We start from the raw sequence: 72089 nt of genomic DNA, 5'->3' as shown, positions 1-72089 counted from the left end.
TAGTAGCTGCTGTAGCATCACGGTCAATTGAGACAGCTTGTGGCCTTGTTGCGCTATCTGTTGTGACTGCTGGGCGACCACCGTGGTGAGGTCGGCGACAACTGGCAGAGGAACTTCAGCGGGATCCATGGCTGGATCTACTGTCACGATTCGGCTGGCTGGAGGTGGATCCTCTGTGCCAGAGAGGGATTGGCGTGGACCGTGCTGGTGGACCGGTTCTAAGTTGCTACTGGTATTCACCAGAGCCCGCCGCAAAGCGGGATGGTCTTGCAGCGGCGCTAGCAACCAGGTCGTATCCACCAGCAACGGCTCAACCTCTCTGACTGCTGAAGATAGGCGCGGTACAAGGGAGTAGACAAGAGCAAGGTCGGACGTAGCAGAAGGTCAGGGCAGGCAGCAAGGATCGTAGTCAGGGGCAACGGCAGAAGGTCTGGAACACAGGCTAGGAACACACAAGGAAACGCTTTCACTGGCACAATGGCAACAAGATCCGGCGAGGGAGTGCAGGGGAAGTGAGGTATAAGTAGGGAGTGCACAGGTGAGAATACTGATTAGGCCTGCTGCGCCAATCAGTGGCGCAGCGGCCCTTTAAATGGCAGAGACCCGGCGCGCGCTCGCCCTAAGGAGCGGGGCCGCGCGCGCCGGGACAACACAGACGGGGAACGGGTCAGGTACGGGAGCCGAGATGCGCATCGCGAGCGGGCGCGTCCCGCATCGCGAATCGCATTCCGGCTGGGAGTAATATCGCAGCGCACCCGGTCAGCAGGTCTGACCGGGGCGCTGCGAATGAGAGAACGCTGCGAGCGCTCCGGGGAGGAGCGGGGACTCGGAGCGCTCGGCGTAACAGCACTGTATATCTATATACCCTGTATACATAATACTATATAACTATATACCCTGTATACATAATACCATTTATCTATATACCCTGTATACATAATACCATTTCTCTATATACCCTGTATGCATAGCACTGTATATCTATATACCCTGCATACATAATACTGTATAACTATATACCCTGTATACATAAAACCATTTATCTATATACCCTGTATACATAATGCAATTTATCTATATACCCTGTATACATAATACCATTTATCTATATACCCTGTATACTTAATACTGTATATCTATATACCCTGTATACATAATACTGTATATCTATATACCCTGTATACATAGCACTGTATATCTATATACCCTGTATACATAATACTGTATATCTATATACCCTGTATACATAATACTGTATATCTATATACCCTGTATACATAGCACTGTATATCTATATACCCTGTATACATAATACTGTATATCTATATACCCTGTATACATCATACCATTTATCTATATACCCTGTATACATAATACCATTTATCTATATACACTGTATACATAATACCATTTATCTATATACCCTGTATACATAGCACTGTATATCTATATACCCTGTATACATAATACTGTATATCTATATACCCTGTATACATAATACTGTATACCTATATACCCTGTGTAGATAATACCATTAATCTATATACCCTGTATACATAATACTGTACACCTATCTACCATGTATACATAATACTGTATCTATATACCCTGTATACATAGCACTGTATATCTATATACCCTGTATACATAATACTGTATATCTATATACCATGTATACATAGCACTGTATATCTATATATCCTGTATACATAATACTGTATATCTATATACCATGTATACATATCACTGTATATCTATATACCCTGTATACATAATACTGTATATATATATACCCTGTATACATAATACTGTATATCTATATACCCTGTATACATAATACTGTACACCTATATACCCTGTATACATAGCACTGTATATCTATTATCCCTGTATACATAATACTGTATACCTATATACCCTGTGTAGATAATACCATTTATCTATATACCCTGTATACATAATACGATTTATCTATATACTCTGTATACATAGCACTGTATATCTATGTACCCTGTATACATAGCACTGTATATCTATATACCCTGTATACATAGTACTGTATACCTATATACCCTGTATACATAATACTGTATACCTATATACCCTGTATACATAATACGATTTATCTATATACTCTGTATACATAGCACTGTATATCTATATACCCTGTATACATAATACGATTTATCTATATACCCTGTATACATAGCACTGTATATCTATATACCCTGTATACATAATACTGTATACCTATATACCCTGTATACATAATACTGTACACCTATATACCCTGTGTAGATAATACCATTTATCTATATACCCTGTATACATAGTACTGTATATCTGTGGTGCCTTGGGGGTGTGTGTATTGCAGTTGGGGGTGTTGCTGTGAAGTATATTACGGGTATAATTAACTCTTGTCAGTCGTGACGCCAGTGTGAGGGTTAATACTGTGATGCTAGGCCTATCGCCACCCTTCTCAAAAGCGATAGGGAGATGTAGAATAAATGCAATGTCCACAACCAGAGCTTTGCTGAAAACTTTCGGAAACTTTACTGAAGATTTTCTGTAACATGGGATAACAGGAACAGTCCTTATAACAAAGTCTATATACAGCTTAGCTGAGATTGACGTATGGTTAGGACTTCTGTAAGTTCTTTAGCTTAGTAGGATTTAGGATGCGCAGATCTGCTGGATTTAGGGTTATGTTTCGGTCCAGAGGTCTCGCTAGCAGAAGCGGGGAAGTTGTAAGAACTCACTGTTCAGCTTCAGGCCGAGGCCGGCAGACTGTGGCCCAGTATTTGTCGTTGTAAGTTGCGCAGATCTTGACTCTCCAACGATCCGGAACCCAAGAGAGAGACTATTGGCTGTCGCTCCCTTATATGGGCAGGGGCTGGCCGATTTAGGATTGGTCCAGACCATCTGTCAATCAGCTTTACAAAGTGTTATGGGTAATCACATGACCCATGAACCTCCAAAGGTCTTTTTACCTACCATAGAGTACTAACCCGAATCACATGACCTAAGGTCCTGCGACGCTATGAAGGTAAGAATACATATTATATACCACAATTACATGTAATTTAATAAAATATTAACTAGATGAGGGAATAGGGGACCCCTAACCAAGGTACAGTATGCAATACGGTACCGGGACACCACATATCTATATACCCTGTATACATAATACTGTATACCTATATACCCTGTATGCATAATACCATTTATCTATATACCCTGTATACATAATACCATTTATCTATATACCCTGTATACATAATACCATTTATCTATATACCCTGTATACATAATACCATTTATCTATATACCCTGTATACATAATACCATTTATATATATACCCTGTATACATAATACCATTTATCTATATACCCTGTATACATAATACCATTTATCTATATACCCTGTATACATAATACCATTTATCTATATACCCTGTATACATAATACTGTATACCTATATACCCTGTATACATAATACCATTTATCTATATACCCTGTATACATAATACCATTTATCTATATACCCTGTATACATAATACCATTTATCTATATACCCTGTATACATAATACCATTTATCTATATACCCTGTATACATAATACCATTTATCTATATACCCTGTATACATAATACCATTTATCTATATACCCTGTATACATATAACCATTTATCTATATACCCTGTATACATAATACCATTTATCTATCTACCCTGTATGCATAATACTGTATACCTATATACCCTGTATACATAATACCATTTATCTATATACCCTGTATACATAATACTGTATACCTATATACCCTGTATACATAATACCATTTATCTATATACCCTGTATACATAATACCATTTATCTATATACCCTGTATACATAATACCATTTATCTATATACCCTGTATTCAAAATACCATTTATCTATATACCCTGTATTCATAATACCATTTATCTATATACCCTGTATACATAATACCATTTATCTATATACCCTGTATTCATAATACTGTATATCTATATACCCTGTATACATAATACCATTTATCTATATACCCTGTATACATAATACAATTTATCTATATACCCTGTATACATAATACCATTTATCTATATACACTGTATACATAATACCATTTATCTATATACCCTGTATACATAATACCATTTATCTATATACCCTGTATACATAATACCATTTATCTATACACCCTGTATACATAATACCATTTATCTATATACCCTGTATACATAATACCATTTATCTATATACCCTGTATACATAATACTGTATACCTATATACCCTGTATACATAATACCATTTATCTATATACCCTGTATACATAATACCATTTATCTATATACCCTGTATACATAATACCATTTATCTATATACCCTGTATACATAATACCATTTATCTATATACCCTGTATACATAATACCATTTATCTATATACCCTGTATACATAATACCATTTATCTATATACCCTGTATACATAATACCATTTATCTATATACCCTGTATACATATAACCATTTATCTATATACCCTGTATACATAATACCATTTATCTATCTACCCTGTATACATAATACTGTATACCTATATACCCTGTATACATATAACCATTTATCTATATACCCTGTATACATAATACCATTTATCTATATACCCTGTATACATAATACCATTTATCTATATACCCTGTATACATAATACTGTATACCTATATACCCTGTATACATAATACCATTTATCTATATACCCTGTATACATAATACAATTTATCTATATACCCTGTATACATAATACTGTATATCTATATACCCTGTATACATAATACTGTATATCTATATACCCTGTATACATAGCACTGTATATCTATATACCCTGTATACATAGTACTGTATATCTATATACCCTGTATACATAGTACCATTTATCTATATACCCTGTATACATAATACCATTTATCTATATACACTGTATAAATAATACCATTTATCTATATACCCTGTATACATAATACTGTATACCTATATACCCTGTATACATAATACCATTTATCTATATACCCTGTATACATAATACAATTTATCTATATACCCTGTATACATAATACTGTATATCTATATACCCTGTATACATAATACTGTATATCTATATACCCTGTATACATAGCACTGTATATCTATATACCCTGTATACATAGTACTGTATATCTATATACCCTGTATACATAGTACCATTTATCTATATACCCTGTATACATAATACCATTTATCTATATACCCTGTATACATAATACTGTATATCTATATACCCTGTATACATAATACTGTATAACTATATACCCTGTATGCATAATACCATTTATCTATATACACTGTATAAATAATACCATTTATCTATATACCCTGTATACATAGCACTGTATATCTATATACCCTGTATACATAATACTGTATACCTATATACCCTGTATACATAATACCATTTATCTATATACCCTGTGTACATAATACAATTTATCTATATACACCGTATACATAATACCATTTATCTATATACCCTGTATACATAATACCATTTATCTATATACCCTGTATACATAATACCATTTATCTATATACCCTGTATACATAATACTGTATATCTATATACCCTGCATACATAATACTGTATAACTATATACCCTGTATACATAATACTGTATAACTATATACCCTGTATACATAATACCATTTATCTATATACCTGTATACATAATACCATTTATCTATATACCCTGTATACATAATACCATTTATCTATATACCCTGTATACATAATACCATTTATCTATATACCCTGTATACATAATACCATTTATCTATATACCCTGTATACATAATACTGTATAACTATATACCCTGTATACATAATACCATTTATCTATATACCCTGTATACATAATACCATTTATCTATATACCCTGTATACATAATACTGTATACCTATATACCCTGTATACATAATACCATTTATATATATATACCCTGTATACATAATACCATTTATTTATATACCCTGTATACATAATACTGTATAACTATATACCCTGTATACATAATACTGTACACCTATCTACTATGTATACATATCACTGTATATCTATATACCCTGTATACATAATACTGTATATCTATATACCCTGTATACATAGCACTGTATATCTATATACCCTGTATACATAATACTGTATATCTATATACCCTGTATACATAATACTGTATATCTATATACCCTGTATACATAGCACTGTATATCTATATACCCTGTATACATAATACTGTATATCTATATACCCTGTATACATCATACCATTTATCTATATACCCTGTATACATAATACCATTTATCTATATACACTGTATACATAATACCATTTATCTATATACCCTGTATACATAGCACTGTATATCTATATACCCTGTATACATAATACTGTATATCTATATACCCTGTATACATAATACTGTATACCTATATACCCTGTGTAGATAATACCATTAATCTATATACCCTGTATACATAATACTGTACACCTATCTACCATGTATACATAATACTGTATCTATATACCCTGTATACATAGCACTGTATATCTATATACCCTGTATACATAATACTGTATATCTATATACCATGTATACATAGCACTGTATATCTATATATCCTGTATACATAATACTGTATATCTATATACCATGTATACATATCACTGTATATCTATATACCCTGTATACATAATACTGTATATATATATACCCTGTATACATAATACTGTATATCTATATACCCTGTATACATAATACTGTACACCTATATACCCTGTATACATAGCACTGTATATCTATTATCCCTGTATACATAATACTGTATACCTATATACCCTGTGTAGATAATACCATTTATCTATATACCCTGTATACATAATACGATTTATCTATATACTCTGTATACATAGCACTGTATATCTATGTACCCTGTATACATAGCACTGTATATCTATATACCCTGTATACATAGTACTGTATACCTATATACCCTGTATACATAATACTGTATACCTATATACCCTGTATACATAATACGATTTATCTATATACTCTGTATACATAGCACTGTATATCTATATACCCTGTATACATAATACGATTTATCTATATACCCTGTATACATAGCACTGTATATCTATATACCCTGTATACATAATACTGTATACCTATATACCCTGTATACATAATACTGTACACCTATATACCCTGTGTAGATAATACCATTTATCTATATACCCTGTATACATAGTACTGTATATCTGTGGTGCCTTGGGGGTGTGTGTATTGCAGTTGGGGGTGTTGCTGTGAAGTATATTACGGGTATAATTAACTCTTGTCAGTCGTGACGCCAGTGTGAGGGTTAATACTGTGATGCTAGGCCTATCGCCACCCTTCTCAAAAGCGATAGGGAGATGTAGAATAAATGCAATGTCCACAACCAGAGCTTTGCTGAAAACTTTCGGAAACTTTACTGAAGATTTTCTGTAACATGGGATAACAGGAACAGTCCTTATAACAAAGTCTATATACAGCTTAGCTGAGATTGACGTATGGTTAGGACTTCTGTAAGTTCTTTAGCTTAGTAGGATTTAGGATGCGCAGATCTGCTGGATTTAGGGTTATGTTTCGGTCCAGAGGTCTCGCTAGCAGAAGCGGGGAAGTTGTAAGAACTCACTGTTCAGCTTCAGGCCGAGGCCGGCAGACTGTGGCCCAGTATTTGTCGTTGTAAGTTGCGCAGATCTTGACTCTCCAACGATCCGGAACCCAAGAGAGAGACTATTGGCTGTCGCTCCCTTATATGGGCAGGGGCTGGCCGATTTAGGATTGGTCCAGACCATCTGTCAATCAGCTTTACAAAGTGTTATGGGTAATCACATGACCCATGAACCTCCAAAGGTCTTTTTACCTACCATAGAGTACTAACCCGAATCACATGACCTAAGGTCCTGCGACGCTATGAAGGTAAGAATACATATTATATACCACAATTACATGTAATTTAATAAAATATTAACTAGATGAGGGAATAGGGGACCCCTAACCAAGGTACAGTATGCAATACGGTACCGGGACACCACATATCTATATACCCTGTATACATAATACTGTATACCTATATACCCTGTATGCATAATACCATTTATCTATATACCCTGTATACATAATACCATTTATCTATATACCCTGTATACATAATACCATTTATCTATATACCCTGTATACATAATACCATTTATCTATATACCCTGTATACATAATACCATTTATATATATACCCTGTATACATAATACCATTTATCTATATACCCTGTATACATAATACCATTTATCTATATACCCTGTATACATAATACCATTTATCTATATACCCTGTATACATAATACTGTATACCTATATACCCTGTATACATAATACCATTTATCTATATACCCTGTATACATAATACCATTTATCTATATACCCTGTATACATAATACCATTTATCTATATACCCTGTATACATAATACCATTTATCTATATACCCTGTATACATAATACCATTTATCTATATACCCTGTATACATAATACCATTTATCTATATACCCTGTATACATATAACCATTTATCTATATACCCTGTATACATAATACCATTTATCTATCTACCCTGTATGCATAATACTGTATACCTATATACCCTGTATACATAATACCATTTATCTATATACCCTGTATACATAATACTGTATACCTATATACCCTGTATACATAATACCATTTATCTATATACCCTGTATACATAATACCATTTATCTATATACCCTGTATACATAATACCATTTATCTATATACCCTGTATTCAAAATACCATTTATCTATATACCCTGTATTCATAATACCATTTATCTATATACCCTGTATACATAATACCATTTATCTATATACCCTGTATTCATAATACTGTATATCTATATACCCTGTATACATAATACCATTTATCTATATACCCTGTATACATAATACAATTTATCTATATACCCTGTATACATAATACCATTTATCTATATACACTGTATACATAATACCATTTATCTATATACCCTGTATACATAATACCATTTATCTATATACCCTGTATACATAATACCATTTATCTATACACCCTGTATACATAATACCATTTATCTATATACCCTGTATACATAATACCATTTATCTATATACCCTGTATACATAATACTGTATACCTATATACCCTGTATACATAATACCATTTATCTATATACCCTGTATACATAATACCATTTATCTATATACCCTGTATACATAATACCATTTATCTATATACCCTGTATACATAATACCATTTATCTATATACCCTGTATACATAATACCATTTATCTATATACCCTGTATACATAATACCATTTATCTATATACCCTGTATACATAATACCATTTATCTATATACCCTGTATACATATAACCATTTATCTATATACCCTGTATACATAATACCATTTATCTATCTACCCTGTATACATAATACTGTATACCTATATACCCTGTATACATATAACCATTTATCTATATACCCTGTATACATAATACCATTTATCTATATACCCTGTATACATAATACCATTTATCTATATACCCTGTATACATAATACTGTATACCTATATACCCTGTATACATAATACCATTTATCTATATACCCTGTATACATAATACAATTTATCTATATACCCTGTATACATAATACTGTATATCTATATACCCTGTATACATAATACTGTATATCTATATACCCTGTATACATAGCACTGTATATCTATATACCCTGTATACATAGTACTGTATATCTATATACCCTGTATACATAGTACCATTTATCTATATACCCTGTATACATAATACCATTTATCTATATACACTGTATAAATAATACCATTTATCTATATACCCTGTATACATAATACTGTATACCTATATACCCTGTATACATAATACCATTTATCTATATACCCTGTATACATAATACAATTTATCTATATACCCTGTATACATAATACTGTATATCTATATACCCTGTATACATAATACTGTATATCTATATACCCTGTATACATAGCACTGTATATCTATATACCCTGTATACATAGTACTGTATATCTATATACCCTGTATACATAGTACCATTTATCTATATACCCTGTATACATAATACCATTTATCTATATACCCTGTATACATAATACTGTATATCTATATACCCTGTATACATAATACTGTATAACTATATACCCTGTATGCATAATACCATTTATCTATATACACTGTATAAATAATACCATTTATCTATATACCCTGTATACATAGCACTGTATATCTATATACCCTGTATACATAATACTGTATACCTATATACCCTGTATACATAATACCATTTATCTATATACCCTGTGTACATAATACAATTTATCTATATACACCGTATACATAATACCATTTATCTATATACCCTGTATACATAATACCATTTATCTATATACCCTGTATACATAATACCATTTATCTATATACCCTGTATACATAATACTGTATATCTATATACCCTGCATACATAATACTGTATAACTATATACCCTGTATACATAATACTGTATAACTATATACCCTGTATACATAATACCATTTATCTATATACCTGTATACATAATACCATTTATCTATATACCCTGTATACATAATACCATTTATCTATATACCCTGTATACATAATACCATTTATCTATATACCCTGTATACATAATACCATTTATCTATATACCCTGTATACATAATACTGTATAACTATATACCCTGTATACATAATACCATTTATCTATATACCCTGTATACATAATACCATTTATCTATATACCCTGTATACATAATACTGTATACCTATATACCCTGTATACATAATACCATTTATATATATATACCCTGTATACATAATACCATTTATTTATATACCCTGTATACATAATACTGTATAACTATATACCCTGTATACATAATACTGTACACCTATCTACTATGTATACATATCACTGTATATCTATATACCCTGTATACATAATACTGTATATCTATGTACCCTGTATACATAACACTGTATATCTATATATCCTATATACATAGCACTGTATATCTCTATACCCTGTATACATAACACTGTATATCTATATATCCTATATACATAGCACTGTATATCTATATACCCTGTATACATAACACTGTATATCTATATACCTTGTATACATAGCACTGTATATCTATATACCCTGTATACATAATACTGTATACCTATATACCCTGTATACATAATACCATTTATCTATATACCCTGTATACATAATACTGTATATCTATATTCTTTGTATACATAATACTGGATATCTTTATTCCCTGTATCCATAGCACTGTATATCTATATACCCTGTATACATAATACTGTATATCTATATACCCTGTATACATAGCACTGTATATCTATATACCCTGTATACATAATACTGTATATCTATATACCCTGTATACATAATACTGTATATCTATATACCCTGTATACATAATACTGTATATCTATATACCCTGTATACATAGTACTTTATATCTACTGTATATACCCTGTATACATAATACCGTATACCTATATATCCTGTACACATAGTACTGGATATCTATATACCCTGAACACACAATATTGTATATCTATATACTTTGTATACATAGTTCTGGATATCTATATACCCTGTATACATAGTACTGTATATCTACTGTATATACCCTGTATACATAATACCATATACCTATATAACCTGCACACATAGTACTGGATATCTATATACCCTGAATACGCAATCTTGTATATCTATATACTTTGTATACATAGCACTGTATATCTATATACCCTGTATACATAATTCTGTATACCTATATACCCTGTGTAGATAATACCATTTATCTATATACCTTGTATACATAATACTGTATATCTATATACCCTGTATACATAGTACTGTATATCTATATACCCTTTATACATAGTACTGTATATCTATATACCCTGTATACATAGTACTGTATATCTATATACCCTTTATACATAGTACTGTATATCTACTGTATATACCCTTATACATAATACTGTATACCTATATAAAGTGCACACATAGTACTGGATATCTATATACCCTGAATACGCAATCTTGTATATCTATATACTTTGTATACATAGTACTGTATATCTATATACCCTTTATACATAGTACTGTATATCTACTGTATATACCCTGTATACATAATACTGTATACCTATATAAAGTGCACACATAGTACTGGATATCTATATACCCTGAATACGCAATCTTGTATATCTATATACTTTGTATACATAGTACTGTATATCTATATACCCTGTATACCTATATACCCTGTGATATATGTGACCAGGCTGCTGACACCCTATCCCTATAGATAAGACATGACTACATCATAACTGTATAAATGGTAATATAGTAATATTACTATAAATAATAAACTTTAACCAAACAAAAGAAATGCAGCCAGTAATATGTAGCGATAGCCCCATAGACTCCTGAGGGCACGGCGGCCATCGGACCCACTAAAGGGCAAGATACTCAATCACCACCGCCTGCTGGGACCTAACAGGAACAAAACAAACAACCACAAACATAAAGGTAAGGAAGAAAACACAGATACAAAAGGGAGACAGGGCGACAACCTCCAGACTATAAGACGGCCAAGGTCATAGGTCATAGGGTTATTCCTGTACATTGTGTTTAAATAAAACTATCACCCAAGATAAATAACTTCCTAATATAGTGTTATCACAAATTGTATAGGTTTCTGTATGCTTTTTTGTGGTTCAACCCTGACAGAAAGTTGTATGGCTCCTCCCTTTCTCCTGAGGAAGTTGTGTAGTCCTCTCATTGTTAGTGTGATGTGGACTTAGCAGCTTCCTGGATCCTTTCTCTCTCCTGACAGGAAGTTGTGTAGCCCTTATTGTCAATGAGATATTGTCTCAGCAGACCCCCAGCTCCTCCCTCTCTCCTGAGACAATAGCTGGATTTTGACTCTAAGCTCTAGCCCCGCCCTCTGACCACCTCCTTCAGCCTACATCACCATCTCCTCATCATATACACACACATATACATATATATCTTTATTGGAACATTTAGGAAGAAGGAAGTGTGGTTACAGCATGCTGCCTTGTGCTAAGCAATGTCACAGGCAGAGGAGCAGACAGGGAATGAATACAGCATGTTTTGCAGAATGTTCTGCTGTGTAGAGTAATGTTCTGCAGCAGCTTTGAGCAGTGAACTGGCAGGAGTGCTGTGGGAGTATGGGAGGACTGTGATGACGAGGGAAAGCAATGCATTCTGGGAATTGTAGAACTGAGCTACTGCCACAAAGTTGTGTTTTGACACGGTAGAGGAGAGAATAACAGATGCACAAAACAAATGGATTTTTGGTGGTTTCAGAAATGGGACAGACAGGTAAACAGTCATATAGAATTCTGCAGTATTTCTTTAACTGATGTCAAAATCCCCAGTAATTCTGATACTTAGTTGTTACCATGACATCAAATGTGAAAAGATAGATTGTAACCTGACAATTACGGTCGGCAGCAGAGTGAGCATTCTGAGGGTTGTCGCTACATTTATTCTACATTCTGCCTCAGAATAATTCTAACACTGACATCTACATTATGTTCATATATTATTATTATTATTATTATTATTACATAGAACATTCATGAACGGTATAAAATGTCTGAGATAAATTCTTCATTTACAGATAATACAGGTAACAACCGGCATCTGTCCCCCCATATACAGAAAGAGTAATACTGCTATATCAGGACTGAACAGTAACCACAAACCTAGATTCAATATTAACTCCACAGTGTAACTAATCAGAATATAATAATATAAAGATCAATATCACAATAATACCACCATGCAAAGGCCTAATAATACCGCCATGGCCTGACCAAAACTATTACCAGCACACAGTGACCCAATGAAAACCATGATATACAGATTAATATTCCTCTCATACAGTGACCATATAATGGTACGTACACGCTCCAAGCCCCCTTCTCTCATACAGATTACTTCCTATACCCCATCACTCTCATAGACTGCTTCCTATACCCCATCACTCTCACAGATTACTTCCTATACCCCATCACTCTCACAGACTGCTTCCTATACCCCATCACTCTCATAGACTGCTTCCTATACCCCATCACTCTCACAGACTGCTTCCTATACCCCATCACTCTCACAGATTACTTCCTATACCCCATCACTCTCACAGACTGCTTCCTATACCCCATCACTCTCACAGACTGCTTCCTATACCCCATCACTCTCACAGACTGCTTCCTATACCCCATCACTCTCACAGACTGCTTCCTATACCCCATCACTCTCACAGATTACTTCCTATACCCCATCACTCTCACAGACTGCTTCCTATACCCCATCACTCTCACAGACTGCTTCCTATACCCCATCACTCTCACAGACTGCTTCCTATACCCCATCACTCTCACAGACTGCTTCCTATACCCCATCACTCTCACAGATTACTTCCTATACCCCATCACTCTCACAGACTGCTTCCTATACCCCATCACTCTCACAGACTGCTTCCTATACCCCATCACTCTCACAGACTGCTTCCTATACCCCATCACTCTCACAGACTGCTTCCTATAACCCATCACTCTCACAGATTACTTCCTATACCCCATCACTCTCACAGACTGCTTCCTATAACCCATCACTCTCACAGATTACTTCCTATACCCCATCACTCTCACAGACTGCTTCCTATACCCCATCACTCTCACAGATTACTTCCTATACCCCATCACTCTCACAGACTGCTTCCTATACCCCATCCCTATCACAGACTGCTTCCTATACCCCATCACTCTCATAGACTGCTTCCTATACCCCATCACTCTCACAGATTACTTCCTATACCCCATCACTCTCACAGACTGCTTCCTATACCCCATCACTCTCACAGACTGCTTCCTATACCCCATCACTCTCACAGACTGCTTCCTATACCCCATCATTCTCACAGATTACTTCCTATACCCCATCATTCTCACAGATTACTTCCTATACCCCATCACTCTCACATATTACTTCCTATACCCCATCACTCTCACAGACTGCTTCCTATACCCCATCACTCTCACAGACTGCTTCCTATACCCCATCACTCTCACAGACTGCTTCCTATACCCCATCACTCTCACAAACTGCTTCCTATAACCCATCACTCTCACAGATTACTTCCTATACCCCATCACTCTCACAGACTGCTTCCTATACCCCATCACTCTCACAGACTGCTTCCTATACCCCATCACTCTCACAGACTGCTTCCTATACCCCATCACTATCACAGACTGCTTCCTATACCCCATCACTCTCATAGACTGCTTCCTATACCCCATCACTCTCACAGATTACTTCCTATACCCCATCACTCTCACAGACTGCTTCCTATACCCCATCACTCTCACAGACTGCTTCCTATACCCCATCACTCTCACAGACTGCTTCCTATACCCCATCATTCTCACAGATTACTTCCTATACCCCATCATTCTCACAGATTACTTCCTATACCCCATCACTCTCACATATTACTTCCTATACCCCATCACTCTCACAGACTGCTTCCTATACCCCATCACTCTCACAGACTGCTTCCTATACCCCATCACTCTCACAGACTGCTTCCTATACCCCATCACTCTCACAGACTGCTTCCTATACCCCATCACTCTCACAAACTGCTTCCTATACCCCATCACTATCCCAGACTGCTTCCTATACCCCATCACTCTCACAGACTGCTTCCTATACCCCATCACTCTCACAGACTGCTTCCTATACCCCATCACTCTCACAGACTGCTTCCTATACCCCATCACTCTCCCAGACTCCTTCCTATACCCCATCACTCTCACAGACTGCTTCCTATACCCCATCACTCTCACAGACTGCTTCCTATACCCCATCACTCTCACAGACTGCTTCCTATAACCCATCACTCTCACAGATTACTTCCTATACCCCATCACTCTCACAGACTGCTTCCTATACCCCATCACTCTCACAGATTACTTCCTATACCCCATCACTCTCACAGACTGCTTCCTATACCCCATCACTATCACAGACTGCTTCCTATACCCCATCACTCTCATAGACTGCTTCCTATACCCCATCACTCTCACAGATTACTTCCTATACCCCATCACTCTCACAGACTGCTTCCTATACCCCATCACTCTCACAGACTGCTTCCTATACCCCATCACTCTCACAGACTGCTTCCTATACCCCATCATTCTCACAGATTACTTCCTATACCCCATCACTCTCACATATTACTTCCTATACCCCATCACTCTCACAGACTGCTTCCTATACCCCATCACTCTCACAGACTGCTTCCTATACCCCATCACTCTCACAGACTGCTTCCTATACCCCATCACTCTCACAGACTGCTTCCTATACCCCATCACTCTCACAAACTGCTTCCTATACCCCATCACTATCCCAGACTGCTTCCTATACCCCATCACTCTCACAGACTGCTTCCTATACCCCATCACTCTCACAGACTGCTTCCTATACCCCATCACTCTCCCAGACTCCTTCCTATACCCCATCACTCTCATAGACTGCTTTCTATACCCCATCACTCTCACAGACTGCTTCCTATACTCCATCTCTCATAGGCTTCTCTTCATGCTTCCTTTCACAGGTAGCTCCCCATGGTTTTCCTTCTCTCACAGGTTGCTCCCCATGGTTTTCCTTCTCTCACAGGTTGCTCCCCATGGTTTTCCTTCTCTCACAGGTTGCTCCCCATGGTTTTCCTTCTCTCACAGGTTGCTCCCCATGGTTTTTCTTCTCTCACAGATTGCTCCCCATGGTTTTCCTTCTCTCACAGATTGCTTCCCATGGTTTTCCTTCTTTCACAGGTTGCTCCCCATGGTTTTCCTTCTCTCACAGATTTCTCCCCATGGTTTTTCTTCTCTCACAGATTGCTCCCCATGGTTTTCCTTCTCTCACAGGTAGCTCCCCATGGTTTTCCTTCTCTCACAGGTTGCTCCCCATGGTTTTCCTTCTTTCACAGGTTGCTCCCCATGGTTTTCCTTCTCTCACAGATTGCTCCCCATGGTTTTCCTTCTCTCACAGATTGCTCCCCATGCCCCCATCTATTTTACAGGTTACTCCACATGCCCCCCCCCCTTCTCCCATACACTGCTCTTCCTGTCCCTGTGCCCAGTTGCCCATAGCAACCAATCAGATTGCTTCTTTCATTTTTAACAAGGCCTCTGTGAAATGAAATAAGCGATCTAATTGGTTGCTATGAACAACTGGGCACCTTTTCCTTTGCACAGGTTTTGATAAATCTCCCCCAATCTGGGTTCATCTTCTTGCTATGAATGACTGGAATATGGATAGAATGAGGCGGAACAGGAATCAGTGGAAGAAGATGCCAGTGGGGGCATAGGGAGAGGAATTTAAAGGGTTACTCCACTGCTCAGCGTTTGGAACAAACTGTTCCGAGCGCTGGAATCGGCGCCAGGAGCTTGTGACGCCATAACCCCACCCCTTCATGTCACGCCCCGCCCCCTCAATGCAAGTCTATGGGAGGGGGCGTTACTGCTGTCACGCCCGCTCCCATAGACTTGCTTTGAGGGTGCGGGTTGTGACATCCTGAGGGGGCGGGGCTATGACATCACAATCTCCTGGCGTCAGTTCCAGCATTTGGAACAGTTTGTTCCAAACGCTGAGCAGTGGAGTAACCCTTTAAATTCCTCTCCCTATGCCCCCACTGGCATCTTCTTCCACTGATTCCTGTTCCGCCTCATTCTATCCATATTCCAGTCATTCATAGCAAGAAGATGAACCCAGATTGGGGGAGATTTATCAAAACTTTTGCAAAGGAAAAGGTGCCCAGTTGTTTATAGCAACCAATCAGATCGCTTATTTCATTTCACAGAGGCCTTGTTAAAAATGAAAGAAGCAATCTGATTGGTTGCTATGGGCAACTGGGCAACTTTTCCTTTGGACGGGTTATGATAAATCTCCCCCATTGAATCCGGGGGGGGGGGGGGGGGGGGATAGCAGTGCAGCCAATGCATCCACACAGTTTAAGGGGTCACCAGATTTTACCATATATAACTGTTGGCAACACATTATAAAGGGTAAAATTAGGTTTCGTACCAGGTTCCAATTGTGACGATCTGGAAAAGTGCTGGTTGTTTTTGGGGCTTTACCGCCCCTTCCCTATTTGACCGTGCCAATGACTTTCTTGTATTGTTGTATCAACTTTATTGTTGCCCGGGCCCCCAGAGAACTGTTGCTGCAAGAGTGGCCTGAGCAGAACTCGGACTAGCTTCAGGGACCGGCATGAGTAAGAACGGGACTTTGATGGACTCTAGGGCGTCACTATTTCCACAGTTTGTGCCCCTCATTTAATCTTGTCCAGTGACATAAAGCGCTTTGTTGAATATTTATTAAAATTATATTTACAAAAAATTGCCCAGAACTGATATTTTCCCTTGACACATTAATCACTGCGGTTTTCTCTGGGTCAGACAGGTGATCACATGACCCAGTTACAGTAGTATAGATACAGATGTGCTGGAATCAAACAGATGGTGCTGTAGGACTAGTGATAGTGAATGTGCATGATATGGGGGGGGAGGGACCTGCTTAAGAAACCCTGTTGTAGATTCCTTATCCTAGTGATACAAAGTTTTGCCCACAGCCCATCAATTCATGAAAATGTCCTGACCCATAAATATTCAAGACTTGGCAAGAACTGTCTGGATGATGATTAGAATGAACTATTTTAAAGCCAAAAAGACCAGTGCTCATTGATGGGGGCCATATGGGACTCTGGGGACCAGAAGAGGTGGTGGGTGAGATCTGGCTCGGAAGCTGCCGTGTCTCGTACCGTAGATGTGGAGCGCCATGTGTCACTTATATAATCCTGACACGAGAGCACAATGTTCACACAGAGCAGACTCCACCATCAGATGCTTCATTGTCAAATATCATTTCTAAAAAGAAATAACAAAAGTTAAAGCTCTTAATGCAGCAAAATGATTGTAAATAACCTGTAATAATCTGTTATGTAACGTAATTAGAATTGTATCCAACTATCTCTCTGTTCTTCTACCTCCTGCCAAATATGGGGGAAGTCCAAGAACGCAGCAAATTAATGTGATGGTAAAATAAGTAAGTATATACCGTAGTGGTAATAAAAATTATTATATTGATAGTGTTAGTTATTATTAATAATAAAAATAACAATAATAATAGTATTATTATTTATAAGACAACTTAATACCTAATCCTTATGAAAAGAACATATGGAAGCACTCACCACCTAAGTCAGTTGTGCAGCCTTTCACCTTTCACCTTTCACCTTTATTTCCGTGAAGTGCAGAGTAAAATCGCAGCAACCTCACAAGGATATACGGCAGGACGCTACATACGATGAAGTCAGTGTGACAGCAGTTTCAACCGCATGCGCGTGCTTCGTCAGACCACACTTGCCGCTGACATTTGTTCCGCTATATACTTCACAGAATAACCAAGTCATCGGACAGGTGTTTACTGGTAATCATGTGACTTAAAGGGGTACTCCGGTGGAAAACTTTTTTTCTTTAAATCAGCTGGTGCCAGAAAGTTAAACAGATTTGTAAATTGCTTCTATTAAAAAATCTTAATCCTTCCAGTACGTTTTAGCTGCTGAATACTACAGAGGAAATTATTTTCTTTTTGAAACACAGAGCTCTCTGCTGACATCACGAGCGCAGTGCTCTCTGCTGACATCTCTGGTCATTTTAGGAACTGTCCAGAGCTGCATATGTTTGCTATGGGGATTTTCTGCTACTCTCAACAGTTCTTAAAATGGACAGAGATGTCAGCAGAGAGCACTGTGCTCGCGATGTCAGCAGAGAGCACGGCTCAGTATCCAGCAGCTAATAAGTACTGGAAGGATTAAGATTTACAAATCTGTTTAACTTTCTGGCACCAGTTGATTTAAAAAAAAAAAGTTTTCCACCGGAGTACCCCTTTAAAACCTAAGTGAATTAAAATAATTATACCAGTTTCACATAGCAAAAAATTGTACATATAAACAAATAGACAGATTACAAGAAAATACCTAAGTCGATCTTATGATTCATTCCTAGTTTATCTTGTGCTAGAGGACGTAATATCCAAGTGTCTTCCGCACATGACTGAGCTTTTTTCCTATTCCTGCCATCTCTATTGGTGATCTTCTCTAATCCAAAGAATTTCAGAGCTGCTGCATTTCCTCCATGTACCTCATTTATATGCTGGATCACATGGGGGGACCCTTTGCCCGATCTTAAAGGGGTACTCCGCCCCTAAACATCTCATCCTCTATCCAAAGGATAGGGGATAAGATTTCAGATCGCCGGGGTCCCGCCGCTGGGGACCCCCGCAACTCCGCCCCCATGTGATGTCATGCCCCGCCCCGTATGATGTCATGCCCCGCCCCCTCAATGCAAGCCTATGGGAGGGGGTGTGACGGCACATGGGGTGGAGTCGTGACATCACGATCTTCCGTCCCCATGGTTGGGAGGAATTAGCCAGAGAACCTCCAGTGCTTCCGGAAGCAGTTACAGGTGGGTGCTGCTTGCTATATTGCGTGGGTCCCCAGCAGCGGGACCACCGGCGATCTGACATCTTATCCCCTATCCTTTGGATAGGGGATGAGATGTCTAGGGGCGGAGTACCCCTTTAATGAGTAAATGTGCTCACGGAAGCGGTTGTGCATCGGGCGAGTGGTGCTACCCACACAAAATTGCCCACAATCGCACGTGAGTGCATAAATTTGTGCGACAGCAAATAAAATCCTTGATCATGGCATCTATACCCCCTATTTTATGGTGGATACTAGAGATGAGCGAATAGAAGCTGATGAACCCGAATTCGTTATGAATTTCCGGAAATATTTGATGCAATGAATGTGAATATCGCCGCGATTCTATTGCGCAAATCGCTTCACTAAACTCCATTTACTGCTGTGCAGGCTCCAGGGCATCTAAAATGGCAGATCCACATTTCAGTACATGGGGCAGGGGATGCTGGGAAGGCTGGAAGGCAAGGCAGGAAGGGAAGTAGGCGGGATGACCCTGAATCACATGCAGAATGCAGCCTATCAGCAGCCAGTCACCCCTGTGATGTCCCCCTGTGATGTCACAGCCCTATATATTAGGCAGCCATATTGCGGCTCGTCATATCATTCATTACATTGCAGAGAGATAGGACGGACATCCCTGTGTGTGTGTTACACCGAAAAGCGCATTCCAGCAGCATTTAACATCCTTCTAGTCACATCAGCGTTCTCGTGGACGGAGAGCAGTGTTTTTTTCACTGAAAAGGATTTTTACTGCAGCTGCAGCATTAACCTCCCAGTCACTTTCTTCAGCATATTATTATAGAGAGGGGCAGAGAGCTGTGTGTTGTCTCATACATTTCAACAAGCTGCCTCAACTTCATAAACCTTAGCAGAGGATGCAGGAAGAATTCAGTGTCTTTGTTCCACTAGAAACTCATCTACTAGTTATACTAGTCTGTAGACAGTATAATACCCAGCAGTCCATTCCTAATAGTCTGTAACAGAGTGACATTTTGTGTTTAGTACACAGCTTTTTTGTGCTGCAGCCCTGTTGTGTTCTGCTGATGTTGTGTAAAAATATGTTATTTTGAGCATACTGTAGCGCATTTATCTGCCCTCATCAGTGCATACCGCATACGTTCATCTAAGTAGCGTATTATTTTGTACCTGTTAATCTGACAAGGGCCTACATACTGTGAAAGGACAGCCAAAAGTAATCACTGGCTGGTGTTTTACTGGCATTGTAGCGCATTTTTCTGCCCTCATAAGTGCATACCACATACCTACATCTAAGCAGTGTACTATTTTAAACCTGTTAATTTGTCAAGGGCCTAAATACTGTGAAAGTCCAGGCAAAACTACTCAAAGGCTTGTGTTTTTACTCAGATCCTTTTTTAAATATACTGTAGTGCATTTTTCTGCCCTCATTAGTGCATACCACACACGTACATCTAAATAGTGTACTATTTTGTACCTGTTTATCTATCAAGGGCCTACATACTGTGAAAGGACAGCCAAAAGTAATCACCGGCTGGTGTTTTACTCCAATATGTTTATTAAGCATACCGTAGCGCATTTTTCTGCCCTCATAAGTGCATACCACATACCTACATCTAAGTATTGTACCATTTTGTACCTAATAATCTGTCAAGGGCCAAGATGCTGTGAAAGTCCAGCCAATAGTACACACCTGCTGCTGTTCTAGATAATTTCTGTTTTAAGCATAGTGAAGTGTATTGTATTCCCTTCATATACGCACTAAGTATGTCAGGCAGAGAAGTGCCAGGACGTGCACAGGGAAGTGGCAGAGGCCTAAATACTTCAGGCAGCCTACCTTCCTGGAGGTAGTGGAACAGGGGTTCCTGGAGACAGTGGCAGTAGCAGTCAATTAGTGCAGACTGTTGGTGGGAAAATCAGCTACTCGGCAGTGTGGAAGTTTTTCATAAGGCATCTGGAGAAGGTTCACATAGTCACATGCAAGATATGTCGGCAGAAGGTGAAGCGTGGCCAGGGTCCCAATGTTGACACCACAGCGCTGCATCAACATATGCTTCACCACTATAATGCGGCCTTGGAGAACCGAGGCTCCGATGTGGAAGTACAGCCTGCTGCATCACCCAGTGGCCATCCGCTCCCTCCTTCATCCAGCCAAGGCTCCACCACCTCAGCCAAAGGGATCTGTGTGTCATACCCTCCTTCTGTCACTCCAGATGCTCCTGCTCCTTCTACTTTTAGTCAGCCATCCTGCCAACAATCCATCGGCGAAGCCATGTCCAAGAGACAACAGTATGCGCCCACTCATCCAACGGCCCAGAAGCTGAATGTGCTCCTGTCCAAGTTGCTGGTGTTGCAGTCCCTCCCTTTCCAACTGGTGGACTCTGCACCTTTCAGGGAATTGATGGCTGGTGCCGAGCCGAGGTGGAGAGTCCCAAGCTGTCATTTCTTTGTCGAAGAAGGCAGAACTAGCCATGCACAATTTTGTGGAAGAGAAGGTGTTCCAGTCCTTGAGCCTGTCGGTGTGTACCAAAGTGCACGGCAGCACCGATGTGTGGAGCTGTAACTATGGTCAGGGACAATACATGTCCTTTACGGCCCACTGGGTGAATGTGGTTCCTGCACAGCCACAACACCAACTTGGACAGGTCACGTCACTTCCTCCCCCACGCTCTCAGGCTGTTTGTCTTGTGACAGTGTGCAACTCAATTTCCTCATTCTCCACCGTTTCCTCGGCCTCCACTGCCCAGACAATTCTCAGTGGCCCTTCAGCATACCATGTGTGTGGGGCACGGTGGTGTCACGCTGTTCTTTACATGGTTTGCCTTGGCGAAAAGAGTCACACAGGGGAGGAACTGCTAAAAGTCATTCGTAAAGAAATCTGAGCATGGCTTACTCCACAGAAACTGGAAATGGGAACCATGGTGACCGACAAAGGGAAGAACATCTTGTATGCGCTGTGACTGGGAAGGCTGAGCCATGTGCCCTGCATGATACACGTGTTCAATCTTGTTGTGAAGCAGTTCCAGACGTGTTCCCCCCATTTGGAAGACATCCTAAGAATGGGAAGGAAACTGTGCAAGTACTTCAGCCACTCGTACACCACAAAGCACACCCTCCTTGAGCTGCAGTGTCAGAATGGTATACCACAACATTTGTGATGTTTCCACACATTGGAATTCCCCCCTGCATATGTTGGACCGACTGTGCAAACAGAGAAAAGCCATCAGCAATTTCTTGATGGTCCAAGCAGATAGGACTACTCCCCTGTGTAACTTCAATGTGAACCAGTGGCAGCTCATACGTGACACCTGCCGTTTGCTGAGGCCCTTTGAGGAAGCCACATTATTTGTAAGTCACCTGGATTATGGGATGAACAACATCATTCTACTGCTTCATTTCCTACAACACGTGTTGGAAACGATGGCTGGTCAGGGCACTGGAGACGTTGCACCTACATCTCACGGTTGCATGAGCCCTTTGGGGGCTGAACTGGAGGAGGGGAAGAAGGGGCACAGTGGAACACAATTTAAGTTTCAGTTTTTCTAGTAATCTGACAGGATAGGAGGAGCAGGAGCAGCCAGAGGAGCGAGAGGGTTATGAGGAAGGCGAAACAGAGGACGCAGACACACCGTGGCAGTATGCAGTGGAGATGGAGGCAGGGAGTCCCTCCGAGTCACTTGCACAAATGGCACGATGCATGATCAGTTGCTTGCGTAGTGACTGCTGAATTGTCAACATTCGGCAGCGGGATGACTTCTGGATCTCCACTTTATTGGACCCTCGCTACCGCCAAAAAATAGGGACCTTTTTTACACCCACTGGGAGGAAGGACAAACTGACCTACTAAAGAGGCATCCTATGTAGTCAGTTGGCCGATGCCTATTGGCGCCATTGTCCATCCTCTCGCAGGTCTGAATGCGCCCTCTGCGCTCCCCTTCCACTGCCATGGCTGCTGGGGAGGGGTGGGGTGGCAGGAGCAGTTCCAGCTCTATCAGCAGCAGCCTGGGTCTACAGTTGCTGATGAGTACCTTTCTTCACCCGCATAGTGAAGCAACTCATCAGCAGCAGGTAGACATGGAGCAGGACCTGAACCAGCAGGTGGTGGCATACCTTGACATTGCCATGCCAACACTCCTTGAAGAGCCACTGGACTTCTGGGCAGCCAAACTTGATTTGTGGCCGCAACTAACAGATTTTGCCCTGGAAAAGCTGTCCTGCCCGGCCAGTAGTGTGCCATCAGAGCGGGTGTTAAGTGCGGCGGGGGCCATAGTCACCCCAAGGAGAACTCATCTGTCCACGAAAAATGTGGAGAGACTGACCTTTGTGAAGAAGAATCAGGGATGGATCAGCCAGGATTTTCACCCACCAATGCCAGATGCCTCAGAGTAGATTGACCATGGTGCCACACCAACACTGCACAAATATGGATAGTGCCAAACAGATTTAAGGTGCTGCTCCCCAGTTACAAACATTCCTCCGCATCAGACCTTTTTTCACCCACCTTCGTCACCAGGTACTGGTATTGCCGCCCACCTCACCACTCTATCACCGAGTAACTTTCAGGACTCCTGATGCTGCTGCAACCTCCAGGCTGTCTCATTCAGCCACTATATGGTCTCTCCTCATGCTTCAGCCACCTCCAGGCTGTGCCATTCATTCAATATATGGTTTACTGATGCTTCAGGCTGCTCCAGTCTGTGTCATTCCGCAACTACATGGTTTAGTGATAATGCTGGGCCTAGGACATTACCTATATATGTTTATGGTAGCACTAGGTACCATACATCTTCACTGGAAATTTCAAAATGAATCTCTTATTCTTAGAGATTGTGAGGCCCTATTGTCTCTTCATCTGCCGCCAACTCCAGGCTGTGCCATTCAGCCACTATATGGTCTCCACATGCTTCAGCTAACTCCAGGCTGAACAAATCAGACACTATATGGTCTCTTAATGCTGCCACAAACTCCAGGCAGATTTTCAGCAACATTGTGCTGCCATGTGACATGTGTCTCCTTGTTAGATTTGGTCCTTTGTACCCACACGCCAGGGCCAGGGCCACTAAAACTTTGGAGTTAAAATTTCAGTTTAAAAATCCTCAATTTCAATTAAAATTTTTTACATTTCTATTTAAAAATCTTACATTTCAATGATCTCCTCATGCTTCTATAATACACCCTCAGAAGAGAGGATCCTGCTCCTCTATATCTCTATAGTGCACCCTCAGAAGAGAGGATCCTGCTCCTCTATATCTCTATAGTACACCCTCAGAAGAGATTATACAGCTCCTCTATATCTCTATAGTACACCCTCAGAAGAGAGGATCCTGCTCCTCTATATCTCTATAGTACACCCTCAGAAGAGAGGATCCTGCTCCTCTATATCTCTATAGTACACGCTCAGAAGAGAGCATCCTGCTCCTCTACATCTCTATAGTACACCCTCAGAAGAGATGATACTGCTCCTCTATATCTATATAGTACACCCTCAGAAGAGATGATACTGCTCCTCTATATCTCTATACTACACCCTCAGAAGAGAGGATCCTGCTCCTCTATATCTCTACAGTACACCCTCAGAAGAGAGGATCCTGCTCCTCTATATCTCTATAGTACACCCTCAGAAGAGAGGATCCTGCTCCTCTATATCTCTACAGTACACCCTCAGAAGAGAGGATCCTACTCCTCTATATCTCTATAGTACACCCTCAGAAGAGAGGATCCTGCTCCTCTATATCTCTATAGTACACCCTCAGAAGAGAGGATCCTGCTCCTCTATATCTCTATAGTACACCCTCAGAACAGAGGATCCTGCTCCTCTATATCTCTATAGTACACCCTCAGAAGGGAGGATCCTGCTCCCCTATATCTCTATAGTACACCCTCAGAAGAGAGGATCCTGCTCCTCTATATCTCTATAGTACACCCTCAGAAGAGAGGATCCTGCTCCCCTATATCTCTATAGTACACCCTCAGAAGAGAGGTTTCTGCTCCTCTATATCTCTATAGTACACCCTCAGAAGAGAGGATCCTGCTCCTCTATATCTCTATAGTACACCCTCAGAAGAGAGGATCCTGCTCCTCTATATCTCTATAGTACACCCTCAGAAGAGAGGATCCTGCTCCCCTATATCTCTATAGTACACCCTCAGAAGAGAGGATCCTGCTCCTCTATATCTCTATAGTACACGCTCAGAAGAGAGGATCCTGCTCCTCTATATCTCTATAGTTCACCCTCAGAAGAGAGGATCCTGCTCCTCTATATCTCTATAGTACATACTCAGAAGAGAGGATCCTGCTCCCCTATATCTCTATAGTACACCCTCAGAAGAGAGGATCCTGCTCCCCTATATCTCTATAGTACACACTCAGAAGAGAGGATTCTGCTCCTCTATATCTCTATAGTACACCCTCAGAAGAGAGGATCCTGCTCCCCTATATCTCTATAGTACTCCCTCAGAAGAGAGGATCCTGCTCCTCTATATCTCTATAGTACACTCCAGAAGAGATGACACTGCTCCTCTATGTCTCTATAGTACATCCTCAGAAGAGAGGATCCTGCTCTTCTATATCTCTATAGTACACCATCAGAAGAGAGGATCCTGCTCCTCTATATCTCTATAGTACACCCCAGAAGAGATGATACTGCTCCTCTATATGTCTATAGTACACCCCAGAAGAGATGATACTGCTCCTCTATATCTTTATAGTACACCCTCAGAAGAGAGGATCCTGCTCTTCTATATCTCTATAGTACACCTTCAGAAGAGAGGATCCTGCTCCTCTATATCTCTATAGTGCACCCTCAGAAGAGAGGATCCTGCTCCTCTGTATCTCTATATTACACCCTCAGAAGAGATGATCCTGCTCCTCTATATCTCTATAGTACACCCTCAGAAGAGATGATCCTGCTCCTCTATATCTCTATAGTACACCCTCAGAAGAGAGGATCCTGCTCTTCTATATCTCTATAGTACACCATCAGAAGAGAGGATCCTGCTCCTCTATATCTCTATAGTACACCCCAGAAGAGATGATACTGCTCCTCTATATGTCTATAGTACACCCCAGAAGAGATGATACTGCTCCTCTATATCTCTATAGTACACCTTCAGAAGAGAGGATCCTGCTCCTCTATATCTCTATAGTACACCCTCAGAAGAGAGGATTCTGCTCTTCTATATCTCTATAGTACACCTTCAGAAGACAGGATTCTGCTCCTCTATATCTCTATAGTACACCCTCAGAAGAGAGGATCCTGCTCCCCTATATCTCTATAGTACACCCTCAGAAGAGAGGATCCTGCTCCTCTGTATCTCTATATTACACCCTCAGAAGAGAGGATCCTGCTCCTCTATATCTCTATAGTATACCCTCAGAAGAGAGGATCCTGCTCCTCTATATCTCTATAGTACACCCTCAGAAGAGAGGATCCTGCTCCCCTATATCTCTATAGTACACCCTCAGAAGAGAAGATCCTCCTCCTCTATATCTCTATAGTACATCCTCAGAAGAGAGGATCCTGCTCCTCTATATCTCTATAGTACACCCTCAGAAGAGAAGATCCTCCTCCTCTATATCTCTATAGTACATCCTCAGAAGAGAGGATCCTGCTCCTCTATATCTCTATAGTACACCCTCAGAAGAGATGATCCTGCTCCTCTATATCTCTATAGTACACCCTCAGAAGAGAAGATCCTGCTCCTCTATATCTCTATAGTACATCCTCAGAAGAGAGGATCGTGCTCCTCTATATCTCTATAGTACGCCCTCAGAAGAGAGGATCCTGCTCCTCTATAACTCTATAGTACACCCTCAGAAGAGAGGATCCTGCTCCTCTATATCTCTATAGTACACCCTCAGAAGAGAGGATACTGCTCCTCTATATCTCTATAGTACACCCTCAGAAGAGAGGATCCTGCTCCTCTATATCTCTATAGTACACCCTCAGAAGAGAGGATCCTGCTCCCCTATATATCTATAGTACACCCTCAGAAGAGAGAATCCTGCTTCTCTATATCTCTATAGTACACCCTCAGAAGAGAGGATCCTGCTCCTCTATATCTCTATAGTACACCCTCAGAACAGAGGATCCTGCTCCTCTATATCTCTATAGTTCACCCTCAGAAGAGAGGATCCTGCTCCTCTATATCTCTATAGTACACCCTCAGAAGAAAGGATCCTGCTCCTCTATATCTCTATAGTACACCCTCAGAAGAGAGGATCCTGCTCCTCTACATCTCTATAGTACACCATCAGAAGAGAGGATCCTGCTCCTCTACATCTCTATAGTACACCATCAGAAGAGAGGATCCTGCTCCTCTATATCTCTATAGTACACCCCAGAAGAGAAGATCCTGCTCCTCTATATCTCTATAGTACACCCTCAGAAGAGAGGATCCTGCTCCTCTATATCTCTATAGTACACCCTCAGAAGAGAGGATCCTGCTCCTCTATATCTCTATAGTACACCCTCAGAAGAGAGGATCCTGCTCCCCTATATCTCTATAGTACACCCTCAGAAGAGAGGATCCTGCTCCTCTATATCTCTATAGTACACCCTCAGAAGAGAGGATCCTGCTCCTCTATATCTCTATAGTTCACCCTCAGAAGAGAGGATCCTGCTCCTCTATATCTCTATAGTACATACTCAGAAGAGAGGATCCTGCTCCCCTATATCTCTATAGTACTCCCTCAGAAGAGAGGATCCTGCTCCTCTATATCTCTATAGTACACCCTCAGAAGAGATGATCCTGCTCCTCTACATCTCTATAGTACACCCCAGAAGAGATGATACTGCTCCTCTATATCTCTATAGTACATCCTCAGAAGAGAGGATCCTACTCTTCTATATCTCTATAGTACACCATCAGAAGAGAGGATCCTGCTCCTCTATATCTCTATAGTACACCCCAGAAGAGATGATACTGCTCCTCTATATGTCTATAGTACACCCCAGAAGAGATGATACTGCTCCTCTATATCTTTATAGTACACCCTCAGAAGAGAGGATCCTGCTCTTCTATATCTCTATAGTACACCTTCAGAAGAGAGGATCCTGCTCCTCTATATCTCTATAGTAAACCCTCAGAAGAGAGGATCCTGCTCTTCTATATCTCTATAGTACACCTCCAGAAGACAGGATTCTGCTCCCCTATATCTCTATAGTACACCCTCAGAAGGGAGCATCCTGCTCCTCTATATCTCTATAGTATACCCTCAGAAGAGAGGATCCTGCTCCTCTGTATCTCTATATTACACCCTCAGAAGAGATGATCCTGCTCCTCTATATCTCTATTGTACACCCTCAGAAGAGATGATCCTGCTCCTCTATATCTCTATAGTACACCCTCAGAAGAGAGGATCCTGCCCCCTATATCTCTATAGTATACCCTCAGAAGAGAGGATCCTGCTCCTCTATATCTCTATAGTACACCCTCAGAAGAGAGGATCCTGCTCCTCTATATCTCTGTAGTACACCCTCAGAAGAGAGGATCCTGCTCCTCTATATCTCTATAGTACACCCTCAGAAGATAGGATCCTGCTCCTCTATATCTCTATAGTACACCCTCAGAAGAGAGGATCCTGCTCTTCTATATCTCTATAGTACACCCTCAGAAGAGAGGATCCTGCTCTTCTATATCTCTATAGTACACCTTCAGAAGACAGGATTCTGCTCCCCTATATCTCTATAGTACACCCTCAGAAGAGAGGATCCTGCTCCTCTGTATCTCTATATTACACCCTCAGAAGAGATGATCCTGCTCCTCTATATCTCTATAGTACACCCTCAGAAGAGAGGATCCTGCTCCTCTATATCTCTATAGTACACCCTCAGAAGAGAGGATCCTGCTCCTCTATATCTCTATAGTACACCCTCAGAAGAGAGGATCCTGCTCCTCTATATCTCTGTAGTACACCCTCAGAAGAGATGATACTGCTCCTCTATATCTCTATAGTATACCCTCAGAAGAGAAGATCCTGCCCCTCTATATCTCTATAGTACACCCTCAGAAGAGAGGATCCTGCTCCCCTATATCTCTATAGTACACCCTCAGAAGAGAGGATCCTGCTCCTCTATATCTCTATAGTACACCCTCAGAAGAGAGGACCCTGCTCCTCTATATCTCTATAGTACACCCTCAGAAGAGAGGATCCTGCTCCTCTATATCTCTATAGTACATCCTCAGAAGAGAGGATCCTGCTCCTCTATATCTCTATAGTACACCCTCAGAAGAGAGGATCCTGCTCCCCTATATATCTATAGTACACCCTCAGAAGAGAGGATCCTGCTCCTCTATATCTCTATAGTACACCCTCAGAAGAGAGGATCCTGCTCCTCTATATCTCTATAGTACACCCTTAGAAGAGAGGACCCTGCTCCTCTATATCTCTATAGTACACCCTGAGAAGAGAGGATCCTGCTCCCCTATATCTCTATAGTACACCCTCAGAAGAGAGGATCCTGCTCCTCTATATCTCTATAGTACACCCTCAGAACAGAGGATCCTGCTCCTCTATATCTCTATAGTTCACCCTCAGAAGAGAGGATCCTGCTCCCCTATATCTCTATAGTACACCCTCAGAACAGAGGATCCTGCTCCTATATATATCTATAGTACACCCTCAGAAGAGAGGATCCTGCTCCTCTATATCTCTATAGTACACCCTCAGAAGAGAAGATCCTCCTCCTCTATATCTCTATAGTACACCCTCAGAAGAGAGGATCATGCTCCTCTATATCTCTATAGTACACCCTCAGAAGAGAAGATCCTCCTCCTCTATATCTCTATAGTACATCCTCAGAAGAGAGGATCCTGCTCCTCTATATCTCTATAGTACACCCTCAGAAGAGAAGATCCTGCTCCTCTATATCTCTATAGTACACCCTCAGAACAGAGGATCCTGCTCCTCTATATCTCTATAGTACATCCTCAGAAGAGAGGATCGTGCTCCTCTATATCTCTATAGTACACCCTCAGAAGAGAAGATCCTGCTCCTCTATATCTCTATAGTACACCCTCAGAAGAGAGGATCCTGCTCCCCTATATCTCTATAGTACATCCTCAGAAGAGAGGATCCTGCTCCCCTATATCTCTATAGTACATCCTCAGAAGAGAGGATCCTGCTCCCCTATATCTCTATAGTACACCCTCAGAAGAGAAGATCCTGCTCCTCTATATCTCTATAGTACACCCTCAGAAGAGAGGATCCTGCTCCCCTATATCTCTATAGTACATCCTCAGAAGAGAGGATCGTGCTCCTCTATATCTCTTTAGTACACCCTCAGAAGAGAGCATCCTGCTCCTCTATATCTCTATAGTACACCCTCAGAAGAGAGGATCCTGCTCCCCTATATCTCTATAGTACACCCCCAGAAGAGAGTATCCTGCTCCCCTATATCTCTATAGTACACCCTCAGAAAATATGATTCTGCTCCTCTATATCTCTATAGTACACCCTCAGAAGAGAGGATCCTGCTCCTCTATATCTCTATAGTACACCCTCAGAAGAGATGATCCTGCTCCTCTATATGTCTATAGTACACCCTCAGAAGAGATGATCCTGCTCCTCTATATCTCTATAGTACACCCCCAGAAGAGAGTATCCTGCTCCCCTATATCTCTATAGTACACCCTCAGAAGAGAGGATCCTGCTCCTCTATATCTCTATAGTACACCCTCAGAAGAGAGGATCCTGCTCATCTATATCTCTATAGTACACCCTCAGAAGAGAGGATCCTGCTCCTCTATATCTCTATAGTACACCCTCAGAATAGAGGTTACTGCTCCCCTATATCTCTATAGTACACCCTCAGAAGAGATGATCCTGCTCCTCTACATCTCTATAGTACACCCCAGAAGAGATGATACTGCTCCTCTATATCTCTATAGTACATCCTCAGAAGAGAGGATCCTGCTCCTCTATATCTCTATAGTACACCCTCAGAAGAGAAGATCCTGCTCCTCTATATCTCTATAGTACACCCTCAGAAGAGAGGATCCTGCTCCTCTTTATCTCTATAGTATACCCTCAGAATAGAGGATACTGCTCCCCTATATCTCTATAGTACACCCTCAGAAGAGAGGATCCTGCTCCTCTATATCTCTATAGTACACCCTCAGAAGAGATGATCCTGCTCCTCTATATCTCTATAGTACACCCTCAGAAGAGAGGATCCTGCTCCTCTATATATCTATAGTACACCCTCAGAAGAGAGGATCCTGCTCCCCTATATCTCTATAGCACACCCCAGAAGAGATGATACTGCTCCTCTATATCTCTATAGTACACCCCAGAAGAGATGATACTGCTCCTCTATATCTCTATAGTACTCCCCAGAAGAGATGATATTGCTCCTCTATATCTCTATAGTACATCCTCAGAAGAGAGGATCCTGCTCTTCTATATCTCTATAGTACACCCTCAGAAGAGAAGATCCTCCTCCTCTATATCTCTATAGTACACCCTCAGAATAGAGGTCCCTGCTCCACTATATCTCTATAGTACACCCTCAGAAGAGAGGATCCTGCTCCTCTATATCTCTATAGTACACCCTCAGAAGAGAGGATCCTGCTCCTCTATATCTCTATAGTACACCCTCAGAAGAGAGGATCCTGCTCTTCTATATCTCTATAGTACACCCTCAGAAGAGAGGATCCTGCTCCCCTATATCTCTATAGTACATCCTCAGAAGAGAGGATCCTGCTCCTCTATATCTCTATAGTACACCCTCAGAAGAGAAGATCCTCCTCCTCTATATCTCTATAGCACATTCTGATGAAGCAGCAGCAGTATTGAGTACATTACAGAGCAGTACTGAACAGCATAAGTTGTAAACTCCATACTTGGAGGGTAAATTGCACTTATTTGAGCTTTCAGCAGCTTCTTTGTGTCTCTCTTTTAATCTGCAGCTTCCTCATCCTCCTTCCACTTCTTGCAGACTTGTATGAGCAGCTGCAACTTGATCCCTCAGTGAGCTGATTTTTTTAGGGAAAAGCTAGAGCAGTTTTGCAGAGTGAACAATGAATTTAGGAGTGGGGGGATGATATATAACCACATGTATTATAAATATATGTGATATTGCAAACATTTAAAAAAACAAAACAACAATACAATCATTTGCTTTCAATGACGTTTTATGTTAAGCATCAGCATAATTACTTGATTCAGCAAAAGAAAAGGCTAAATGCAAAATAAACTCCAACAACACAGAAAAATAGAGAGAAATAACGGAGCACAAATTGCAGTATCTTGTGTCCATAGGAACTTCTATCGTCTTCGGACCGCGATGTCTCCGTAATTAGAGTTTTCTCCCTTCATTTCGAGCTCTGATCATGGTCGGTGACTAATCAGCACCTCTCGGAAATTTCCAGGAACTACAATCTAAATAGGTGTTTGGAGTAACCAAGACAACAGTTTACATGGAGCCGATGTTTTACCTTTCTTGTAAAATAATACCGGCCATGCTAATTTGCATAATAAATTATACAGTATATGAGCGACATCACAGGATACACAAATGCTGGAGAATTTGTGTCCTATTCTGACCCATATAATTTTTTTCATTGCTTATACAGGCCTGTATTGATGTGAGTTTTTGTTTTGATGTGAGTGTTTGATCGTTTTTCTTTTTTTTTTATTCAGGAGTTGCATTTATTTACTAACTACAACTTCCAGCATGCCCTGACACAGGCTGTGGCACAGCAGCTGCCCCAAACAAAAACGACAACTCCCTGCATGTATATAGTATATAGTATAGGTCAGTGTTTCCCAACCAGGAGTGCCTCCAGCAGTTGCCAAACTACAACTCCCAGCATGTTGGAATATATTGTAGTATATAGTATAGGTCAGTGTTTCCCAACCAGGGGGGCCTCCAGCTGTTGCAAAACTACAACTCTCAGCATGTTGGACTATATTGTAGTATATAGTATAGGTCAGTGTTTCCCAACCAGGGGTGCCTCCAGCTGTTGCAAAACTACAACTCTCAGCATGTCGGACTATATAATAGTATATAGTATAGGTCAGTGTTTCCCAACCAGGGGTTCCTCCAGCTGTTGCAAAACTACAACTCTCAGCATGTTGAAGTATATAGTAGTATATAGTATAGGTCAGTGTTTCCCAACCAGGGGTTCCTCTAGCTGTTGCAAAACTACAACTCTCAGCATGCCTGGACAGCCAACGGCTGTCCAGGCATGCTGGGAGTTGTAGTTTTGCAACAGCTGGAGGCATCCCTGGTTGGGAAGCACTGGTATAGCATATGGTGCAACATTCCAGGAGTTGGAGGATTGGTTGGATAAATACCGGCCATTGCATTGCTAATACTTTTAATATAAAAATACCCGCAGGGCCCCCAAAATACCGGCCAGGTGCCAACCCTATTTGGAGATAAAATGAGAATAAATCTCCATGCACCTCCTGGAGTTTCCCTTTTTCTTTGTATCTCACTTTTGTTCTATATCCAAATATATTGTGATTCTGTGATTTGTCTTGTTGGAATAAATATAAATGTGAACCGAGTCTTAGATTCCCAATGTATTTTTGGCCATAGAGTTGTATCTACTATTGTGTCTCACTGAGGATATATAAAGGCTCCGTGATTTATTCCGGGATCTTTACTATGATTTGTGACTCTTTGGAAATTCTTTTCTAATCAAAAAAACCTTCAACAAGTAAATATTTTCCAGCCTGAACCTTGTTATATTTATGGGGACATGAAAAGCAAGGAGCCCCCTCCTTCCACGACTTTATATTATTGCTATAAACTTATATAATGCAAAGAACATTTCCCCATAGTTCTTAACATTTTTGTTCACTTTCTTTTCTGAAAACTTTTACAGACTTAATAATGCAGACTGCTCTTTCCTGTTCTCAGAAGCTGTTCTCAGAAGCTGCCTTGATGGATCTGTTTTCAGCCTTTATGTCTCCTATCCTGAACAAACTTCTAAGCTGATTCATAAATAGAGCCAAGTAGAGTGAAATGGTTTGAGACTGATCAGTCAGGAGAGGAGAGAGAGGGGCTGGAGACTGATCTCTCAGGAGAGGAGAGAGAGGGGCTGGAGACTGAGCTGTCAGGAGAGGAGAGAGGAGCTGGAGACTGAGCTGTCAGAAGAGGAGAGAGGGGCTGGAGACCGATCTGTCAGGAGAGGAGAGAGAGGGGCTGGAGACTGAGCTGTCAGGAGAGGAGAGAGAGGGGCTGGAGACTGAGCTGTCAGGAGAGGAGAGAAAGGGGCTGGAGACTGAGCTGTCAGGAGAGGAGAGAGAGGGACTGGAGACTGAGTTGTCAGGAGAGGAGGGGGGCTGGCGACTGAGCTGTCAGGAGAGGAGAGAAAGGGGCTGGAGACTGAGCCACCAGGAGAAGAGAGAGAGGGGCTGGAGACTGATCTGTCAGGATAGGGGAGAGAGGGGCTGGAGACTGAGCTGTCAGGAGAGAAGAGAAAGAGGCTGGAGACTGATCTGTCAGGTTAGAGAGTGAGGGGCTGGAGACTGAGCTGTCAGGAGAGGAGAGAGAGGGGCTGGAGATTGAGCTGTCAGAGGAGAGAGTGGGGCTGGCGACTGAGCTGTCAGGAGAGGAGAGAGAGAGACTGGAGACTGCACTGTCAGGAGAGGAGACAAGGGCTGGAGACTGAGCTGTCAGGAGAGGAGAGAGAGAGGGGCTGGAGACTGATCTCTATGGAGAAGAGAGAGAGGGGCTGGAGACTGAGCTGTCAGAAGAGGAAAGAGGGGCTGGAGACTGAGCTGTCAGGAGAGGAGAGAGAGGGGCTGGAGTCTGAGCGGTCAGGAGAGGAGAGAGGGGCTGAAGACTGAGCTGTCAGGAGAGGAGAGAGAGGGGCTGGAGACTGAGCTGTCAGGAGAGTAGAGAGAGGGGCTGGAGACTGAGCTGTCAGGAGAGGAGAGAGGGGCTGGAGACCGATCTGTCAGGAGAAGAGAGGAGAGAGGGGCTGGAGACTGAGCTGTCAGGAGAGTAGAGAAAGAGGCTGGAGACTGAGCTGTCAGGAGAGGAGAGAGAGGGGCTGGAGACTGAGCTCCCAGGTGGGGAGAGAGTGGGGCTGGAGACTGAGCTGTCAGGAGAGGAGAGAGGGGCTGGAGACTGAGCTGTCAGGAGAGGAGAGAGGAGCTGGAGACTGAGCTGTCAGGAGAGGAGAGAGGGGCTGGAGACCGATCTGTCAGGAGAGGAGAGGAGAGAGGGGCTGGAGACTGAGCTGTCAGGAGAGTAGAGAAAGAGGCTGGAGACTGAGCTGTCAGGAGAGGAGAGAGAGGGGCTGGAGACTGAGCTCCCAGGTGGGGAGAGAGTGGGGCTGGAGACTGAGCTGTCAGGAGAGGAGAGAGGGGCTGGAGACTGAGCTGTCAGGAGAGGAGAGAGGGGCTGGAGACCAATCTGTCAGGAGAGGAGAGAGAGGGGCTGGAGACCAATCTGTCAGGAGAGGAGAGAGAGGGGCTGGAGACTGAGCTGTCAGGAGAGGAGAGGGAGAGACTGGAGACTGAGCTGTCAGGAGAGGAGACAAGGGCTGGAGACTGAGCTGTCAGGAGAGGAGAGAGAGGGGCTGGAGACTGAGCGGTCAAAAGAGGAGAGAGGGGCTGGAGACTGAGCTGTCAGGAGAGGAGAGAGAGGGGCTGGAGACTGAGCTGTCAGGAGACGAGAGACGGGCTGGAGACTGAGCTGTCAGGAGAGGAGAGAGAGGGGCTGGAGACTGAGCTGTCAAGAGAGGAGAGAGAGGGGCTGGAGACTGAGCTGTCAGGAGAGAGAGGGGCTGGAGAATGAGCTCCCGGGTGAGGAGAGAGTGGGGCTGGAGACTGAGCTGTCAGGAGAGGAGTGAGAGAGGCTGGAGACTGAGCTGTCAGTAGAGGAGAGAGAGGGGCTGGAGACTGATCTCTATGGAGAAGAGAGAGGGGCTGGAGACTGAGCTGTCAGGAGAGGAGAGAGAGGGGCTGGAGTCTGAGCGGTCAGGAGAGGAGAGAGAGGGGCTGAAGACTGAGCTGTCAGGAGAGGAGAGAGAGGGGCTGGAGACTGAGCTGTCAGGAGAGGAGAGAGAGGGACTGGAGACTGAGCTCCCAGGTGGGGAGAGAGTGGGGCTGGAGACTGAGCTGTCAGGAGAGGAGAGAGGAGCTGGAGACTGAGCTGTCAGGAGAGGAGAGAGAGGGACTGGTGACTGAGCTGTCAGGAGAGGAGAGAGGAGCTGGAGACTGAGCTGTCAGGAGAGGAGAGAGGGGCTGGAGACCGATCTGTCAGGAGAGGAGAGGAGAGAGGGGCTGGAGACTGAGCTGTCAGGAAAGGAGAGAAAGAGGCTGGAGACTGAGCTGTCAGGAGAGGAGAGAGAGGGGCTGGAGACTGAGCTGTCAGGAGAGGAGAGAGGGGCTGGAGACTGAGCTTTCAGGAGAGGAGAGAAAGAGGCTGGAGACTGAGCTGTCAGGAGAGGAGAGAGAGGGGCTGGAGACTGAGCTGTCAGGAGAGGAGAGAGGGGCTGGAGACTGAGCTTTCAGGAGAGGAGAGAGAGGGACTGGAGACTGAGCTGTCAGGAGAGGAGAGAGTGGGGCTGGAGACTGAGCTGTCAGGAGAGGAGAGAGAGGGGCTGGAGACAGAGCTGTCAGGAGAGGAGACAAGGGCTGGAGACTGAGCTGTCAGGAGAGGAGAGAGTGGGGCTGGAGACTGATCTCTCTGGAGAAGATCGAATGAATCTCACTTATCCTGATATTAATGCTCTTAGTTCTCACCATATTGGAGTTTTATTTCTGTGTCCCGGTGACTTCTGCTGGATTCATCTTGTTGTCTTCTGGTTTATGTGTCAAGTGCCGATTGATCGTCCTGCAAGAACCCGATCACCTGGAGGATTGTAGATGGATAAACGAAAACCTCACTATATATATATATATATATATACATTCATGGCCGTAAATGTTGGCACCCCTGATCTTTTTGAAGAAAACGAATTATTCCTCACAGGAAAGGATTGCAGTAACACATGTTTTGCTATACACATGTTTATTCCCTGTGTGTATATATATATATATATATATATATAGATCTCCTCTCCTCTGTGTATATATATATATATATATATATATATATATATATATAGATCTCCTCTCCTCTGTATATATATATATATATAGATCTCCTCTCCTCTGTATATATCTATATTGCAGTAACACACGTTTTGCTATACACATGTTTATTCCCTGTGTATATATATATATATATAGATCTCCTCTCCTCTGTGTATATATATATAGATCTCCTCTCCTCTGTATATATATATATATATATTGCAGTAACACAGGTTTTGCTATACACATGTTTATTCCCCTTGTGTATATATATATATATATATATATATAGAGATCTCCTCTCCTCTGTATATATATATATATATATATATATATATATATATATATATTGCAGTAACACATGTTTTGCTATACACATGTTTATTCCCCTTGTGTATATATATATATATATATATATATATATATATATATATATATAGAGATCTCCTCTCCTCTGTATATATATATATATATATATATATATATATATATATATATTGCAGTAACACAGGTTTTGCTATACACATGTTTATTCCCCTTGTGTATATATATATATATATATATATATATATATATATATATAGAGAGATCTCCTCTCCTCTGTATATATATATATATATATATATATATATATATATATATATATTGCAGTAACACATGTTTTGCTATACACATGTTTATTCCCTTTGTGTGTATTGGAACTAAACCAAAAAAAGAGGAAAAAAAGCAAATTGGACATAATGTCACCAAACTCCAAAATGGGCTGCACAAAATTATTGGCCCCTTAACTTAATATTTGAATGCACACCTTTGGAAATAATAAGTGAAATCGGTGTCTTCCTATAACCATCAATAAGTGGAACTTGTTTGTCCCGGCTGCTTATCCACCATCCGGACTATCCTGCGGTGACACCTTTCATCAGTTTTTCTCTTCCGCCCCCGCCCAGGGAGATTATCTACAGTGCCATGGGGTTACAAACTTCTTGATAATGTTTCGCACTGTGGACAAAGACAAATCTAGATCTCTGGAGATGGACTTGTAACCTGGAGATTGTTGATATTTTTCCACCATTTTGGTTCTCAAGTCCTCAGACAGTTCTCTTCTCCTCTTTCTGTTGTCCATGCTTAGTGTGGCACACACAGACACACAATGCGAAGACTAAGTGAACTTCTCTCCTTTTTATCTGTTTTCAGGTGTGATTTTTATATTGCTCACACCTGTTACTTGCCCCAGGTGAGTTTAAAGGATCATCACATGCTTGAAACAATCTTAGTTGTAGTTCTGATGCTTTTCCTTACCATGAGTCCAAAGCGGTTTCACCTGTATTCCCAACTGAGGCGGTTTATGAAGATTAGACATCTTGAGACTATTTTATCTTTTTGTAACTTTTTTACTGAGTTTTGGTCATGATTTTTGTGATTTTTCAATAGCAATAAGTAAAATTAATATAAATTTACAAAGATTTGTGCAAAATCAATACAATATGGGAATGATTGGGAAAATCACAGCAAAAGGCAGCATACTGTAACCACACCTAATTCTTCCTTAATATGTCCCAATATTTATATATATATATATATATATATATATATATATATATCAGAGACAATACAGTCACAGCAGAGGCTGAAGTGTCTTCTCGGAATAGAGGCAGTCAGGGAGCTGCTAACATAACACTTCACTGCGAATATGAGGACTACACAACTTCCTGTCAGGAGAGAGGGAGAAGTCGGGGATCTGCTGAGACAACAGTACACTGTCAATGAGAGGACTACACCACTTCCTGTCAGGAGAGAGAGGGAGGAGCTGGGCAGCTGGAGACAACACAACACTGACAATAAGAGGACTACACAACTTCCTTTAAGAAAGAGGGAGGAACCAAAAATCTGCTAAACCAACACCACATTTATAATGAGAGGAATAAAAAACTGTCTGTTGGGAGAGAGGGAGGAGCCAGGGAGTTGGAGACAACACCACACTGACAATAAGAGGACTACACAACTACCTGTCAGGGATGAATTATGCACAAACATTCCATAGCCAGTACAACTGGTGATAACACTATATTAGTTATAGTTATATATCTGGGGTGATATAGAAGTTATTTTCCTATACTGGAATACCCCGTAGGCTGGTCTAACATTTACCATATTGTTCGCCATATAAGACGCACCTAATTTTATAGGATAAAAATCTAGAAAATAAAGATTCTGAACCAAATACAATGTAAAGTATAGGACAGTGATCTTCAACCTGCGGACCTTCAAATGTTGCAAAACTACAACTCCCAGCATGCCCGGACAGCCGTTGGCTGTCCGGGCATGCTGGGAGTTGTAGTTTTGCAAAATCTGGAGGTCCGCAGGTTGAAGACCACTGGTATATGAGGTAGTACTCACGTGTCCCTGCTGCTCCGGACCCGTCACCGCTGCCCTGGATGTCGCCCTCCATCACTGTCGCCACGTCCCCGGGGTGTCCCCGTCGCTCCAGAACGTCTCTGCTGCCGGGTATCCTTGCTTCTCCTTCGCCGCCATCACGTCGCTACGCACGTCGCTACGCACGTCGCTACGCATGCCGCTCCTATTGGATGACGGGACGGCGTGCGCGACGACGTGATGACGACGAAGGAGAGCGTCGGCAATGCAGGGGATCCCGGCACGGAGCAGACACCGAGGAGGCAGGTGAGGTCCCTCCCGGTGTCCTGTAAGCTGTTCGTGACGCCGCAATTTCAGTGAGAGGAGTGACAGTAGATTTCTGTACTCATTCAGAACATGTTCCTGCAGTGAATGGTGGGTACCTACCGTATTTTTCGCCGTATAAGACGCACTTTTTCTTCCCCAAAACTGGGGGGGAAAAGTTGGTGCATCTTATACGGAAAATACCTGTCCTTTTGCGGCGGTCCCTGCGGCCATCAATGGCCGGGATCCGCGGCTAATACAGGACATCACCGATTGCGGTGATGCCCTGTATTAACCCTTCAGACGCGGCGATCAAAGCTGACCGTCGAGTCTGAAGCGAAAATGACACTAACTCGGCTGCTCAGCCAGACTGAGCAGCCGAGTTAGTGTCATTTTCGCTTCAGACTCGACGGTCAGCTTTGATCGCCGCGTCTGAAGGGTTAATACAGGGCATCACCGCAATCGGTGATGTCCTGTATTAGCCGCGGATCCCGGCCATTGATGGCCGCAGGGACCGCCGCAAAAGGACAGGTATTTTCCGTATAAGACGCACCAACTTTTCCCCCCCAGTTTTGGGGAAGAAAAAGTGCGTCTTATACGGCGAAAAATACGGTAGGTACCCACCATTCACTGCAGGAACATGTTCTGAATGAGTACAGAAATCTACTGTCACTCCTCTCACTGATCTAAGAACAAAAGGAGCAGGCATATTAAAAGCCAAGATGACAATAGTCCCTGCTCCTGTACATTAAAGGCCAAAGATGATAGTCCCTGCTCCTGTACGGTAAATGTCAAAGACAACAGTCCCTGCTCCTGTACAGTAAAGGCTAAAGATGATAGTTCCTGCTCCTGTACGGTAAATACCAAAGATAATAGTCCCTGCTCCTGTACAGTAAAGGCCAAAGATGATAGTCCCTGCTCCTGTACAGTAAAGGCCAAAGATAATAGTCCCTGCTCCTGGACAGTAAATACCAAAGATAATGGTCACTGCTCCTGTACAGTAAAGGCCAAAGATGATAGTCCCTGCTTCTGGACAATAAAGGCCAAATATGACAGTCCCTGCTCCTGTACAGTAAAGGCCAAAGATGACAGTCCCTGGTCCTGTACAGTAAAGGCCAAAGATGACAGTCCCTGCTCCTGTACAGTAAAGGCCAAAGATGATAGTCTCTGCTCCTGGACAGTAAAGGCCAAAGATGATAGTCCCTGCTCCTGTACAATAACTGCCAAAGATGATAGTCCCTGCTCCTGTACAATAACTGCCAAAGATGATAGTCCTTGCTCCTGTACAATAACTGCCAAAGATGATAGTCCCTGCTCCTGTGCAATAACTGCCAAAGATGATAGTTCCTGCTCCTGTACGGTAAAAATCAAAGACAATAGTCCCTGCTTCTGTACAGTAAATGTCAAAGACAATAGTCCCTGCTCCTGTACAGTAAAGGCCAAAGATGATAGTCCCTGCTCCTGGACAGTAAAGGCCAAAGATGATAGTCCCTGCTCCTGTACAATAACTGCCAAAGATGATAGTCCCTGCTCCTGTACAATAACTGCCAAAGATGATAGTCCCTGATCCTGGACAGTAAATACCAAAGATGATGGTCCCTGCTCCTGGACAGTAAATACCAAAGATAATAGTCCCTGCTCCTGGATAGTAAATACCAAAGATGATGGTCCCTGCTCCTGGACAGTAAAGGCCAAAGATGATAGTCCCTGCTCCTGTACGGTAAATACCAAAGATGATAGTCCCTGCTCCTGGACAGCAAAGGCCAAAGATGATAGTCCCGACTCCTGTATAATAACTGCCAATGATGATAGTCTCTGATCCTTTACAGTAAAGGCCAAAGATGATAGTCCCTGCTCCTGGACAGTGAAGGCCAAAGATGATAGTCTCTGCTCCTGGACAGTAAATACCAAAGATGATAGTCCCTGCTCCTGGACAGTAAATACCAAAGATAATAGTCCCTGCTCCTGGACAGTAAATACCAAAGATGATGGTCCCTGCTCCTGGACAGTAAATACCAAAGACGATAGTCCTTGCTCTTGTACAGCAAAGGCCAAAGATGAAAGTCCCTGCTCCTGTACAGTAAATACCAAAGATGATAGTCCCTGCGTCTGTACAATAACTGCCAAAGATGATAGTCCCTGCTCCTGTACGGTAAATGTCAAAGACAATAGTCCCTGCTCTTGTACAGTAAAGGCCAAAGATGATAGTCCCTGCTCCTGTACGGTAAATACCAAAGATAATAGTCCCTGCTCTTGTACAGTAAAGGCCAAAGATGATAGTCCCTGCTCCTGTACGGTAAATACCAAAGATGATAGTCCCTGCTCCTGTACAGTAAATACCAAAGATGATAGTTCCTGCTTCTGTACAATAACTGCCAAAGATGATAGTCCCTGCTCCTGTATGGTAAATGTCAAAGACAATAGTCCCTGCTCCTGTACAGTAAAGGCCAAAGATGATAGTCCCTGCTCCTGTACAGTAAAGGCCAAAGATGATAGTCCCTGCTTCTGTACAGAAAAGGCCAAAGATGATCGTCCCCGCTCCTGGACAGTAAATACCAAAGACGAAAGTCCCTGCTCCTGTACATTAAAGGCCAAATATGATAGTCCCTGCTCCTGTACATTAAAGGCCAAAGATGATAGTCCCTGCTCCTGTACGGTAAATGTCAAAGACAACAGTCCCTGCTCCTGTACAGTAAAGGCTAAAGATGATAGTCCCTGCTCCTGTACGGTAAATACCAAAGATAATAGTCCCTGCTCCTGGACAGTAAATACCAAAGATGATAGTCCCTGCTCCTGGTCAGTAAAGGCCAAAGATGATAGCCCCTGCTCCTGTACAGAAAAGGCCAAAGATGATAGTCCCTGCTCCTGTACAGAAAAGGCCAAAGATGATAGTCCCTGCTCCTGGACAATAAATACCAAAGATGATGGTCCCTGCTCCTGTACGGTAAATGTCAAAGACAATAGTCCCTGCTCCTGTACAGTAAAGGCCAAAGATGATCGTCCCCGCTCCTGGACAGTAAATACCAAAGATGATGGTCCCTGCTCCTGGACAGTAAATACCAAAGATGATGGTCCCTGCTCCTGGACAGTAAATACCAAAGACGATAGTCCCTGCTCCTGTACATTAAAGACCAAAGATGATAGTCCCTGCTCCTGTACATTAAAGGCCAAAGATGATAGTCCCTGCTCCTGGTCAGTAAAGGCCAAAGATGATAGTCCCTGCTCCTGTACAGAAAAGTCCAAAGATGATAGTCCCTGCTCCTGTACAGAAAAGGCCAAATATGATCGTCCCCGCTCCTGGACAGTAAATACCAAAGATGATAGTCCCTGCTCCTGGTCAGTAAAGGCCAAAGATGATAGTCCCTTCTCCTGTACAGAAAATGCCAAAGATCATAGTCCCTGCTCCTGTACAGAAAAGGCCAAAGATGATAGTCCTTGCTCCTGGACAGTAAATACCAAAGATGATGGTCCCTGCTCCAGTACGGTAAATGTCAAAGACAATAGACCCTGCTTCTGTACCATAAATACCAAAGATGATAGTCAGTGCTCCTAGACAGTAAATACCAAAGACGATAGTCCCTGCTCCTTTACATTAAAGGCCAAAGATGATAGTCCCTGCTCCTTTACGGTAAATGTCAAAGACAACAGTCCCTGCTCCTGTACAGTAAAGGCTAAAGATGATAGTCCCTGCTCCTGTACAGTAAAGGCCAAAGATGATTGGTATTTACTATCCAGGAGCAGGGACAATCATCTTTGGCCTTTACTGTACAGGAGCAGGGACTATCATCTTTGGCCTTTAGTGTACAGGAGCAGGGACAATTGTCTTTGACATTTACCATACAGGAGCAGGGACTATAATCTTTGGCAGTTATTGCACAGGAGCAGGGACTATCATATTTGGCAGTTATTGTACAGGAGCAGGGACTATCGTCTTTGGTATTTATTATCCAGGAGCAGGGACAAAGACAATAGTCCCTGCTCCTGTGCAATAACTGCCAAAGATTATAGTCCCTGCTCCTGTACGGTAAATGTCAAAGACAATTGTCCCTGCTCCTGTACAGTAAAGGCCAAAGATGATAGTCCCTGCTCCTGTACAGAAAAGGCCAAAGATGATGGTCCCTGCTCCTGCACAGTAAAGGCCAAAGATGACAGTCCCTGCTCCTGCACAGTAAATACCAAAGATGATGGTCTCTACTCCTGGACAGTAAATACCAAAGATGATGGTCCCTGCTCCTTAACAGAAAAGGCCAAAGATGTTAGTCCCTGCTCCTGTACAGTAAAGGCCAAAGACGATAGTCCCTGCACCTGTACAGAAAAGGCCAAAGATGATGGTCCCTGCTCCTGCACAGTAAATACCAAAGATGATGGTCCCTGCTCCTGTACAGTAAAGGCCAAAGACGATAGTCCCTGCTCCTGTACAGAAAAGGCCAAAGATGATGGTCCCTGCTCCTGCACAGTAAATACCAAAGATGATGGTCTCTACTCCTGGACAGTAAATACCAAAGACGATAGTCCCTGCTCCTTGACAGAAAAGGCCAAAGATGATAGTCCCTGCTCCTGGACAGTAAATACCAAAGACGATTGTCTCTGCTCCTGGACAGTAAATACCAAAGATGATAGTCCCTGCTCCTGTACAATAACTGCCAAAGATGATGGTCCCTGCTCCTGTACGGTAAATTTCAAAGACAATTGTCCCTGCTCCTGTACAGTAAAGGCCAAAGATGATAGTCCCTGCTCCTGGACAGTAAAGGCCAAAGATGATAGTCCCTGCTCCTGTACAGAAAAGGCCAAAGATGATGGTCCCTGCTCCTGCACAGTAAAGGCCAAAGATGACAGTCCCTGCTCCTGCACAGTAAATACCAAAGATGATGGTCTTTACTCCTGGACAGTAAATACCAAAGATGATTGTCCCTGCCCGTGTACAGTAAAGGCCAAAGATGATAGTCCCTGCTCCTGTACAGTAAATGCCAAAGATCATAGTCCCTGCTCCTGTACAGAAAAGGCCAAAGATGATAGTCCCTGCTCCTGTACAGTAAATGTCAAAGATGATAGTCCCTGCTCCTGTACAGTTAATGTCAAAGATGATAGTCCCTGCTCCTGTACAGTAAATGACAATAGTCCCTGCTCCTGTACAGTAAATGACAATAGTCCCTGCTCCTGGATAGTAAATGACAATAGTCCCTGCTCCTGGATAGTAAATGACAATAGTCCCTGCTCCTGGATAGTAAATGACAATAGTCCCTGCTCCTGGACAGTAAATGACAATAGTCCCTGCTCCTGGACAGTAACTGGTATAGCAAGGTAGTGATCAATATGTACTGGAGCAGGGACACTTGTTTTTGCTCCTGTACATATTTTCCAGAAGAAAAAAAATGGAAAAATAAAATTTAAGTTAATTAGAATTTTTATTTTATTTACGGTAAAAATATTTTTGAAAGGTTCAGAGCAAATCTGGTTTTCTCATCTCTATTAAAGAACTGCGGAGGGACATTTATCTAGAACTTTCTTCAACTTCTCCATCAGAACAAAGATGTACATTTTGTTGCCTGATAGATTTATAATGGAAAATGTAGAGAATCTGAATTTTTTTGTGATTTGATTTGTACTTTGCAGAGCTGTGTATGGTCTGGTGTCTTCTGTAGAATTACTTACCTGTCCCCGCATTCTGCCTGTGGCCCAGGTCAGTATTTTATCTCTGAGACCACTAGACCCCAGCATTTAAAAATGCTGCTATATAGACTGCTACCCCTTCATATATATTCTGCTGCATAGGGACCCCTCATATTTAGTCTGCTTTATAGGGACCCCTCATATATAAACTGCTGCATAGGGACCCCTACTATATAAACTGCTGCATAGGGACCCCTCCTATATAGACTGCTGCATAGGGACCCCTCCTATATAGACTGCTGCATAGGGACCCCTCCTATATAGACTGCTGCATAGGGACCCCTCCTATATAAACTGCTGCATAGGGACCCCTCATATACAGACTGCTGCTTAGGGACCCCTCCTATATAAACTGCTGCATAGGGACCCCTCATATACAGACTGCTGCATAGGGACCCCTCCTATATAGACTGCTGCATAGGGACCCCTCCTATATAAACTGCTGCATAGGGACCCCTCATATACAGACTGCTGCATAGGGATCCCCTCCTATATAGACTGCTACATAGGGACCCCTCCTATATAGACTGCTGCATAGGGACCCCTCCTATATAAACTGCTGCATAGGGACCCCTCATATACAGACTGCTGCATAGGGATCCCCTCCTATATAGACTGCTGCATAGGGACCCCCTCCTATATAGACTGCTGCTTAGGGACCCCTCTTATATAGACTGCTGCTTAGGGACCCCTCCTATATAAACTGCTGCTTAGGGACCCCTCTTATATAGACTGCTGATTAGGGACCCCTATCCTATATAGACTGCTGCTTAGGGATCCCCTCCTATATAGACTGCTGCCTAGAGACCCCTCCTATATAGACTGCTGCTTAGAGACCCCTCCTATATAGACAATTTTTTTTAATTATCCCCTTTTCCAAAAAATAAACAAATACACAGTTTATAAAAAATGTATACAATAAGTTATGAACGTCTCTTTGGCTTCTCTCTTGCGTTTCTTATTTTCCGGGCACATGAATATTTCCGTAGATTTCTCGTAGCTTCCATAGAGTAGTGATTGGCACGGAGCTGGCAGCGCTCGTTCTGCCACCGCACGTGCATCCTGCTGTCCCTTTAAGCTGGCATTTCTACACCAACGGTTGCCATGGCGATGTTGATCTGTAATAGCCGTGCTCCAATTTGTCCTTTGCATCTCTGCAAAACCCTAAAGCGTTGGTAGCATTTACGAGGTTTTTTTTTCGCCACAATCAATGTCATTATTAATTCTCCTCTCGGATTTTTATTGTTTTGTCCAAAATAAATAAATATTTAGCCAATTTATTTGCATTGATGCGGCTGTCACATGTCTGATGCCCGTTATCTGACATCCCAAATAGAAGGGAGACTGTTTTATCTACAATGGTACTCTGCCACCTAGTGGTAGAAATGTGGTACAGCAAATGCTGCTCATGCTAATGCAGTTTTTCCCAACCAAGGTGCCTCCAGCTGTTCCAAAACTACAACTTCCAGCATGCCCGGATAGCCAACGGCTGTCCGGGCATGCTGGGAGTTGTAGTTTTGCAACAGCTGGAGTCACCCTAGTTGGGAAACACTGTGCTAACAACTCCATAGATGAATGTTTTATTGAAGGATTTTGCTTTATATCAGAGTTTTCTTAGCTTGTGGCTTTCCAGATGTTGCAAAACTATAAACTCCTTCTACCTAGGATCTGGCAGTCCTTGCAAAACTACTACTCCCAGCATGCCCTAAAATCAGGGTTCACCAGCTGGGGCCAAACAACAATTCTCAGCATGACCTGACAGCCCTAAATCTCCAGATAAATATACAAAAATTAAGACAATATCTCCAGATATATATATATATATATATATATTAAAAAAAATATATATATATATATATATATATATATGCATACTAAAAAAAAAATTATATATATATATATATATATATATATATATATATATATATATATACAAAAATAATATATATATATATATATATATATATATATATATATATATATATATTACATATTTGTTTGTTTTTATATATTTTTTTATATTTTTTATTATTGCGCATACATATTGTGAGGTTCTAGGTGTCGTCCTATTTTTATGTATTTATCTTATTTTATTGATTTAAAATTATTTTTGAAAGGTTCAGAGCAAATGTGGTTTTCTCATCTCTATTAAAAAACTGTGGAAGGAAAAGTGCGGCTGTCCGGGCATGCTGGGAGTTGTAGTTTTGCAACAGTTACGGGGCCACAGTTTGAAGGCCACTGCAGTAAGGGTTGGAGATAGGAGGGAAGCCTTGATTTTCCTTTCAGGGACAGTGTGGATCTTCTGGAGGAGGCAGACAGGCCTTTTCGGCTGTCCAGGCATGCTCAATCTACGGCTCTCCAGCTGTTGCAGCACTACAAGTCCCAGCATGCTGGACATTGACAGGTTGGAGGAGACTATTCTCTCACCTCTCTTTCTGTGTGCAGCTCTTCTAGACGTTGATGGTGTAAATTGTTAGATTTGCTGTTCCCTTAATAATTAAGAATCCAATATTTCCAGTTAATTCCGGCCCCACAGCTGCCTCTTCTCTTCTTTGCGTACGTTAAGGAAGGTGAATCTCAATTCCGAGGATTTTTTTTATTTTTTTTCGCATTTGGCAATAGGCAACATAGTATCAGCTGTTGTCTGCGCTCAAGATGCTTTCACGTGTTATGTCACTACAGAGCGCAATTGTTCGATGCTATTTCTGCTGCAAAATATTGTATTTTTTTTTACGTTTCGGAAATCGATGCCATCGCCAGAAGTGCCCTCTGGTGGATTTTCAGGCTCTACATTAAAGCGCCCAATATGCTTCATTTAAGACCATAAGAATTTTTCCTCTAAACTGCTGCTCAATGTTTTATGTCAATATACGTCCCGGGAGACCCACACGGCGTCTGCTTCAGATTGATACAATTCTCAAAAGATAAATAAAAAAATAACATTTGGATGTTATGGGGGAATTTACATCTCATACAGTAGTCACTAGGAAAGATCTGCCATCACTTCAGTGCAGGCCCAACATTGTCATTTCATGTACAGCGCCCCCCGTCCACGTGGCTGTGCAGGGTAACTGCAGCTAAACCACATTTAAAGGGGTATTCCAGTGAAAAACTATTTTTTTTTTCATATGAACTGGCTCCAGAAAGTTAAACAGATGTGTAAATTACTTCAATTAAAAAATCTGAATCCTTCCAGTACTTATCAGCTGCTGAAGTCGAGTTGTTCTTTCCAGTCTGACCACAGTGCTCTCTGCTGACAGCTCTGTCTGTCTCAGGAACTGTCTAGAGTAGGAGCAAATCCTCATTGCAAACCTATCCTGCTCTGGACAGTTCCTGAGACAGACAGAGGTGTCAGCAGAGAGCACTGTGGTCAGACTGGAAAGAACAACTCGACTTCAGCAGCTGATAAGTACTGGAAGATTAAGATTTTTTTAATAGAAGTAATTTACAAATCTCTTTCTGGAGTCATTTTATATGGAAAACATTTTTTTCCACTGGAATACCCCTTAAAGTGAGAGGGTTGGCGGGTCAAGTGGTTGGGAGCGCTGCTGTGCAGGAGGGAAACAGCGCTAGATCGGCCCTGCAGCCCTTTCATACTCCGGATCATTGGAAGTGAGGGGGGGGGGGGGGGGGGAAGGAGATGATGCAGAGGTTTGACCCCCAACAGCGATAAAGTGATGGTACATTCTAGTCTTCACTTTGGAAATGCCGCTTTAAAAAAGTCAGTCCTGATGCCAAAAATGTTGCACCTACTTGGGTTGGCACCAATTTGGTGAGAGATGAAACTGTTTAAAAAAAAGTATTTCAATTTTTATTTCACTGATTTGGGTAGAAAATGAACGAGAATTAAATTGGAATATTTATGTATAACTAAGGAAAATGGTGGAATAGAATTTCCAGATATACAGTGGGGCAAAAAAGTATTTAGTCAGCCCCCAATTGTACAAGTTCTTCCCCTTATAAAGATGAGGCTGTAATTATCATCATAGGTTATAACCTCAACTATGAGACAGAATGAGAAAAAATCCATAAAATCACATTGTCTGATTATTAAAGAATTTATTTGCAAATTGTGGTGGAAAATAAGTATTTGGTCAATAACAAACAAGCAAGATTTCTGCCTCTTACAGACCTGTAACTTCTTCTTTAAAGGGGTACTCCGCCCCTAGCCTCCGCACTGGGGACCCCTGGGAACTCGGCTTCAGCACTCCGCTATCATTACTGCACGGAGCAAACTCGCTCTCTGCATGATGACGGGCGATACAGGGGCCGGGGCATTGTGACCTCACAGCCCGCCCCCCTCGTGACGTCACGGCCCGCCCCCGTAATGACCGCCACACCCCCTCCGATAGACTTGTATTGAGAGGGCGGGCCGTAACTCCACGAGGGGGCGGAGCCGTGAGGTCACAATGCCCCGACCCCTGTATCGCCCGTTATCACGCACAGAGCGAGTTTACTCCGTGCAGTAATGATAGCGGAGTGCTGAAGCCGAGATCCCGGGGGTCCCCAGCGGTGGGACCCCAGCAATCTGACATCTTATCCCCTATCCTTTGTATAGGGGATAAGATGCTAGGGGCGTAGTACCCCTTTAAGAGTCTCCTCTGTCCTCCACTCGTTACCTGTATTAATGGCTCCTGTTTGAACTTGTTATCAGTGTAAAATACAACTGTCCACAAGACTCCAAACTCCACTATGGCCAAGACCAAAGAGCTGTCGAAGGACACCAGAAACAAAATTGTAGACCTGCACCAGGCTGGGAAGACTGAATCTGCAATAGGCAAGCAGCTTGGTGTGAAGAAATCAACTGTAGGAGCAATTATTAGAAAATGGAAGACATACAAGACCACTGATAATCTCCCACGATCTGGGGCTCCATGCAAGATCTCACCCTGTGGTGTCAAAATGATCACAAGAATGGTGAGAAAAAATTCCAGAAACACACAGGGGGACCTAGTGAATAACCTGCAGAGAGCTGTGACCAAAGTAACAAAGGCTACCATCAGTTACACACTACACCGCAAGGGACTCAAATCATGCAGTGCCAGACGTGTCCCCCTGCTTAAGCCAGTACATGTCCGGGCCTGTCTGAAGTTTGCTAGAGAGCATTTGGATGATCCAGAAGAGGATTGGGAGAATGTCATATGGTCAGATGAAACCAAAGTAGAACTTTTTGGTGAAAACTCAACTCGTGTTTGGAGGAAAAAGAATGCTGAGTTGCATCCAAAGAACACCAAACTTACTGTGAAGCATGGGGGTGGGAACATCATGCTTTGGGGCTGTTTTCTGCTAAGGGACCAGGATGACTGATCTGTATAATGGGAAGAATGAACGGGGCCATGTATCGTGAGATTTTTAATGAAAACCTCCTTCCATCAGCAAGGGCTTTGAAGATGAAATGTGGCTGGGTCTTTTAGCAGGACAATGATCCCAAACACACCGCCCGGGCAACGAAGGAGTGGCTTTCTAAGAAGCATTTCAAGGTCCTGGAGTGGCCTAGCCAGTCTCCAGATCTCAACCCCATAGAAAACCTTAGGAAGGAGTAGAAAGTCTGTGTTGCCCAGCGACAGCCCCAAAGCATCACTGCTCTAGAGGAGATCTAAACGAGGAATGGGCCAAAGTACCAGCAACAGTGAGAACCTTGTGAAGACAGAAAACATGTGACCTCTGTCATTGCCAACAAATGGGATATAACAAAGTATTGAGATGAGCTTTTGTTATTGACCAAATACTTATTTTCCACCATCATTTGCAAAAAAATTCTTTAATAATCAGACAATGTGATTTTATGGATTTTTTTTTCTCATTCTGTCTCATAGTTGAGGTTATAACCTATGATGATGATTACAGCCTCATCTTTATAAGGGGGAGAACTTGTACAATTGGGGGCTGACTAAATACTTTTTGCCCCACTGTATACAAGTATTTTTTGGCAGGACAAATATATTTCCTTTGACTGGAAGAAATTAGCTCTCTTTGAATTTTTGTTGTCCGGTGGTGATGGGGTGTTCACGGATATTTTCCAATTATTGGAATCGGGGGAAGTTAAAAGATGGAGGAAAGTTCTAATGGTAAAAAATGTGGTTAAAACATGGAAGATATTCAGGAAAGAGATGATATAAAAGGGTTAAGGGATGTGGCACCACTATTGGATAATAGAAATATATTTGAGGTGAGCAAATTAGGTAAAATACAGTAAGTTTGTTTAATAATAGGGGATGTATGGGATAAAGGTGAATTCAATGAATGGGCAGAAATTAAAGAAGAATTTTAACCTGTTAAGGACCAAGGACATCCTGAGTCCTTTCCCATAGCGGGTCAGGCCCGGCCTCTAACAACGGCCGGGACCCATGGCTAATGATCGTGGTGCCGCGCACTATTAACCCTTTAGACGCGTCATTCAAAGTTGAATGCCGCGTCTAAAGTGAAAGTAAAACAATGCCGGTTAGCTCAGGGGGCTGTTCGGGATCGCCGCGGAGAAATCACGGCATCCCAAACAGCTGTGACACAGCAGGAGGGTCCCTATCTGCCTCCTGGTGTCCGATCGCCGAATGACTGCTCAGTGTCTGAGATCCAGGCATGAGCAGTCAAGCGGCAGAATCATCGATCAATGGTTTCCTAAGAGAATGGAAAATATCAGTGTGTGCAATGTTATTGTCCCCTATGGGATAACAATGATCAATATAAAAGATCATTGTGTGCAGTGTTATAGTCTCCTATGGGATAACAATGATCAGTATAAGAGATCAGTATGTGCAGTGTTATAGTCTCCTATGAGAAACCATTGAACAATGTAAAAGATCAGTGTGTGCAGTGTTATAGTCTCCTATGGAATAATAATGATCAGTGTAAGAGATCAGTGTGTGCAGTGTTATAGTCTCCTATGGGATAACAATGATCAGTATAAGAGATCAGTGTGTGCAGTGTTATAGTCTCCTATGAGAAACCATTGAACAATGTAAAAGATCAGTGTGTGCAGTGTTATAGCCCCCTATGGGATAACAATGATCAATGTAAGAGATCAGTGTGTATAGTGTTATAGTCTCCTATGGGATAACAATGATCAGTATAAGAGATCAGTGTGTGCAGTGTTATAGTCTCCTATGGGATAACAATGATCAGTATAAGAGATCAGTGTGTGCAGTGTTATAGTCTCCAAGGGAATAACAATGATCAGTATAAGAGATAAAGTGTGTGTCATGTTATAGCCTCCTATGGCATAACAATGATCAGTGTGAGAGATCAGTGTGTGCAGTGTTATAGTCTCCTATGGGATAACAATGATCAGTATAAGAGATCAGTGTGTGCAGTGTTATATTCCCCTATGGGATAACAATGATCAGTATAAGAGATCAGTGTGTACAGTGTTATAGTCCCCTATGGGATAATAATGATCAGTATAAGAGATCAGTGTGTGCAGTGTTATAGTCTCCTATGGGATAACAATGAGTGTGTGCAGTGTTATAGTCTCCTATGAGAAACCATTGAACAATATAAAAGATCAGTGTATGCAGTGTTATAGTCTCCTATTGGATAACAATGATCAATGTAAGAGATCAGTGTGTACAGTGTTATAGTCTCCTATGAGATAATAATGATCAGTATAAGAGATCAGTGTGTGTAGTGTTATAGTCTCCTGTGATATAACAATGGTCAGTGTAAGAGATCAGTGTGTGCAGTGGTATAGCCCATATGGGATAACAATGATCAGTGTAAGAGGTCAGTGTGTGCAGTGTTATAGTCTCCTATGGGATAACAATGATCAGTATAAGAGATCAGTGTGTGCAGTGTTATAGTCTCCTATGAGAAACCATTGAACAATGTAAAAGATCAGTGTGTGCAGTGTTATAGCCCCCTATGGGATAACAATGATCAATGTAAGAGATCAGTGTGTATAGTGTTATAGTCTCCTATGGGATAACAATGATCAGTATAAGAGATCAGTGTGTGCAGTGTTATAGTCTCCTATGGGATAACAATGATCAGTATAAGAGATCAGTGTGTGCAGTGTTATAGTCTCCAAGGGAATAACAATGATCAGTATAAGAGATAAAGTGTGTGTCATGTTATAGCCTCCTATGGCATAACAATGATCAGTGTGAGAGATCAGTGTGTGCAGTGTTATAGTCTCCTATGGGATAACAATGATCAGTATAAGAGATCAGTGTGTGCAGTGTTATATTCCCCTATGGGATAACAATGATCAGTATAAGAGATCAGTGTGTACAGTGTTATAGTCCCCTATGGGATAATAATGATCAGTATAAGAGATCAGTGTGTGCAGTGTTATAGTCTCCTATGGGATAACAATGAGTGTGTGCAGTGTTATAGTCTCCTATGAGAAACCATTGAACAATATAAAAGATCAGTGTATGCAGTGTTATAGTCTCCTATTGGATAACAATGATCAATGTAAGAGATCAGTGTGTACAGTGTTATAGTCTCCTATGAGATAATAATGATCAGTATAAGAGATCAGTGTGTGTAGTGTTATAGTCTCCTGTGATATAACAATGGTCAGTGTAAGAGATCAGTGTGTGCAGTGGTATAGCCCATATGGGATAACAATGATCAGTATAAGAGATCAGTGTGTGCAGTGTTATAGTCTCCTATGAGAAACCATTGAACAACGTAAAAGATCAGTGTGTGCAGTGTTATAGCCCCCTATGGGATAACAATGATCAATGTAAGAGATCAGTGTGTGCAGTGTTATAGTCTCCTATGGGATAACAATGATCAGTATAAGAGATCAGTGTGTGCAGTGTTATAGTCTCCAATGGAATAACAATGATCAGTATAAGAGATAAAGTGTGTGTCGTGTTATAGCCTCCTATGGGATAACAATGATCAGTATAAGAGATCAGTGTGTGCAGTGTTATAGTCCCCTATGGGATAATAATGATCAGTATAAGAGATCAGTGTGTGTAGTGATATAGTCTCCTGTGATATAACAATGGTCAGTGTAAGAGATCAGTGTGTGCAGTGGTATAGCCCCTATGGGATAACAATGATCAGTGTAAGAGATCAGTGTGTGCAGTGTTATAGTCTCCTATGGGATAACAATGACCAGTGTGTGCAGTGTTATAGTCTCCTATGGGAGCTATAACACTGCAAAAAAGTGGGGAAAAAAGTTAATAAAGATCATTTAACCCCTTCCCTATTAAAAGTTTGAATCACCCCCCTTTTCCCATAAAAAAAATGGAAAATGTCCGTGCGGAAATGTCCGATCTATTAAATATATCATTAATTAAACCACATGGTCAATGGCGTACGCGCAAAAAAATTCCAAAGTCCAAAATAGAGCATTCTTGGTCACTTTGTATATCATGAAAAAAGAATAAAAAGCGATCAAAAAGTCCGATCAATACAAAAATGGTACCGCTAAAAACTTCAGATCACGGCACAAAAAATGAGCCCTCATACCGGCCCATACGTTGGTCGGGCAAAAAATAAGCCTTCATATGTATTTTTAGGTGCAAAATTGAAAGAGTTATGCTTTTTTTAAAGTAAGGAGGAAAAAATAAAAGTGCAAAAACGGAAAAACGCTGGGTCCTTAAGGGGTTAACCTAAAGGAGGGTGGCTGGTTAGAATATAATGGAATAAAAAGAGCTTTTCCTGAATTTATTGGCAAAGGGGGGAACATTCATTCAGTACATCCTGAGATAATAAATGAAATAATGGGAGGTAAAATAATAATAAAAAAACAAAAAACATATTTCATAGGTATAAACAGCCAAGGCAAAGTCATCTTAAAAATAAATAAAAAAATAAAAAAAAATAAAAAAGTCATCTAAAAATAAATGATTACGTCGGAGTTTTCAGCAATGGCAGGAAGAGATCGGACCTATAGGAGAGACAAGGTGGGATATGGTACTGAGAAATATTCGCTATGTATCTCCATATTTGAATTATAAGATTAAACAGTTTAAAGGGGTGCTCCGCTGCTCAGCGTTTGGAACAAACTGTACCGAACTCTGGAGCCGACGCCGGGAGCTCGTGATGTCATAGCCCTGCCCCCTCATGAAGTCATGCCCCGCCCCCTCAATGCAAGTCTATGGGAGGGGGCGTGACAGCATAGACTTGCATTGAGGAGGGCGGGGCTATGACGTCATGAGCGCCCATGGAGTACCCCTTTTATATCATGTATATACTCTGTTTTCCCCTTTGCTGCCAATTTTGGGAGATGCCATAAAAGCTAGTAAAAAAAAAAACAACAACAAAAAAAGATGTCTGAGAATGCTTTTTAATGCTCGTCTGCTGATTGTTAAAGGGGTACTCCGGTTGAAAACTTTTTTTTTTTTTTTTTTTATAAATCAACTGGTGCCAGAAAGTTAAACAGATTTGTAAAATACTTCTATTTAAAAAATCCTAATCCTTCCAGTACTTATTAGCTGCTGAATACTACAGAGGAAATTATTTTCTTTTTGTAACACAGAGCTCTCTGCTGACATCTCTGTCCATTTTAGCAACTGTCCAGAGCAGCATATGTTTGCTATGGGGATTTTCTTTTACTCTGGACAGTTCTTAAAATGGACAGAGATGTCAGTAGAGAGCACTGTGTTCCAAAAAGAAAAGAATTTCCTCTGTAGTATTCAGCAGCTAATAAGTACTGGAAGGATTAAGATTTTTTTAATAGAAGTAATTTACAAATCTGTTTAACTTTCTGGCACCAGTTGATAAAAATAAAAAAAATAAAAAAGTTTTCCACCGGAGTACCCCTTTAAAAATTGGACATCCCCTATCATAGTTGTGTTGAATGGAACAATATGCGGAGGATAGAAGGTTATTTTGTGGAGAGGGGACGAGCTGATAGGTGTAATTATTAGATTATTAAGAATGACTAAAGAGTGATTAAAGGGGTATTCCAGGAAAAACATTTTTTTTATATATATCAACTGGCTCCAGAAAGCTAAACAGATTAGTAAATTACTTCTATTAAACAATCTTAATCCTTTCAGTACTTATGAGCTTCTGAAGTTAAGGTTGTTCTTTTCTGTTTAAGTCCTCTCTGATGACACCTGTCTCGGGAAACGCCCAGTTTAGAAGCAAATTCCCATAGCAAACCTCTTCTAAACTGGGCGTTTCCCGAGACAGGTGTCATCAGAGAGCACTTAGACAGAAAAGAACAACCTTAACTTCAGAAGCTCATAAGTACTGAAAGGATTAAGATTTTTTTACGGAAGTCATTTACAAATCTATTTAACTTTCTGGAACCAGTTGATATATATATATATATATATATATATATATAAAGTTTTTTTTCCTGGATAACCCCTTTAAATTTATATATATAAATTAACAGAAGATTGGTAAATTAATGATAAGATGATATTTGTTCCCTGACCTCCGGGCTGCCTGCCATCTAACTGATTAATGAATGTAGGATGGGGGAGGGTAGGTTGGGGGTAAAGGGTAATTATTGCATTGGTAACATTGGGTGTCATAACTTGTCTTTTTTGTAATTTGAATAAGAAAGAAAACTTAAATAAAAAAAAAAAAAATAATAATAATATAATAAAAAACAGTGATAAAGTGATGGCACATTCTAGTCTTCACTTTGGAAATGCCCCTTTAATACATATGTATCACCTAGACCAGTGGTCTCCAACCTGCAGACCTCCAGATGTTGCAAAACTACAACTCCCAGCATGCCCGGACAGCCGTTGGCTGTCCGGGCATGCTGGGAGTTGTAGTTTTGCAACATCCGGAGGTCCGCAGGTTGAAGACCACTGACCTAGACTTTAATAGAATAGCACCATTCTCTGATTGTAATTTTTAATTTTTTACATTATTATGGGGGCGGCCATCTTGCCTGAGCTGTTTCTAACAGCCTTTAGAGATATGCTTTATAGCAAGCCCCCCCGGACGTAGGAAACAATAGACTGAAGCTGTCCCATTGATATAAATGGGAAAGGTGTCTGGGCTTACTCTGTGAACTTTTCAGCGGACAGGGAGGGGGAGGCTGATCTGTAAGCAACATATATTTTGTGTTACCTCTGTAATCCTGTCTGTGATAAGAATAAGACTGCTGAGAGGTTGACCTGTACAGAACAGAAAGTCTCAGCTTAATTTTAGCCCTTCAATGGAAACTGCAAGATTTTAGGATTTATTTTATTTTTAAATATAGATAATAAAATCAAAAATCTGGAAAAAACACCCCTAATAAAATAAAATAAAATAAAACACTGACAGCATCCAGATACAGTGCGCTTTTAGATCTATGCCAGAAGCAGCAGCACAGCCAGCTATGTAAAGTAACTGCACAGGCTCTACAGCAACAAAACGGCAAAAAATATTTAATAAAGATTATTTAAAAAATTGTATAATTTGGCTATTAAAGAAGCAAATAAGGCACCAGAGCCCAGGCATGAGTATAAAAAATGTTAAAAAAAATTCTAAATTCTACAAATATGCCCATCAGACACGAGCAAGGGTTAAATAACTTTTTAAAAGAGCAAGCCCCGACATTGCTTAGATCAGTGTTTCCCAACTGGTGTGACTCCAGCTGTTGCAAAACTACAAATCCCAGCATGCCCGAACAGCCTTTAGTGTTTAGAACTAGACCTCTATTTTAGTGTTTCCCAACAGTGTGCCTCCAGCTGTTGCAAGACTACAACTCCCAGCATGCCCGAACAGCCTTTAGTGTTTAGAACTAGACCTCTATTTTAGTGTTTCCCAACAGTGTGCCTCCAGCTGTTGCAAAACTACAACTCCCAGCATGCCCGAACAGCCTTCGGCTGTTCGGACATGCTGGGAGTTGTAGTTTTGCAACAGCTGGAGGCACACTATTGGGAAACACTAAAATACAGGTCGCCATTCTCCCCCGGAAGCATCAGACGGTGACATTTTGAGCTGATTTGTTATTCATGTTGTATTTTTTACATCTATACAAAATATATTTTCCATTCGAATCTACAATTGTTCTTCTGCAGAGGTTGAGTTACTTGTCTATTGTGTTGGCAACGTAGAAAAAGAGTCTTTTGTGCCTCCATCAGGATCACTAAATATCAAATATTACTCACTTCTCCGGCCCCGATTCTTTGTTCTGAGAGACGGATGAAAAGCAAACAAAAGAATTCAAAATAAAAAGAAAATGACCTTGAGGGAGCATTATCCGGAAATAAGAAATATTTTACTGAATTCAGACAAAGAAATAAAATTAATATTGTATTTCAAAGCTGCGACAATTGATCAGGGCGCAGATCCTCCCAACCGTACGGGACATTGACTCAGAGTAGAGATCCCTACCTTTCTAAAGGATGAGATGTGGCAATGAACGGAAGCCCCATAAGAAATGAATGGAGCGATGGCTGGGCCTGTGCTGCTGCTATATGTTCTTGGGGGACAATTGATCTCCATTTTCGGGATTGGTGGAGGTCCCAACAGTCTGACCCCTACGGATCATTTAGTCGTCCTTTATCCTATGGGGTGGGAAGAACTTCTGATTTTGGGATATTGTCTTTAAAGGGGTACTCCTCACCTAGACAACTTATCCCTTCTCCAAAGGATAGGGGATAAGATGCTTGATTGCGCCACCACCCCCTTAATGTAAGCTTATGGGAGGGGACGTGGTGGCCGCCACGCCCCCTCCCATAGACTTGCATTGAGGGGGTGTGGCCGTTGCATCACGAGCCTCCTATCCCGCATCGCTAGTCATTAGGCATGGAGCGAAGCTCGCTCTGTGCACCAGATGACAGGGGTGCTGCAGGAGAGATTGCGGGGATTACCAGTGGCGGGACCCCCACAATCAGACATCTTATCTCCTATTTGGATAGGGGATAAGATGTCTAGGGGTGAAGTACCCCTTTAAAACATAAATGACACAGGGCATACATGTACTCCCTGATCGCTTGGTCACACTTGTACGCCCTTGTGTGATTAAAGGGGTACTCCGGTGAAAACCTTTTTTTTTTTTTTTTTTTTTTTTTTTAATCAACTGGTGCCAAAAAGTTAAACAGATTTGTAAATTACTTCTATTAAAAAATCTTAATCCTTCCTGTACTTATTAGCTGCTGAATACTTCAACGGAAATTCTTTTCTTTTTGGAACACAGAGCTCTCTGCTGACATCATGAGCACAGTGCTCTCTGCTGACATCTCTGTCCATTTTAGGAACTGTCTTGACAAGCATATGTTTGCTATGGGGATTTTCTTCTAACCTGGACAGTTCTTAAAATGGACAGAGATGTCAGCAGAGAGCACTGTGGTCATGATGTCAGCAGAGAGCTCTGTGTTTCAAACAGAAAAGAATTTCCACTGTAGTATACAGCAGCTAATAAGTACAGGACGGATTACGATTTTTTAATAGAAGTAATTTACAAATCTGTTTAACTTTCTAGCACCAGTTGAAAAAAAAAAAAAAAAAAAAAAAAGGTTTTCACCAGAGTACCCCTTTAATAGCTATTAAGTTAGTGCAGGAGCTTTATAAAAAGTGATTGACAACTACTATCAGCATCAATGGTGGACATAAACGATCCAGCCAATGTCTACCATTAACCCTTTAGATGTTGTGATTAATGCAGATCATGGCATCTTTAGCTGAAAAAGTGGGTTCAGGGTGCAGGTGGGTGCAAGGTGCTCATCGGAACCCTTCAGTGCGATTGCAGGGGTCCGAGGGGTTAAAATGGCAGCTGAAAGTCTGCTACTAATTTCTGTGCCACCTGCCAGAGCCAGACTGAATCAGTAGAGCGCCGATCATAGTATATAATGCAATGCAATAGGCATAGCATTGTAAAGGGAATGCAATCCTATCATTGATTAGAATAGTCCCCTATGGAGACTTTAAATATGTAAAATAATAAAACGAAAATAATATTTTAAAAATGTTATAAAAGCCCCTCCCCTAATAAAAATTAATGTAATGTAAGGTTTTAGAATGTGAACTAGACGTCTGCAGATAAAGCAAGGGGCCTGATGGTGACCGTCTCACTGGTGTATTTGCTGCTGCAAGAAATGCACAGATACAGTATTATGGTACTGAATGAAGGGTTAACATGCGAGAGTCACTTATGCTTGATAGTTACAGAGTATATATTCTATTACTGCATTTATGGCAGTTCTTATAAAGAGGCACAGAACTTGGCTATAACGTCCTGCTGGTGGTTCTGGTGCAGGGTGTACGGGCAGAGCCAGCTCCAAATACAGTGGGTGCCAGCTGTGCTGTGCAGCTGACAACCACCCGCAGCAACCAGGATTAGAGGAAACTGGATGCTTAACCCCCCCAAAATAATAAAAATATGATACAAAAGATCATGTGTTATTGCTGTAATCGTCCTGATCTGCGGGATCAGTAATCCTGTCCAGATATCGACCTACGATGTGGGGAATGCAGATCGGCCATTAGCTGCCAAAATATGTGCTGATACATTTTATAGAATATGATAAAACTGTAAAACGAAGTACTGAGGATAGTGAAGGGTAAACTCAGGTTTTTTTTAGTTTTTTTTTAGGGGGGGGATTTTCTGCAGATGCCTCGAATGCATCTATCTTGTTAATAAAACATTCAATTAAAGAATTCTCAGCGATGATAACGGGCGGATACATTATTCATGTTGAAGTGATTGCAGGATAATCATTACAGCCGTAACAACCAAACTTGTCCGCTCTGTTAGTACCTCTTCTCTGCTCTCTTATTCAGTCTTCTCTGCACTGTTATTCCGTCTTCTCCGCTGTTATTCAGTCTTCTCCACTCTCTTAAATTTTCTTCTACGCTCTGTTATTCAGTCTTCTCCGCTCTGTTATTCAGTCTTCTCTGCTCTGTTATTCAGTCTTCGCCGCTCTATTATTCCGTCTTCTCCGTTCTCTTAAATCTTCTTCTCTGCTCTCTTAAATCTTCTTCTCCGCTCTCTTAAATTTTCTTCTCCGCTCTGTTATTCAGTCATCACCGCTCTCTTATTCTGTCTTCTCCGCTCTCTTAAATCTTCTTCTCTGCTCTTTTAAATCTTCTTCTCCGCTCTCTTAAATTTTCTTCTCTGCTCTCTTAAATCTTCTTCTCTGCTCTCTTATTCAGTCTTCTCCGCTTTTTTATTCCGTCATCTCCGCTCTGTTATTCCATCTTCTCCGCTCTCTTAAATTTTCTTCTCTGCTCTGTTATTCAGTCTTCTCTGCTCTGTTATTCAGTCTTCGCCGCTCTCTTATTCAGTCTTCTCCGCTCTCTTAAATCTTCTTCTACGCTCTCTTAAATCTTCTTCTCTGCTCTCTTAAATCTTCTTCTCTGCTCTCTTAAATTTTCTTCTCTGCTCTCTTAAATCTTCTTCTCTGCTCTCTTATTCAGTCTTCTCCGCTTTTTTTATTCAGTCTTCACCGCTCTGTTATTCCATCTTCTGCGCTCTCTTAAATCTTCTTCTCTGCTCTCTTATTCAGTCTTCTCCGCACTGTTATTCAGTCTTCTCTGCTCTCTTATTCCGTCTTCTCTGCCCTCTTATTCCATCTTCTCCACTCTTCTCCGCACTGTTATTTAGTCTTCTCCGCTCTCTTAAATTTTCTTCTCTGCTCTGTTATTCAGTCTTCTCTGCTCTGTTATTCAGTCTTCGCCGCTCTCTCATTCAGTCTTCTCCGCTCTCTTAAATCTTCTTCTACGCTCTCTTAAATTTTCTTCTCCGCTCTGTTATTCAGTCTTCACCGCTCTCTTATTCCGTCTTCTCTGCTCTCTTAAATCTTCTTCTCTGCTCTCTTAAATCTTCTTCTCCGCTCTCTTAAATTTTCTTCTCTGCTCTCTTAAATCTTCTTCTCTGCTCTCTTATTCAGTCTTCTCCGCTTTTTTATTCAGTCTTCACCGCTCTGTTATTCCATCTTCTGCGCTCTCTTAAATCTTCTTCTCTGCACTCTTATTCAGTCTTCTCCGCACTGTTATTCAGTCTTCTCCGCTCTGTTATTCAGTCTTCTCTGCTCTGTTATTCAGTCTTCGCCGCTCTCTTATTCCGTCTTCTCCGCTCTCTTAAATCTTCTTCTCCGCTCTCTTAAATTTTCTTCTCCGCTCTGTTATTCAGTCTTGACCGCTCTCTTATTCCGTCTTCTCCGCTCTCTTAAATCGTCTTCTCTGCTCTCTTAAATCTTCTTCTCCGCTCTCTTATTCAGTCTTCTCCGCTTTTTTTATTCAGTCTTCTCCGCTCTGTTATTCCATCTTCTCCGCTCTCTTAAATCTTCTTCTCTGCTCTCTTATTCAGTCTTCTCCGTACTGTTATTCAGTCTTCTCTGCTCTCTTATTCCGTCTTCTCTGCCCTCTTATTCCATCTTCTCCACTCTTCTCCGCACTGTTATTTAGTCTCCTCTGCTCTCTAAAATCTTCTTCTCTACTCTATTAAATCTTCTTCTCTGCTCTATTAAATCTTCTTCTCTGCTCTCTTAAATCTTCTTCTCTGCTCTCTTGTTCAGTCTTCTTCGCACTGTTTTTCAGTCTTCTCTGTTCTCTTAAATCTTCTTCTCTGCTCTCTTATTCAGTCTTCTCCGCTCTGTTATTCCGTTTTCTCCACTCTGTTATTTCGTCTTCTCCGCTCTCTTGAATCTTCTTCTCAGTTCTCTTAATCCGTCTTCTCCACTCTCTTATTCCGTCTTCTCCGCTCTCTTATTCTGTCTTCTCCGCTCTCTCATTCCGTCTTCTCCGCTCTCTTATTCCGTCTTCTCCGCTCTCTTATTCCGTCTTCTCCGCTCTCTCATTCCGTCTTCTCCACTCTCTTATTCAGTCTTTGCCGCTCTCTTATTCCGTCTTCACCGCTCTCTTATTCCGTCTTCACTGCTCTCTTATTCCATCTTCTCCTCTCTGTTTTTCCATCTTCTCCGCTCTATTTCCTCTTTTCCGCACTGTTATTAAGTCTTCTCTGCTCTCTTATTCCGTCTTCTCCGCTCTATTATTACCTCTTCTCCGCTGTTATTCATTTTCTCTGCTCCTTTTTTTCGTCTTCTCTGCTCTCTTATTCCATCTTCTCCGCTCTATTATTACCTCTTCTCCGCTGTTATTCATGTTCTCCGCTCCTTTTTTTCGTCTTCTCTGCTCTCTTATTCCATTTGGGGCACTTGTCATTCATTGCTCTGGATCGGCTATCTTGACTGCAAGTCCTGGATTGTTAAATGGAAACCTGTTTTATGTTGCCCATTCTGCGGGCACCATTAGGCTTGGTTCCACACATGTTTTCTTCTGGCCTTTTTTGGGATATCTGCCACTGCTGTTATTGAGCCGAAGCCAGAAGTGGATCAAGTAGGAAGGAGAGGTATAAGTACTTCCTTTATATTTCTCATTACTTTTGAATTTACTTCTGACTTTGGCAAAAAAAAACTATGATTTACTCTAGAATGCTGGGTGTTTAAGAGACCGGGTAGTCATTGGGGGCAATTCCCTGCTGTTTGCTCCATGAGCCATAAATCACATGGCTTCAGGACCCCGCTCCCCACCCGTTTCATGCTGCTCGCGTTTTGGGCAGCATAAAACAGTTGACAGATTCTCTTTACATTTAGCTTCTATTAAGTAGCCTCTCTCTATGGCTTATGCAGTCCTTGGCCTTAAGGCTCCTCACCTCTTCACAATCCCCTATCTAGACTGAGACTCCTCCTACTAAGGGACAGGATATCCTCTGTCAGGCTTGAAAGGGGGTTGGAATAAAAAAAAAACTCTCACTCTCTAGGGTTCCCTTCCCAGTATACGCCTATAGCTAATGTAATCTAATGTGCTCAGCTCACTCGGGTAAAAACCATGAAGCAGAGTAAATACACAGTGGGGCACTGCACTTACAAAATGACTTTATATTTCTGTGTACACTTGCATAGTATTCCACATTGGAATATATATCATTTTAGAAGGTACGGTCATAATAACCTGTTAGGTGAAGGAAAGCACTTAAAGGGGTACTCCGCCCCTAGACATATAATCCCCTTTGCAAAGGATGGGGGATAAGATGTCTGATCACAGGCGTCCTGCCACTAGGGACCCCGCAATCTCCTTGCTGCACCCGGAATTCGTTTTAACGAGTCGGGTGCATCGCCGGAGGCTCGTGACATCACAGCCGCGCCGCATCACTAGTCATACGGCACAGAGTGAAGTTTGCTCCATGCACCGGATGTCTAGGGTGCTGCAGCCTATCCTTTGGATAGGGAATAAGATGTGTGGGGGTGGTGTACCCCTTTAAATCGTTCTTGCGTTCACAGAATACAATGTATTTTCTAGATGGAGAATTTCAGGTTCTCCTTTATTGCAGTTACAGAGTTCTGAGAGTCAGAAATGTAAAAGGACATCAAATGGCAAAGTCACCGCGCAAAACCCATTTACTCTGCAGGCGAATGATGCCGCTATAATGGCCTCGGTGCGGAGAATCCCCCTAACACAGCAGAAACATTGTTTTCTCCACCGCGGGCTCCAAGAAATCTTATTTCTCAAACAAAAGTCGACCACAATTACAAGAAATAGCGTGAAGAAAATAGCGGGTGGTGCTTATAGTACGGAGGGAAATAATGGGACCCCGCAAGAGTTAAACCGGTCCATGGATTCTCCTCAGTAAATAAAGAGAATTTTCTGATAAAGTGACGGAGAGTCGTCATCCAGAACTTCTTCTAACTTTATCTCTCAGCAGAAATTCCAGCTGTGAATATAAACATCTCTCACGTCGCTGCCAAATATATTCATCCTATTTATGTGGATTTCGTGCCGATCGCTTCTGCCGCATGAGGTTTTACATTCTGTCAGATGTTCCTTGGTAATAGAGAAGAAGTAATGATCTGTTTATGGTTCCGTATCTATATCTGAGAAACATTTGAAAGTGAATATATTCCACTCTGGTAATGGTGGCCACCAAAGTGTTGACACAAGGCCACGTGTAGAAGAGACGGACCCATTGGGCTGTTGTCATGATCGGCCAGTGATTGGATAAGTGGGCGATTCTCTGTGTTGACCTCGATACCAAGGAGTGGTACACAGCGGGGCCAGGCCTCATCTGCAAGGGGATGGGGGCAGGTAAGTACATGTTTTTTTTTTTATTGTTTTGCACAGTAAAATGTTGTCCCCAGAGAAACATTGTAAACATGGAAGGAAGGCCTAAGTGACCCTTCACTCCCTGGAAAAGGTGTGGACTGTCCTACAGGGAATCCCCAGGTCGCCAACCAATGGAGTAGTCTCCGTTTACAATGGCTGATAGGTAGATGGACAGAAGGGCACAAACCTATGGTCTCTAAAGCAGTCATCATCTGACCGGCAGAAAGTTAGTGCAGGTGCGGTGCCCATGAGGAGGATCAGAGTAGTGCAGGGCCAGTTAGGAGCACACCTAGAGCAAAATCCATGGGATCACGGTAGCTTTAAGGGTCTGTGTGGACCCTAAATATCCTCCGTAGGCTTTCCATGGGGCTGTGGCTTCTATGAAAAAGATAGATACTGTAGATGATAGATAGATATGAGATAGATATGAGATAGATAGATAGATATGAGATAGATAGATAGATAGATAGATGGATATGAGATAGATAGATAGATATGAGATAGATAGATGGATATGAGATAGATAGATGGATATGAGATAGATAGATAGATATGAGATAGATAGATATGAGATAGATATGAGATAGATAGATAGATAGATAGATAGGAGATAGATAGATAGGAGATAGATTGATATGCGATAGATATATATGAGATAGAAATGAGATAGATAGATAGATATGAGATAGATATGAGATAGATAGATAGATATGAGATAGATAGATATGAGATAGATATGAGATAGATAGATAGATAGATAGATAGATATGAGATAGATAGATAGATAGATAGATATGAGATAGATATGAGATAGATATGAGATAGATATGAGATAGATATGAGATAGATAGATAGATAGATAGGAGATAGATAGATAGATAGGAGATATGAGATAGATAGATAGATAGATATGAGATAGATAGATGATGGATAGATATGAGATAGATATGAGATAGATATGAGATAGATAGATATGAGATAGATAGTAAACGAAATAGGCAACAGCACTCCTGTATAGTGAAAATAAAACGGTCCTTTATTCATAAAAACGTGGTAGCAACGTTTCGGCTGGCTCACCCAGGCATTGTTGTCACGATGCCGGCTGGCAGGTAGTGGATCCTCTGTGCCAGAGAGGGATTGGCGAGGACCGCGCTAGTGGACCGGTTCTAAGTCACTACTGGTTTTCACCAGAGCCCACCGCAAAGCGGGATGGTCTTGCTGCGGCGGTAGTGACCAGGTCGTATCCACTAGCAACGGCTCACCTCTCTGACTGCTGATGATAGGCGAGGTACAAGGGAGTAGACAGAAGCAAGGTCGGACGTAGCAGAAGGTCGGGGGCAGGCGGCAAGGTTCGTAGTCAGGGTGGATAGCAGAAGTTCTGGTACACAGGCTTTAGACACACAAAACGCTTTCACTAGGCACAAGGGCAACAAGATCCGGCAAGGGAGTGCATGGGAGGAGGTCAGATATAGTCAGGGACCAGGTGGAAGCCAATTAAGCTAATTGGGCCAGGCACCAATCATTGGTGCACTGGCCCTTTAAGTCTCAGGGAGCTGGCGCGCGCGCGCCCTAGAGAGCGGAGCCGCGCGCGCCAGCACATGACAGCAGGGGACGGGAACGGGTAAGTGACCTGGGATGCGATTCGCGAGCGGGCGCGTCCCGCTGTGCGAATCGCATCCCCAACGGCCGTGACAGTGCAGCGCTCCCGGTCAGCGGGACTGACCGGGGAGCTGCAGGGAGAAAGACGCCGTGAGCGCTCCGGGGAGGAGCGGGGACCCGGAGCGCTAGGCGTAACAGTACCCCCCCCCCTTAGGTCTCCCCTTTTTTTTGTCCGGTGACTGCCTCCCCTGGGATGAGGACACCGGGAAGGAATGGATGGTTTCCTCAATGGCAGGCAGTACAGCAGGAGTGGGAATGGGGAGGGAGGGCAGAGGGCGAGGCCTGGCACGGGGCAGTGTGACACCAGGACGAGGGCCAAGAGGAGGCACCGAGGCTTGCCTGAGCGGACTGGGAGGGGGGGAGAGGCATTTTCTGTGGCAGGCAGAGTCCCTAACGACCTTAGGGGGACCGGATACAGGAGGAACCACAGGGTCACGGCAGGGAGTACTGGGAACCGGTTTAAGGCAGTCCTTGGAACAAGAGGGACCCCAACTCTTGATCTCCCCAGTGGACCAGTCCAGGGTTGGGGAATGGTGTAGAAGCCAGGGTAGTCCAAGGAGAATTTCGGAAGTGCAATTGGGAAGGACCAAAAATTCTATTTTCTCGTGATGAGGTCCGATGCACATTAGGAGGGGCTCCGTGCGGTAACGCACGGTGCAATCCAACCTGGCTCCGTTGACCGCGGAAATGTGGAGTGGCTTGACAAGACGGGTCACCGGAATGCGGAATTTATTCACCAAGGACTCCCGAATAAAATTCCCAGAGGCACCAGAGTCCAGGCAGGCCACGGCTGAGAGGGAAGAGCTGGCTGAAGTAGAAATTCGTACAGGCACCGTGAGACGTGGAGAAGCCGACTTAGCATCAAGAGACGCCACACCCACGAGAGCTGGGTGCGAGCGTGCGTTTCCCAGACGTGGAGGACGGATAGGGCAATCCACCAAAAAATGTTCGGTACTGGCACAGTACAGACAAAGATTCTCTTCCTTACGGCGATTCCTCTCTTCCAGGGTCAGGCGAGACCGATCCACTTGCATGGCTTCCTCGGCGGGAGGCCTAGGCGCAGATTGCAGTGGAGACTGTGGGAGAGGTGTCCAGAGATCTAAGTCTTTTTCCTGGCGGAGCTCTTGATGTCTCTCAGAAAAACGCATGTCAATGCGAGTGGCTAGATGAATGAGTTCATGCAGGTTAGCAGGAGTTTCTCGTGCGGCCAGAACATCTTTAATGTTGCTGGATAGGCCTTTTTTAAAGGTCGCGCAGAGGGCCTCATTATTCCAGGATAGTTCAGAAGCAAGGGTACGGAATTGTATGGCGTACTCGCCAACGGAAGAATTACCCTGGACCAGGTTCAGCAGGGCAGTCTCAGCAGAAGAGGCTCGGGCAGGTTCCTCAAAGACACTTCGAATTTCCGAGAAGAAGGAGTGTACAGAGGCAGTGACGGGGTCATTGCGGTCCCAGAGCGGTGTGGCCCATGACAGGGCTTTTCCAGACAGAAGGCTGACTACGAAAGCCACCTTAGACCTTTCAGTAGGAAACTGGTCCGACATCATCTCCATGTGCAGGGAACATTGCGAAAGAAAGCCACGGCAAAACTTAGAGTCCCCATTAAATTTGTCCGGCAAGGACAGGCGGAGGCTAGGAGTGGCCACTCGCTGCGGAAGGGGTGCAGGAGCTGGCGGAGGAGATGATTGCTGCTGAAGTTGCGACTGAAGTTGGTGCACAATGGTGGACATTTCCGACAGCTGGTGGGTTAGATGGGCGATCTGTCGGGATTGCTGGGCGACCACCGTGGTGATATCAGAGATATAAGGCAGAGGGACCTCAGCGGGATCCATGGCCGGATCTACTGTCACGATGCCGGCTGGCAGGTAGTGGATCCTCTGTGCCAGAGAGGGATTGGCGAGGACCGCGCTAGTGGACCGGTTCTAAGTCACTACTGGTTTTCACCAGAGCCCGCCGCAAAGCGGGATGGTCTTGCTGCGGCGGTAGTGACCAGGTCGTATCCACTAGCAACGGCTCACCTCTCTGACTGCTGATGATAGGCGAGGTACAAGGGAGTAGACAGAAGCAAGGTCGGACGTAGCAGAAGGTCGGGGCAGGCAGCAAGGTTCGTAGTCAGGGTGGATAGCAGAAGTTCTGGTACACAGGCTTTAGACACACAAAACGCTTTCACTAGGCACAAGGGCAACAAGATCCGGCAAGGGAGTGCATGGGAGGAGGTCAGATATAGTCAGGGACCAGGTGGAAGCCAATTAAGCTAATTGGGCCAGGCACCAATCATTGGTGCACTGGCCCTTTAAGTCTCAGGGAGCTGGCGCGCGCGCGCCCTAGAGAGCGGAGCCGCGCGCGCCAGCACATGACAGCAGGGGACGGGAACGGGTAAGTGACCTGGGATGCGATTCGCGAGCGGGCGCGTCCCGCTGTGCGAATTGCATCCCCAACGGCCGTGACAGTGCAGCGCTCCCGGTCAGCGGGACTGACCGGGGAGCTGCAGGGAGAAAGACGCCGTGAGCGCTCCGGGGAGGGGGGTACCCGGAGCGCTAGGCGTAACAATTGTCAAGCTGCTGCCAAGATTTTATGCAACTGCTTGCACCCCATCATCTATTCACGGCTGTATAGGAGTGCTGCTCTCTTGGGATTTTGTAGATAGATAGATAGATAGATAGATAGATATGAGATAGATAGATAGATAGATAGATATGAGATAGATAGATAGATAGATAGATAGATAGATAGATAGATAGATATGAGATAGATAGATAGATAGATAGATATGAGATAGATATGAGATAGATAGATATGAGATAGATAGATATGAGATAGATAGATAGATAGATAGATATGAGATAGATATGAGATAGATAGATAGATATGAGATAGATAGATATAGATAGATATGAGATAGATAGATATGAGATAGATATGAGATAGATAGATATATAGATAGATGTGAGATAGATAGATAGATAGATGGATAGCAACAGGAGAATACAGCAGCACACTGCTAGCACAAAGATATAGATAAAACATGAAAAGCTATACAGCTATGGTGCAATAAATGGAAATATAATGTTGAAGGTATTAAATAGTGAGATACTTAGCTTGCAATTTGGCAGCCAAATAGATTGGACCGTCCCACCACGGTAAGGTGGCCTCATTGGGACGGACCCTACACTATGAATATGCCTCTGTGTGAATAGATC

This window comes from Hyla sarda, chromosome 6 (genome assembly GCF_029499605.1).
Source record: "Hyla sarda isolate aHylSar1 chromosome 6, aHylSar1.hap1, whole genome shotgun sequence".
Lineage (NCBI taxonomy): Eukaryota > Metazoa > Chordata > Amphibia > Anura > Hylidae > Hyla > Hyla sarda.
This window is presented reverse-complemented; position numbering follows the sequence as displayed.